Consider the following 72,089-nt stretch of genomic DNA (forward strand, 5'->3'; position numbering starts at 1 on the left):
CACGTTTATCCCAGCTGTCTACGGGTATTGTTATTCATGTGAAAAGGAGAGAATGTTTGCTAATTGTTTACAAATCGTGTGACTGAGGCTGGACTTTGTTCAAAAAATTTGTGTGAAATCTTATGGGACTTAACTGCTAAGGTCATCAGTCCCTAAGCTTACACGCAACCTAAATTATCCTAAGGACAAACACACACACCCATGCCCGAGGGAGGGTTCGAACTTCCGTCGGGGCTGGACTTTGGTACCAGCTCGGTATTCACCTGGTGAGATATGGGAAACCGCCTAAAAACAACATCTAGGCAGGTCGGCACACCGATCCTCGTCGCTAATCCGCCAGGCGGATTCTGTCCAGGGATGGCGCATCTCCCCGTCCCAGAAACTGGGCCATAACAAACACGGCTATCTGGGTGAGTGATATTTAGAAAACATTGTCACCGAAATAAATTAAAATACTTACAGTCCCCAAGTCAAACTAAGATTTTGCGAGCTTTACCTTGGTCGTCAGGTTAATGCTGGAAACGGAAATCCCCTTCCATAGATTCCCACCACTCAAATTTGAGTTTTGTCAGGCATATTTGGTAGACATTGCCCCAAAAGTAAATTTGATTGTTCCAATCCTACAGTATGATCAATATTTCTGGAGGTTTTTCTTGGTCATCAGGCTAATACTAAAACTGGCAATCCCCAGCTGGGGTTGCGAGCAGTGAATTCCTGTGCCACCCACTGTCTGTTGGTATATTTGGCTGAAAATGACCAAGTCCTCCCCCCCCCCCCTTTTGCTCTGAGAAAGTGAGCATGAAATATGTAAACGCACAGTCGAAGGCGTATTTGTCCAAAACCCAATAACTTCTTCCAAGTGCAGCACAGTGATGTCTCTGCAGCGAGTAATAAGTCCGTTAGAGTGAGGACAATGTGCACTGTGCAGGTACTGGCAGATGTCGATTCAAAGATCATTTCAGCCAAGATCTGAAGTGGACACTGGAATACGTAATGCAAAGTGAGTCATAAGAACAAAGAGCTGACTTACTTTACAGTATGATAACAATGGCTATCTGGTGGCGCGGTGTGTGGTATTGCTTCCAGAACTGTTGAGATCCATGTCCGGGCATGCGACCTGACGACAGCCGGAGGTCTGTGTGTGGAACAGCAGCGAGAGGTTTCACTGAGTCAGCCGACTGATGACGTCATCTTACCCTGCACGGCGGAGCGGCCCCCGGTATGCATACAAATGCTGTGCCTGGGCAGGGCGGCAATCCACGTGCACCGCCGGGCTGCGCACTCGCAGGGGCACTTCTTCCTTGTGCTCCCACTTGTTTCCTCCGGAACTCCCCAGGGGCACGGGAGACTCGTGCCGGGGATGCGAGAGGCTTGCTGCTGGTTTGGCACCTTTACAGATATTCCATGCATAGCGTAAAAGCAGGGAGGCCCGAAGGTCTACTGCCTTAGGTTCATCTCCAAAATAAATTAAGGGAATAAATTACTCTCTAAACGTGTTATGCATTGATGCATTTTTCTTCTGCGAGGTGCACCGTTACATTGCCCTAAAATTGAGCGCAAAATAATAAGATTTTTACCGATCTCTGAAGAAAATAAAAGGAGATATTGGAGAAGTAAAGAGTGAGATGATCTGTCTATCACAGAATTTAGGTGAATGATAAACCATGAAAAGAGGAAAATGGAATTCGTGTATAAAGTGAGGAACTTGGTAACACATGGTACATTAAGAGATATGGTAAACTAAACTGTTATCGAGCGTCCATAAGACGGAAGAAACTGAAAGTAAAGCGATGCAGAATGGTTACATGATTTCAAATGTCGTTATGGAAATGAAGAAGAGATTGCTAACAGTGCATGTCTGAAACATAGCACTGAATTGAACCGAAACGTGGACTGTAGTAACACAGAATATGAAGTAACTGGCAGTAGTGTTATTTTTGCAGATGCATTCTACACGGAGCTGCTGATAAAACAGTTCTGTATTTACAGTTGTTCAAACGTCCTCTTAGAACAATTTCTAAATTACTGTGCTGATAAACCTCTTACATTATTTGCTTTTCAAACAGCTGAGCAAAACTGAACGTATTCAAACATTCACTAAAGTGACACACAATATTTTTTAGCGCAACGCAATCTGACTTTAAGAAATCCCTAAAAAAGATTGGCCCTGACTAACATTAACCTATGCGTTTCACAAATCGCTTACCTCACAAAAATGTTGGTTACTCGAACTACTGCAATACAGCGAGCGCCACTACTGCCAGCTAAATAAAAGATTCAAACTACGGAAGGCACTAACTACTGATAGGCATAGTTAGCAAATGAAAGATTTTGATAGAGAACAAACAATGTATTTACCTTAATAGTGTTGAAAAATCATAATATACATAGCAGTTCATAATATCCAGTATTACAAATTTCAAAACTTCGCCATCTCTCTCTCCACATCCACCACTGCTGGCGGCTCACCTCCAACTGCGCAACGCTACGCGCTGTTCACATCCAGCTGCCGCTGCCCAACACTACAATGGCAGACAACAATGCAAACCAGCCACAGACTGCACACAGCACAGACAGTGATTTTCATACAGAGCGCTATGTGGCGTTACCAATAAAAAAACCTATACAGTCTACTTAAATTGTTACAGTGTACAGTCTCGCTTCAGGCACATCTCCTCAGTAGCGTATTCTGTGCTATTCTCTACATCTCCATTAACTGTTTCAATCAACATACATTTGAAGTTGTTTACCGTTCTCAAACCGTTGTATCCCTCTTGAATTATCAACCCCTTCCCCCCTACCACACACACACACCCACACACACACACACACACTTTCCATTACCAAACTCATTGCTGCATGATACCTCAGAATGTGTCTTACAAACAGATCCCTTCTTTTAGTCAAGATGCATTATATATTTCTTTCCTCCACCATACGATTCAGTACATCTCCATTCATTTTTTGTCCAGCATGTGGAACATTTTTCTGGCGATTTCGTGATTGTGGTAATTAATTTGAAGAAAATGTCCGCAGCGGTTGCACTTTCCTTTTTATTTGAAACCGAGACCAATTTCTCCCCAAGGTCATTATCTAGCGTTATCTACGTAGTAGCAGGAAGCAGGTACACTACAATTAGCCAAATGTTAGCAATACGCATCATCAACACCAATTCAGTTACATAATTTTTCGAAACAATTCGTCCACATACTTCATAAAAGCAAAAAATGAAAATAATGTAGTATGAACTGTTCTATTATTGAAATGAAAATAGTCACGCAAATTAAATAATGTTGAAAGACAACTTGTCAACGATTATCATAAAAGCATAATTATTGTAAGAAGTTGATTACATCAAAGAAACTGACGTACGTCTCCTAAACTTACATATCAGGCGTTCTAGGAGGGCACAGGACGACTATTGAGGCGCGGTACGAGTGGCAGTTCAGAAGAGAAGATGCAATTTACAAGTAGGGCCAGTATGTTCAAGTTGTCAAGGAAGCAATGGCAAGTGATTAGCACTGAGAAAATGATTCAAAAGTTGAATGAAATACAATACAAAATGAAATTAAATGACAGAGAAAATGCTTAGTAAAAATATGTAAAATGAATTATTAAATTACGAGATCTACAGCATTCTACGCTCAGAGATCCTATTAAGGATGAGAGGTCGCGTAGGAACCAACGATAGTAAACGAAAGGAAGCAGCAAAGTATATTTGCGCATGCAGACCCGATGTTAATTCGACGTGTTCTCATAAGGAACTGAGTGCGAGCACGATCTCCTGTTTACAGCAAATGGACCTTCTGTACTACTTAAAAAGACATAACATCATTAAAATTAAGCACATGACAATGTATCGAACACATTGTGAAAGGCACCCTAGAGGACAATGTTTATCAGCCTCTTATTCTGGTGCGCTGTAATGTTGATGCATTAATTCGTTCTGAAAGTGGTGCTGATATTCAAGACAATAAAAGCGGGTTAAAAGCTGTGAGCTATCTGGGGAAGTTAACCTTACATTACTGAGCAACTGTTTCACCAGGTATCCAGTCTAGCTTACCAAATTCCTAACCAGACTAACATTAATTATAATCTTTTAGTACTCATCTTACGATAACCGGTGATATATATATATATATATATATATATATATATATATATATATATATATATATATATATACAATTTAAGTAAAAAGAAATAAATCAGTTTATATTTGGACATTTATTTTAACATTGATCACTGTTCCGTTAAAATTTCATCATATTAAACTTGATTCATAACTAAACTGGTGCCTTATTTAGGATTGCGAAAATGTGAGTTTGTAATCTTACGGAAAACATCAAATATGGAGCCAAGATTGGGAGACTGCATACAACACTGCATTCATAAAACAACACACGAATAATGTTGAAACATATGCAACAGGAAATTAACCACAACCAACCGATTCGATTTTCATCCAAAGTAGTTACGTTCGTAGCGCAATCCTGTCCGTCATGAAATTACCACACACTGGTATACTAAATTCATACTAACTCTCTGTGAAATCTTCCCGAAAAGAGGTCTACTTTGATGATTACACTACATGCTTCACGTGGTCAACTTGGTTTACACAAAGAATGTAACTCCACAACAATTTTGATAGTTAAAATAAATTACATCGAAACACAAATTCCAAAAGAAAAACCTTGAACTGGTTACTATCGTCTTACTATTAACCTGATGGGTCAAACAATTGTATAAGCACGTGGCACTGGTCTCACAAAGTACACCCCACGTGAGTTGAACATAAAGAAAAGTTGCTATATTGAAAAATATTGTCAAGACGAGACGTTATAATGTCATGCAAATTCGCATTTAAGATTGATGATCTTAGTTAGAGTTACGGATCGTCCACACATGATTCCACTTTACTCACAAAGTAGTGACAAAGCAACTACTGGAAGATATTCTGAACTTCAACCTCGAATTACACTGCGTTGCAATTTAAGATAACATTGGATATTTTAGATATAAACCTGAAATAAAGGTGATTAAATTTTCGGTTAGGCTGAAATTAAGAAATCCATTGTCCTACAGACTTAGCAGAGACGTGCTTAGCCGGAGATCTTACCACTTCAGACGCTCACCACGGACAGACTGCCGTGGGCCCCTACCGAGTGTGTTTCACAGATACAAAACGGAAGTGACCAGAGAGGCAGCTTCCTATACCAGCATGACAAGGGACATACAGGACCATACTATGAATAGAAACCTCTTTGCTTTTAGAAAGCGTAGCTACCTGTTCCGACGTTGGTCCTACTTTTCTCTAGCAGACAGGCTTGTCTGCTACCAGCAAGCATGCAACTAGAAATACATTTGCTCATTCGTCCTCTCACACAGACAGGAAGGGGGATGACAGTGTCTTCTCATATACATTATGTAAAAGAAAGCGGATGTACACTCCTGGAAATTGAAATAAGAACACCGTGAATTCATTGTCCCAGGAAGGGGAAACTTTATTGACACATTCCTGGGGTCAGATACATCACATGATCACACTGACAGAACCACAGGCACATAGACACAGGCAACAGAGCATGCACAATGTCGGCACTAGTACAGTGTATATCCACCTTTCGCAGCAATGCAGGCTGCTATTCTCCCATGGAGACGATCGTAGAGATGCTGGATGTAGTCCTGTGGAACGGCTTGCCATGCCATTTCCACCTGGCGCCTCAGTTGGACCAGCGTTCGTGCTGGACGTCCAGACCGCGTGAGACGACGCTTCATCCAGTCCCAAACATGCTCAATGGGGGACAGATCCGGAGATCTTGCTGGCCAGGGTAGTTGACTTACACCTTCTAGAGCACGTTGGGTGGCACGGGATACATGCAGACGTGCATTGTCCTGTTGGAACAGCAAGTTCCCTTGCCGGTCTAGGAATGGTAGAACGATGGGTTCGATGACGGTTTGGATGTACCGTGCACTATTCAGTGTCCCCTCGACGATCACCAGTGGTGTACGGCCAGTGTAGGAGATCGCTCCCCACACCATGATGCCGGGTGTTGGCCCTGTGTTCCTCGGTCGTATGCAGTCCTGATTGTGGCGCTCACCTGCACGGCGCTAAACAGGCATACGACCATCATTGGCACCAAGGCAGAAGCGACTCTCATCGCTGAAGACGACACGTCTCCGTTCGTCCCTCCATTCACGCCTGTCGCGACACCACTGGAGGCGGGCTGCACGATGTTGGGGTGTGAGCGGAAGACGGCCTAACGGTGTGCGGGACCGTAGCCCAGCTTCATGGAGACGGTTGCGAATGGTCCTCGCCGATACCCCAGGAGCAACAGTATCCCTAATTTGCTGGGAAGTGGCGGTGCGGTCCCCTACGGCACTGCGTAAGATCCTACGGTCTTGGCGTGCATCCGTGCGTCGCTGCGGTCCGGTCCCAGGTCGACGGGCACGTGCACCTTCCGCCGACCACTGGCGACAACATCGATGTGCTGTGGAGACCTCACGCCCCACGTGTTGAGCAATTCGGCGGTACGTCCACCCGGCCTCCCGCATGCCCACTATACGCCCTCGCAAAAAGTCCGTCAACTGCACATACGGTTCACGTCCACGCTGTCGCGGCATGCTACCAGTGCTAAAGACTGCGATGGAGCTCCGTATGCCACGGCAAACTGGCTGACACCGACGGCGGCGGTGCACAAATGCTGCGCAGCTAGCGCCATTCGACGGCCAACACCGCGGTTTCTGGTGTGTCCGCTGTGCCGTGCGTGTGATCATTGCTTGTACAGCCCTCTCGCAGTGTCCGGAGCAAGTATGGTGGGTCTGACACACCGGTGTCAATGTGTTCTTTTTTCCATTTCCAGGAGTGTAGTTTCCCTATGAGCCTGTGTGGCATGAATTACATATAAACTGTGTTTTAAAGTGTAGTAGTGTGACAGATCGTCCTTTATTATGTGTAAAAGTAACACGTTCCACTGCTGAGTCTCCTCCCAGATAGTCAGAAACACCACAGTAAATTTAGAAGTGGAATGTATGCCGTAAATGACAACAGTTTTAAAAAATTAACTTGAAAGGAATCCAACAGAGACCTTTCAGCGCATGATCATAGATTTCAGTTGCTCCCACAGTGTCCATACGGAAACGTTTCTCCATTTAATGCAAAAATGTGAGGTTCTCAGAATATTAGTGACACTGTGTCATTTTGAAACTAAGTAAAAACGAAATGTAGATTTGTGTTCTGCAGTCTTCCTCCATTATATCCTTCCCCTACATTGCTCCAGGCAAATGCCGTGACGCTTTCTTTGGAAGGGCACGGTCGACTTCCTTCTCCATCCCTGACACAGTCAGAGCTTGTGCCAGGTATATAATGACCTCGATGTCGACGACACGTGAAACCTGATCTTGCTTCTTTCTCCTTCCATATTTATGTATGCTGTTTGACTCTAGTTTTGAAGTTTCTGCCTTTTTGGCCAATATAAAATGCGTTGCAATTAGTGCAGCAGATTTTATAAATGCTTTCATTTGTAGATTTTTGTAAATTTTTTCAGTTGCAGATTTGTTGTTTTCAGTTTTAATGTTGTGTAAAAAGTGCTGACGTCATGTGTCCTCGCTTTTAAACTCAATTCTAACGTTAAATTGGAGAAAAAACCGTGCTGAGTTTATAAGAAACGTCCCTGTGGAGGGGAAACGAGAGGAAGTTTATCATTTCGGCCACATTCTCACAAGCTACCTTGCCTCTGTTTTGAAGAAACTCCAGTTTCTTATCTGTGGAGAAATGATAGCTATTTTTGGAGGAAATCTGGAACAGTTTCTTGTTAGCTTCTTTATTATTAAGGCGTAGTCTAAGTTATAAGTTATCTTCTTATTGTTACTTGGAAAGAAAGTCTGAAAAAACATTGCTTTCCTTAATACCTTTCAGAATGTGTTTGATGTTTTATCGTGTAATTAATTTTGGCGCTATTATGTTTTTTACATAGTACAGTAGGCCCATTTCTTGTAAACGGCAGACCGTGGTCAGTTCCTTGTGGTTTCATATCATCTTAAGAATGTGTCTGCATGCAGATATATCCTTTACTGCTTCCATCCGTTTACTATCTATCTTTGGTTCCTAGATCTAATTTTCGTTCTTCTTAGAGTCTCAAAGAGTCGTACCTGTGCTTTCTCGTAATTTAATAATGTAGTTTACACACCTTTTTATTAATCATCTATGACAGTCATTTCATTAGAATTTGTTTTGTATTTCATTTATCTTTAAACACATTTTATTAGATTTTATCACTTACCTTTGTCTGCTTACCTGCCTTCTCCCTACAGACGTGCCTCTCCAAAGTGCCATTCCTGGCAGACCTAAGCAGTCATCCTGTACTGTCATACGACAACTGACACAAAAAGTGAGGAGACATATGTAGATTTCCTTGATTGTAACCATCTCAACAATATTTATATTACATTGGTGTTTTAATTATTCTTGTTAACAAAAGTTTTTTATATTGGTTAATTTACATAAAATAGATACATTTTAACTATACTACGTTATGTTAGTTTATTGTTTCAATAAAGTGTGCAGACAAATTCTTTTGCCATTTATGTATTGTTTTAAAAATTTACGTATTTGAATTGTTGTTGATGATGATATTTGCTAGCATTTGACTAATTCTGGAGTCCTTTGCTGTGTGCTGCTATGTAGATGTCAGTAGAGAACGGCCTTGGGGACGGTACTAGTCGTGGCTTGAAAAAACATCCATTAGTTGCACGTTAAAACCATCTAATCGTCTGCACCCTTCATCTACATCTACAACTACATGATTACTCTTCTACTGACAATAAAGTGCCTGGAAGAAAGTTCAGTGGATCACCTTCACGATGTCTCTCTACCGTTACATTCTCGATCGGCGCGCGGGAAAAATGAGCACTTAAATTTATCTGTGCGAGCCCTGATTTCTCCGGTTTTATTTTGATGATCATTTCTCGCTATGAAGCTGTGTGCCAACAGAATGTTTTCGCAATAGGAGGGGAAAATTGGCGATTGAAATTTCATGAAAAGATCCCATCGCAACGAAAAACGCTTTTGTTTTAATGATCGCAATTCACGTATCATGTCTGTGACACTATCTCCCCTATTTCGCGGTAATACAAAACGGACTGCCCTTCTTTGTACTTTTTCGATGTCATCCGTGAGTCCCACCTGATGCGAATCCCACACCACACAGCAATACTTCACAAGGACAAGCGTGGTGTAAGCAGTCTCTTTAGTAGACCTGTTGCACCTTCTAAGTGTTCTGCCAATGAATCGCAGTCTTTGGTTTGCTCTACCCACAATATTATCAATGTGATCGTTCCAATTTAGGTTATTGTAATTGTAATCTCTAAGTATTTAGTTTTCACATTTTTGTGACTTACCGCGTAATAGAAATTTAGCGGATTTCTTTTAGTATTCATGTGAATAACTTCACACTTTTTTTTATTCAGGGTCAACTGCCACTTTTCGCAACTCTACATTAGTTTCTCATTATATGGGTTCACAGTTTTTACAAAGTTTTTAAATGCAGGCATCTTGCTTTCAGCGGCTACAGAGTTATTTTACGACTGCTGTTTCCGACAAAGTAATGAGAGCTTTGTATAGGGGGAACAACAGTATGTACAACCAGTGTGGTAGTTTCTTGACATGGGTATAGTCACAAGATTTTCAAATATAGGCTTAGGTTAGACAGAGCTAGTAGCAACGTAATACGCACATCAACGAACAACAAATTAGTGATACTAGGCAGTATTTCATTTCATGTACTGAACTGTATTGTACGAGGGGCGTTCAATGAGTAATGCAACACATCACTTATTTTCTGAAAGCAGATTGGTTTTATTCAGGATAATACAACGTATTATTCCCCACTCCTTTGGTTAAAAATGTCTATTTTCCAGCACAAACACAGTTCAATGCGATGGTCTTAAGCCACCTTACTGAACGGGTCTGCATACCCACATTGTAACATTCTACTGGTCAACGCCAGAGTCTACGTGCAGCTGCATCAAAAACCTCCCCATCATCCACGTACTATTTCCCGCCGAGGAATTCCTCCATTGGGTCAAATAGATGGTCCTCCGTTGCTCTTTTAGTCTTCTGTTTGGCTGCGAGAAGCAAAGCGGGCGCAAACACCTGTAAGTACTCAAACATGTGGGCGAAGGCAACTGCAGTACGAACAGCGACGTCCAGTTGGGCAGCGTGGAGGTTGATTGTGGTCCGTCTATCAGGTCAAATGAGGATGTCCGCATGTTCCAATGCTGCCGGGGTCACAGCTGTGTGCGTCCGACCGGCACGCGGGATACCGGACACGTATATGCACCGCAGCAGCCCGCAGTGTCCGTGCGGTTTGACTTGCCATGTCACAGTCTACCTGGCCCTTCGCGCCGGAGATTAGAGTCCTCCCCCGGGCATGGGTGTGGTGTTGTCCTTAGTGTAAGTCAGTTTAAGTAGTGTGTAAGTCTAGGGACAGATGAGCTCAGCAGTTTGGCCCCTTTGGAATTCACACACATTTTTAGCGACCGTGTTGTGTTGATGACACATGCCCCGCCCAAAAGACACAGTGTGCTTTTGTTCTCTGCCAGTCTCCGTAGACATTCAGCAAGCGCTTACGAATATCTGCGATGCTCGGATTTTCAGCCGAAAGGAACTCAGTGACAGCTCTCTGCTTGGTACGCATCTCCGTTACAGACGCCATTTTGAGTGCTACGTATGGCGCCGCCACCTGTCGGAACTTCATGAAACTATAGGAACTGAGGGGGGAGGGGGCGATAACTTAATGATGCCCTATAACAAATTACGACTTTTTCCAACCGAAACTGGCTAAGGACAAGAATAATTGTTTTACTTGTAGAATGTCCCTCGTGTGTATCGCGAAAGGTTGGCATCAACAGCGTGCACGTATACATTTGAGTGAATGTCTCAAATAACCTAGTACATTTTTCTTTATTTCTGAGGTCTGTCTGTTCGTTCAGTATGTATTTTGGTTTTCATTTGAAGTCTGTATAAATTTCGATTTCTGCTGGAGCCTTCACAATCTGCCATTCTCTAACGAATGAAGATTCCTCGATGCTGTTCGTGTTGTGATTATAGAGTCGTAGATGTGTACTAAATGAATATTTAAGTTCTCGCTTTTGTTCGTACGCGCCTTAAATCTGGGTGGGAAAAATATGCTTGTCTGCCTCACATGGAAACTTTCACATTCACCTCATTTAATTTTATGCATCCATGATTCTGTAAATGGTTTTGATTAGTGGGTGACTGACTACTGTTTTTTATTTGGTTAGTCGTATGGAATCCGATTCGTACATTAGTCTTATCAAAATTATCGCTATTCTGTCTGTCGAATTTTCTGTTTCTCTTATTAATGTTATTCCTTTATACTGTTGATTTTGTTATGAAATTTTGTAGTGCACACTTTGTCTACCATATTAGCACTATAGCCATTATTTGTGACTACTACAATACTCTTCAGCAGGTACGTTCTGTTCTAAGATGTTCTACACGTTGTCTAGTTTCCCTTACTAATAGCTATACCACAGGGAAGACTGTAGTATGATCCATACCCATCCTGCTTACGAAACACGTCAAAAGACGTCAACAAAAACTGATAGAAAAGTAATACAAAAGAAAGTTAGTCGACGTAGAAGTAGTGTTATACTAGCGGCAAAACGATCGGACTTAATAAACCGGAATTATTAGATTGTTAGAAGTATATCGCCCTGTAACACAGTCTTCCTTTAGTTATAACGTCTAGTGTTGATATACTACTGCAGACCACGGAATTGTGCGAGGACTACAGACTGCAGGATTGTTCAAGCTATAACGGAAAAGTTGGGGAAAATTATACACACATCAAAAAAATGTTTTGCATCATCTCGGTTCCGAGAATTTCAAAACCTGTACAGAAAACTGGAATAGAGAGCAACATAAACATCATTTCTGCCCTTTTTATTGCTCTTTGAAACCACATATTGCATGTTGTACCATCATACAGCGACACCTTCAGATGTGCTGGTCCACATTGCTGTAGATACCTGTACCTCTAATACCCAGTAGCACGTCCTCTTGTATTGATACATGCCTGTATTCGTAGTGGCATACTCTCCACAAGTTCATCAAGGCACTGTAGGTCCAGATTGTCCCACTCCTCAACGGCGATTCGGGGTGGATCCCTCAGAGTGGTTGGTAGGCCACGTCGTCCATAAACAGCCTTTTTCAATGCATCCCAGGCATGTTCGATAGGGTTCACCGTCTGGAAAACATGCTGGCCACTCTAGTCGAGAGATATCGTTGAAGGCATATGCGATACTCATCGATGAAGAGAACGTGAGGCCAATCCTGAGCATCCCTTCGGCATCATGTTGGAGCCATCTCTACCGTGCAGCATGGTGTGGTGGTTGCAAAGATGGACCTTGCCATGGGCGTCGATAGTGAAGTTGCGCATCATGCAGCCTATTGCGCACAGCTTGAATAGTACACGACGTCCTGTGGCTGCACGGAGAGCATTATTCAACATGGTGGCGTTGCTGTCAGGGTATCCTCCGAACTATATCCACTGCAGTAGTAGCCCTTGGGCAGACTGAGCGAGGTATGTCATCGGCAGTTCCTGTCTCTTTGTATCTCCTACATGTCCGAACAACATCGTTTTTGCTCAATCCGAGACGTCTGGACACTTCCCTTATTAAGAGCCCTTCCTGGCACAAAATAACAATGCGGATGCGATCGAACAGCGGTATGCACCGACTAGGCATGGTTGAACTACAGACGACATTAGCCGTGTACCTCTTTCCTGCTGGAATGACTGGAACTGATCGGCTGTCGGACCCCATTTGTCTAATGGGCTCTGCTCAAGCATGGTTGTTTACATCTTTGGGCGGGCTTAGTGACATCTCTGTACAGTGAAAGGGATTGTACCCGTGATACAATATCCACAGTCAACGTATATCTTCAGGCTTTCTGGGAACCGGGGTCATGCAAAACTTATTTGATGTGTGTAGCCTTAAAACTACACGTGGAACAGTAAGCGGAATGTAGAAGGAAGGACGCTGTTTTCTTTCTGGTTCAGATAGTTTATAAATGGCGTATCAAGATAGAGCTGGTATCCTTTTTATCTCCTACAACAATTTTAGATAGCTCCTCCGTTTCCGATATTTGTCAACGTAAATTATTTCAGAAACATTACACTGATACACATGGTATGACTAATTTTCGATTCATTCTTCATCAACCAATTTCGCAATAGTGTTGTATCTGTAATTAGGGCAATAATGACACCTCAGTTTTTAAAGATTCGCAAATTCATTCTTGAATGCCTGTGATACAGTTAAGAAAGAGACAAAAAGTTTAAAAACGGTTACTCATAGATTACCTCGTTTCATAAGCGTAATTCCTAACATGCTACTTCCTGCAGACTGTTTAAAGGCATACGTTCGTTAACTTTCGACGAACATCTGACTGCAGATACCATGTGAGAGTAAGTGGAAGCCTAAGTGCCTTGTTTACCAAGACACACAAGTTTTATCGAAACCATAATAAACAGAGCTCAGCGGACGTGGATATGGGCGTCATGCGAACATAGTATTACGCACTGCATTATGTTAATAATTTCGAACAACTGTAATGGAAAGCATGGGAACATGAGACAAATTCTTGGAAATTTTACGGAAATGACACTAGTTTCTGTTAAAAACACACACATTTTATTGTTTACACACCACATTATTTGCGAGGACATTCTTATATACGTCAGTACAGATAAAGCAGAAACTTATTACCTTATTTTGACCCCTATGTCTTTGAATGGCTTAGGGATCAAGGCTCCCTTAACGCTGTTGACATCAAAATTAACACGTTGCAGAAAAAATGGAAATGAAAATGCTACCTAACAACTTTCTATATAGAATAGAGCAAATATGCAATGTGTAACAAACAAGTGAAGAAGTTCCTAGATTTGTAGAGTGTATGCTGAGGAATAAAATGAGAATGTGAACTCATATCTAGAAATATTATCTGTTGATGCAATGGAGCTTGGAAGCTGTAGGGGCCAGCGCAACCCCTTTCGTTGGGAATGTGCATTTGTAGGCTTTTGTGTCAGGCTTGGACTCGTTCCTCTCCACCTAATGTAGTACGTGGTGTCAGGCACAGAGCAATAAATTCCGCTTGCTCTCTATCAGCGTAAAAATTCGAGTTTGCTGCCTGAAGTTTGCTTAGCCGCATGTTTTTCGGACGGCAGTTCCTATCGTCAAATTTTTCCGTAAGAGGTTGTACAACCACTAAAATGTATGCAGAGTAGATATACTGCCTTATTCAAACAGAGTGACCATCTTGTAGAAATAATAATATTAGTAATTGATTTGCTGCCTCTGGTCATACAGATGGTATCTTTACGAGTGTCGACTCACTATTAATTCGTCATCAAGTGATCTGCTTTAAAAGGTGAGGACTTGGTAGCAACCTGAAACACTGTTACAAACTATGTAACCTGAGTCCAAAATAAGTAATATAAAAGAAAATCCCTTGTAGTTTGTCAGTATGGTTTTGTTACAAACTGTGAAGAAAAAAATGAATCACAGAAAGGGACATGCATATGTGTAAGCGTTATCTAGCCTTTAGCAAGGATGTACAGTGTAACACAGATTTGGCCAGGTAGGTTGTTGTGGGATACAGCCAGGGTTGTACCACGGGCCACAGCTGGGAGGTTGGGGACACTGCAGGAACGGCCACCACGGAATTGGACGGCACTGCTGTGGGATGTCGTACATTGCCTCCTGCGGTTGGGACTGTCGCTGAGGTTGGAGTTGGGGATATGGGATCGGTTGGGGAACGGCGTAAGGCTGGGACACCGAGATGGGGAAAGGGACTGGCCACGGCTGCGAGATGGGAATGGACTGGGACTGAGGCACGGGGATGGACTGCGGTTGTGGAATGGGGATGGGTTGCGGCTGAGAAATGGGGACACGTTGTGGCTGTGGAAGTGGGTAAGGTTGTGGCTGTGGAATCGGAATGGCTTGCTGCTGTGGAATGGGCATGGGACGTAGCTGTGGGAAAGGCATGGGCTGTGCCTGTGGTAGAGGTACAGCCACGGGCTGTGGGTACGGGAAGAACGGCCGCAGCTGCGTTTGTTGGGGAGTCGTCAGGAGCTGTTGGGGGAACGTGTAGGGCGTGTACTGGGAACAGCACGACCAGCAGCAGGGCCCGCCGAAGCCCGCCTGCCAGCACTGGGAGCAGTTGACGCGCGAGCACGCCTCCGGGGGGCAGAAGGGCCCGCACGGCGGCAGCCCGTCGCAGCCCACGTCGTTCTCGTCGCAGTCGGACAGCAGGCAGTCGCCCGTCGGGGACGGCTGTGGCTGCAGGACCAGCCGGGACGAAGTGTCGTTGCCCTGCTGCACGGTGCGGGTCACGTCGACCGTCGGCGGTACGTTCACTACAATGGTCTGGTTCACCTCGCCGGGCTTTATTGGTGGCACCTTAATGATTGTTGAGCTGCTCGTCGCCTTGTCAAGCAACACTGCGAGCATCAGCAGCAGCACTGTCAGCCCCATCTTCGTCTGAAACATGGACGTAATACTTACTATTCAGTCATTTAAACTATGAACAGCATGTTACGAAAGTTACTCTGAAACTATATATCTCCTATTCTTTATAGTGACTGAGTGTCTACGCCAGTTTACGTATCAGTACTAATAAACCTGGTCGCTACTGCTCTCTAGCAGGCGTTCCAACGTTCATGGGGCGTGGCAGGAGGTATGTATTACCCGTTTCCATTAGTTTCTCATAAAATTTTTATATGAAGTATTTTGTAAGTAATTATTAGTACATACTTTATCTTCCTGTAACTGGGCTTTATAAACTTTTTAAAGTAATGTCACTTCTCTACATAATAAATCACCATTACAATGCAATGAACACCCTTAGCTGCTTACAGGCGTTGACATATGTCAACGGGGACAGAAGAAAATGTGTGCCGCGACTGGGACTCGAACCCGGGATCTCCTGCTTACATGGCAGACGCTCTATCCAACTTTTTTTTTTTAATCTCATTTTTTTTTTCGTTTTCGTTCGTTGTATCTACTCTGGGCGGACGTCAAAAGACACCCGTTTCAGTTCTTTGTTGATCCATTAACTCAGTTTTTGTATTACAGAGGGCAGCTAGCCCTCTGACCGAACACGCTGAGCTACCATGCCGGCATCCAACTGAGCCATCGAGGACACAGAGGATAGCGCGACTGCAGGGATTTATCTCTGGCACGCCTCCCGCGAAACCCACATTCTCAACGTATTGCCCCGCACTACATTCGTAGTGCCCCCGCCCATTATATTCATTACTCGCGGCGCGTTGCCAATTCACGTAAGGGTTCGGGCACTGTTTGTGCATTCGCACAGAAGAAGAATATGGTCAAGTGGCCGGTGAGCCTTAACTACATATATACTAAGATGGTATCAGTTCTTTCTTAGTATATAAATCACCATGGTCGGTTCAGTGGGTAGTTAAAAAACTATACTCCTAACAGAGATACAAAAGTAGGCGGTAGTTAAAAATGTGGATGACCCATGCACTACATCAATCTCCTGATTATCCTAGTGTGGAATATCTTGTATGCGGATCACTTCTGCTTGTGAAACGTAGCTTTAACAGAGATGTCTGTGAACTGGAATTTGACCATCTAAGTCTGGTATATACAGTTAAGAATCTGTGTTCGACAGGGAAGAGAGGGAATACGCCGTGATCGAGAAATTGGTTATCACAAGCATAGATACACTGAGCTGCATATTTGGAGTACGAAGCACAGAATTCAGTTTATTGTACTGATGCTCTAACTCCCCAGAAACTGAGAGCAGTTGTCAGGAAAAAGACGATGGAAAATAGAAAAAAATGAACGATCATTTCCCGAACGTCAACTGAAATTAAGTGATACGAAATACAATTTATTCTAAACGTAATTTTGTTGATAATCTGTCAGTCTCCGGCGAGTAACGTGTACGTAGTGCGGTGGGATTTCAGACCTAACACGCAGCATGATTCAGAAATGTAGTAAATAGCATTTTCCGGTGAAAACATCTGTATTTTGATCTACCGTGTTTTTCAGTTTTCCACGCAGTCTACTAATTTTGGATCTTCCTGCTAATGTCTTCTTTGTGTCGTTGTCCTGTGTCTGGCAGCAGCAGCAGAAGAAGAGAGTTCCTAATCTCTGAAACAGAGATGTGTTATTGAATTCCTCACTGCAGAACAAACTGATTCAATTTTGGTGACGACGCTGGTTTAAGATTCGTTGCGTAAGCGATGCTTTGTGAGATCAGTTGATAGGTTCGGTCAAGCATAGTCGATTCTCGAGATTGGCGTCTCAATCGTTAGGAGTGTTGGTACGTTTATTAGAAGTTGACTGGCGCCGCGTGATCTTACATGACTCTGTGCTATGAGTTCCTGGCTCATACCGCCGCTCGCAGAGTGAGCGTGACGATTTGCGCACTGTTAGTAGCGAGACTGCACGAACAGGACCACATGTATCGATATACAATTCTCTGGAGGCAGCAACAAGAGCCTTACTGAGTTACAGTAGTTAGCCAGTGCTACCTAAGCGTTGATTAATATTTTTGTTCCATTCTTTCATTCTTTTCATATGTAACATTGTACATACGATGGTGCTAATTTCCTTTCCTGTTCAAGCGGTTGTAGGCGCTTCAGTCCGGAACCGCGCTGCTCCTACGGTCACAGGTTCGTATCCTGCCTCGGGCACGGATGTGTTTGATGTCCTTCGGTTAGTTAGGCTTAAGTCGTTCCAGATCTAGGGGACTGATGACCTCAGATGTTAAGTCCCATAGTGCTCAGAGCCACTTGAGGTATTTTTTTTTTCTTTTCCTGTTTTACTTTGTGGCACAAAACCTTCGTAAGGCAGAGCTAAGTTCCGATTTTCATGGTGATATTCGTTTCAGCGCTATGAAACTTTTTCATGTAATTTACATTTTCGATATTGCACGGTGTAGTTTGCCTCTACTGAAAAGATTTAATACAGGCATTGATCACAGGTTAGTTCCCGTTATTTTCACCTTCAATCCGAAAAGACTGCGTTCAACATTAGCGAAGTTTAATACTTCGCTCATGAAGCAAAGTGAATTACAGATCCATCAAAAATTTCATAAGAAACCTCGTTCTGAGCAAACTTGATGAAATGAATTTGAGACTTCCAGACTCTTAGAACCGATAATTTCATGTATTCATGAGCCTTAGAAATGCAACAAAAAGTCTATTAGTTCCTGAGGCATCTTCAGACTCGTCTAACAATGAACGTAAATGGAGAGACATACAGTGGAATATGAAGGTATCTGCTTGAAAGTTGAAAAAAATAGGAAAGGGCATTCGCAATTTACCAAATATTTTATCACGCAAATAATAGAAGAAAAATTTTTAAATGCACGGTGGCAGTCAGAAGAACTATACGAAACCAACCGTCATAACAAATATCGACCGATTGTAACAGATAAGCAAGATGTGATTTGCATGGTGAGGGATTTAAACCGGAAGCGTATACTTCGAGTACTGCAGCATTACCCGAAGAACAATCATTTGACAACAATAGAGAGAAAATGATAATGACAAGGCTACAGGCCAAAATAACGTGGCAAAAGAAGTTTTGCAATTAGGAAAGAAAGAGCTGTTAGTTCCTTCAACAATACACATCACTAAGTTTACTAAGATGAGGGAAACATTAAAAATGCTGCAGTGATACTATCGCTTAAGAACGTTTCAGAGGAAGTCTTGAGAAATGCCGTCCTCCAAGAAGACCCTCGTTCTGCCAGAAGCGTTGTCAAAGAGAGTGGTGGAGTGAAAAGTTTCAGGTCGCCCTCTTGACCCTGCGGTACAAAACTGACACTAAAATGCTAAAAAAAATCAGCAATAATCAACGATATATGGACACAGAAGGCAATGGAAGCAACTGCAAGAGGCACATTGTGTGTATGGGCAGCATATATGGCGCGTAATGAAAAATGTATCAGAAAGATCACATCATAGGCTCAGAATTCAAGGTTAGTCCCCTACTCGAGTCTCCAGGAGGTGAGTGTCAAGTGCGAGGTAACCAAGAACTGAAAAACCACCGAAAATATAACATTCTACGAGTTGAGGCGTGGAATGTAAGAAACTAAGCTCTTGCTGTTGAGAAGAAGTATCACCCTCGCTTGTTCAAAGAACCTATAGAAATATACAAACATGACAAAAGCTTCAACAAGAAAGAAGAAAACCTAAATGTGAACGGATCCTGGATTTTCGTGTTGCAGCGAACGAACATTGTAGGTAGCAAGGGAAGAACCGTAGCGGAAATCACAACGGAAAAGCCTTGGACGTTGGTGTGCCAGATACATATAGTTTGCGGCCGCGAGTTCGATTCCAATCAACCATTAGTAATGAAGCGTGAAGCTTTGATAACGCCAACCGCACGTGCTGGCGTAACTTCGAAAAAATCAAAGAAACTGAGACAATCTCCAACAGGCAGTTTGTCAAAGTGTACTTTCACAGAACCGTCTGGAAGACCTAATATGGAAATAAGTGGCATGCTGAAATACTGAGGAATGATAAGATGGGTTTGAAATTGTCTGAAGCATCAGGAACTGTGATAACAAATATCATAGTAGGCAGTTTAGGTGCAGAGGAAAGAACATATCTAAATTGGCTATAAGGAAGCTCGACTGATAAACATACTTACAAAGCAGGTAACTGAAGATACCTTGGGTAACTGAAGTAATACTTCAAGTGATCGACGAAAAAAAAAATACAAAGACGTGCAACAACAGACACAACAAGTGCAGAAAAGCCAAGCCGAAATGGGTGCAGGAAAAATGTGATCTAAAATGGAATGTTAAATGCGAGGATAGATTCAGCATATAGAAAAATGAAAAAAAAAAAAACGTTCGGAGGCAACAACAAGAATGGACGACGAAGAACGAAATGGTGTGATTATAAACGATATAGGATATGGACGCCATCTTTCGTCCCTACTGCTTAAATTATACCTCAAAGAAGTAATGACGGAAGTAAAAGTAAGATTCAAGAGTGTGATTGAAATTCGTGTAGAAGGGTATCAATGATAAGATTCGCAATCCTCAGTGAAGGCGATGAGGCAGGATCTGTTGAAAGAAATGTAGTGACTAACGGGTACAGAAAGTGGATAGAAAATAAACCAAAGGAACACGAAAGTAAGGAAGAGTAACATAAGTTATTGATGAGCTTCACATCGAATTAGGGGATCTCGAAGTAGAAGAATTTAAGAAATTTTGCTACCCTCGAAGGAAAACGCATTTAGGCGTAGCGCTTCATATCACGCCTATTTTAAGTAAGAGACGGTATTGGGCAAACAGCTTCAGATAATGAGTCATGGTTACTGCATGACAGATGCGCTCTGATCCAGTAGCTAGCGACGACTGTAGCCGAAAGCCGACAGCTTCTTACGGACTATGAAATTATCAAGTAGTTAAAACATTTTTTTTTGGGAACAAAACTGTAGTTATTGTGATTATCACGATTGTCATTAATTGTTTAATTTTTATTAATTTGAATGATGGTGTGGATGGAAAGTAACATATTAAATAAATATTCTTATAGCTATTAACTTAGTACAGATTAGTGTGGGAACTGTGATTGTACAGAGAAAGTAAATTATACTTTCAGGGCAATTTTGTAATGCACAACTAGCCAGTTTATGGCACTGGGAGAACAAGAAACATTTTACGATAATTCTGCTGTTTAAAGAGGGAGCTATTCTAATACCTGTGGACTTTCTAATTTCGTTCATTTAGTAAACAGTTCACAAAAGCTATTGAGTTGTGATTGGTAAAACAGAAAAACGACAATAATTGCGCAGTTTAATACTAATATCCTATTGGTTACGATATATACCACTCAATGAAAGGACATTACGTACACGCGTATTTTGTTGCATGTTGTACAAGCTGTGACCGCAAACAAAACATTCGTAGTGGTGAAATTTTGAAATATTTGAGCGAGCATTCTGTCACAGAGAATCCGTTTGGTGATTGGTTCGGTTAATCACCATAAACTAACTATTATGAGTGACTGTGATTACGTCTGAGTGTTGAAACTTAAGATTAGCAAGGATTTGGTAACGCTTTTGTATCAAACAAGTGTCAGTATATCGAAGACTTCATCCACATACCACCTTTCAATTAATCGCTCATTAAATCTGATACTGAGAAACATTTGTTCGCCCGTTGTGTTCCTAGAACGTTATTAGTATAGAGTGAATCGTGGGGGAAATCTTGCAGATATGTGTGTAAGCTTCAGACACAGAAGGTTTTTGCAGGTGGGAAGCTGTACACGATTCGCTGGAAGAACTCGAAGAAAATAATATTAGCGAAAAGACAAGACAGCTAGTAATTTTTCTGAGGGTTCAAGATGAAATGCAGTGCTTAACTGACAGCGGCAGTGATCTTTGTGCTATCAGTCAGAAGTTGTTAGATGCTTTACCTAATAAGGAGGAGTTGGTAATAATACCTATCATGGATATTCAAATAATTGTAACCACTGGAAAAGTAAAGAAGCTTGTTAAATTTGAAATGATTTACTTAATAACTTAAGTGGTATCCAGTTGTGTAACAACTGTCTCATAATTTCCAGTTTGAGGATCGACGCGTAGATAGCGGTAGATTTCTTTAATAAATACAAGGGCAAGCTGGGTTTCAGTGATGATTGTGTGACTTTGTAAGTAAAGGGTGATAGTACTCCATTTTCCAGGAAAAAGAAACAGATGAGGAAAGTGACAGAATTCGTATAAGGTATTGTAGGAAAAGGATTTGTAAGGATGTAATGAATGCAGTGAAGAAACGGAGGTGACCCAGAAGAATCATTGGCAGTAGAAGAGCAAAAGGAAAAAATAACACATGAAAATATTAAGAAAAACGCTTTAGCGAGAAATAGACGGCATGACGCTAGGGCGTCTCCTACTAGCATTAAGATTGGAGACTTGGTCTTGGTCTAAAGAGAAAAAATCAAGCAAGGTAATGGCAGAAACCAAATGGTTTACTAATGAGTACCCGATTCCGGCCATCCTTATGTAGGTTTTCCATGATTTCCCTAAATTGTTCCAGGATAATTCCTGGATGGTTTCTTTGAAAGGGCATGGCCGACGTCCTTCCCCATCCTCCCATAATCAGATGAGAACGAGTACTTTGCTGTTTGGTCCCTTTCACCAACTCAGTCAACCAACCAACCGACTGATGAATACATGGGTCCATTTAGGGTGACTGAGAAACCACATCCTAATGCCTTTAGGTTAGATTATTGGAAATCAGGAAAACTGTTGACAACATTGACTTAGAGAGATATGTACACCAAGATCAGGAACAGGGGACAAAGATTGCACTCTTCACAATGTCAGGTGACTGACGATCACCAAGTACTCTAGTTAATGGCGACATTATTTCGTTTTCATTTCATGTTATCACTCTTCCTCTTTGGTCATTCGGAACTTTGTCTATCATCTTTTATCATCTACACTATCAAGAGAAAAGTAGAGATATTACAGGATGTTGTGTAAAAGTTAATTTTAGGAAGCGTAAAGAAATTCAGAGTCAAATATTAAGAAATTTGGAAGAGTTGTAATGAGGTCTATGAATAGCGAAGAAAGTAATTAACAGATAAATAAAATAATTTGTTGATGAGAAGGATGTGTTGTTGTGAAAAATAGGCAATGGATACTGAAGTAGTGGTGTAATGATAAAAACTACAGGAATGAAATGATCTGTACAAGGAAATATATTGTGGAATGATCTTACTTGTGGTAGAAGGGTGTTTTATTTTGTTGAAAAATAGACAGGATGTTGTTGAAAAGTGAAGCAAATAATACGCTATGTGGTTTTTCAGGAAACCTACTATAGGTAAACTAACTAGTTATGGAATGAAGCACTGATTTTAGAACAGCATTATGTTGGGATGAAAAGTGATTATGGGTATTGGAATAGTAACGAAGTACTTAAAGGATGTGACAAAATAAACTGCTTAGTATGATAGAGTTTTAGTGGTAATATTGAATAGTTTTCCTAATATGACTAAACCCAAGTGTGTGTGTGTGTGTGTGTGTGTGACAGAGAGAGAGAGAGAGAGAGAGAGAAGGACAAAAAAGTGGTATGAAGACTATATATAAACTGAAGAGAAATGTGTAAAAACAGTGGCCACTGTTTTATGCTTGTAACTTTGTAAAAGAATTATTTATGCAAGTTTTAAGCTTTTTTGAAAAAAATTGCAAAACTTAGTAAAGTAAGATTTACTGAGTTACTTAAGTAAATGTTTAAAATGCTTTCACTAACAACCAGTTTTACTAATGTTATTGATGTTTTCCACTTTGAAGAGTCATGCTTTTCAAGGAGTTTCGTATTTTCGTCATTTGAGAGTGCCAATTAAAGAAAAATTCCGCCATTAATTTACTTTCTAAGGCAAGACAAGAATCAAATAACTCAAAATTGTAGCTGAAAATATAAAGCAAAATAATAAATTTAAGGAAAATACATGTACTAGTATTTATCTTTCAGGAAGTTCTGCATAGAATAGTATTCTTAGATAAGTATGGTTTCAGGTAAATGACCAAGTAACTGCAGCCTTGACTGCGTTGTAAACAGAGGTGGAGTGTTATGGACACCACACAAGTAAGGCGCTGTGATGTTGTAAGTAAAACGACTTCAGATGTGGGACACTAGTGATGCGCCGTACATAATGTAGATATGGACCTATAATTATACGTAGGCTCGTTACTGAGTGAAAATTGTAGAACTACTTGGAGTGAACTAGAACAAATTGGAGAGAGTATAAATAAAAAAATATTTTGAAATTAAAAGAGACCATAAATGCCGTATTTAACTGAAATGGTGTAAGTAATCTGAACAGCTTTCGAAACAAATTAATTTGCTGCTTCGAAAAAGAATTTGTATAAAGGATGTCAGGGAAAATGAGCTTTTGTAAATTAATAGACTAGATTACTTTTAGAACTGACAAGTCCAGAGAAAGAACTATGTATTTTAGTTTACTAATGTTGCTATTGGAAAGTCGTGATGTGGCATAGTTATTAATAATTTGTTTGCAAAAATCTGTTACAATTATAGGGAGTATGAGTCATAGCGCTTCATATCGAACTTATAGTAAGTAAGAGACGGTAGTGGGCAATCAGCTTCAGACAATGAGTCATGGTTATCGTATGACAGATGCGTTTTGATCCGATACCTAGCTGCACGTAGCTACGACTGTGACCGAAAGCTGTCAGATGTTTAAGGACCTTGAAATTGACAAGCAGTTGGAAACAAAACTATTTATTGTACTTATTGTGTCTGTCAATTATCCTAATTTGTTTATTAATGTGAATGATAGTGTGAAGAGAAAGTAAGATATTAAATGAATATTGTTATGTCTATTAACTGGGTACACATTAGAGTGAGACCTGTGATTGTGCAGAGAAGGCGAATTATACCCAGGGGAAGTATGAAATGTAAAACTAGGAAGTTTATGGGACTGGGCGAACAAGAAACGTTTTACGATAATTCTCTTATTTAAAGAGGGAGTTATTTTGATATTTATGAGTTTCTAAGGTTGTTCCGTTAGTAAATTTTTCGTTAGAGCTATTAAGCTGTGATTTGTCACATTCAAAAGGCACGGTATTGTGCCGTTTAATAGTAATATTGGATTGGCTATGATGTGCATCAGCCAATCCGAGAACAGTACTCTCGCACATATTTTTTCGTTTAAAGAATTACTTTATTATGTCTAAAGAGTGGAGTTCGGAACTGAGCCGCCATCATGTTTGTTTGCGAATATAAGGAGCCCTGAACATATGTGATAATTTTGCAGAATAATGATTAAAAGTTAGCCGTGTGGTGCCACAGAGTCGATGCGAACGTGAGAGAAATACGAAGACGTGAAATTCCGAATTTAAAAACTGTAATTTGATTTGAATAACCAAAATCCGCGTAGCATGCTATACAAGCCGTGACCGCAACTTGGAAGTTCGTAGTGGCTAAATTGTATAATGTCAGAACTAGTACTCTGTCACACACGCTTGATAAACTTTTTGGTAACGGGTTCTGTTGATTACAATAAGGTGGCTATTACGAGTGACTGATTGCGTGTGAGTGTTGAAACTTAAGGCTAACAGGGGCTTGGCTGTGTTTTTTCATCAAAAAAAGTGGCAGTACATCGAAGTTTTCACTCACGAACTACCTTTCAATTAATCGCTTACCTAACTTGATACTTAAAAATATTTGTAGCACCTGTTAAACTCGTACAATGCTGCTGGTTATACTACAGATTTTCCAGTAGAGGAACATGTTTCATTTTCAACAGGGGAGGCTTGTGGACAGGACTGCAGAGGAAGAAATCATCAGAAGGTGAGTGAACATTATTTCTGAAGGACGAGCACATAGAAATTGCGACACTGCAGCATGGCAAAAGTCCATAAAGGCCATTAACAGCCGACTAGCACCGGAAAAGAAGACATTCCTGGCCAAAAGAAGTCTACTACTATAAACAATAGGCCTTATTTTGGGAAAGAAATTTCTCAGGATATACGTTTGCAGCGCAGCATTGTATGATAGTGAATTGTGGAAAAACGAGAGAAAAAGAGAATCGGAGCCTGTGAGAAGTGTTACTATAGCGGGTTGTTGAATACAAGACACATGAGAAATGAAACGATTCTTCGCAGAAGCTGCGAAAAAAAGGAACATACGGATTACACCGACAAGAAGAAGGGATGGGATGGCAGGACATAATGCTTCAGGGCATAACTTCCGTGGTACAATAGAGAGCTGTAGATGGTGACACCAACAACTATGGATCAAGGTATGCTAAGTTGAAGGTTAGGGCCCATGTATCATCATGTGTCATTTCCTGTTACTAGCTCATTGACATAAATACCTATGAAACAGGTAGGCCTTTGGCAATCACAATTTCAGTTGGTTACTGAACAGAATGAGTGAGATAGGAGATCTCAACAATAGGACAATAAGAGCAGGCAGGCCTTGGTTAATAAGACTTCCAGCTCACCCAAATTATGAAACAGCTCTTAATTAAAAAGGAAACAAATAGGACTTCAATACTGGAAAGGCTAATCATGTGATAATACATTAGCAATCAAAATATCCACGGGTGTACAGCCGGTCTACAGTGTCCTACGGGCACAATATTTCGGCGATCATACATGTCGCCATCATCAGGTGAACTGACGGACTGAGCTCCTGTGAACGTGCCGGCACGGAGATCCGTACGTTATGGCTGCTCAGAGGGAACTGGGTTTGGTCGCGACGGCAGCATATTTAAATACCCTCCGCCCGCGGCGCGCTCCCTCCGCTGTCCGCACCCCGCGCCGTGTTTTGTCCTCCGAATAAAATTCGTGCACTGGTGAGGAGCGCCAAAGATGACCTCGGTTTGAGGAAGGCCGGCGTGTACCAGATTCTGTGTCAATGTGGCAAGTCGTATATTGGTCAGACGATGCGTACCGTCGAGGATCGATGCCGTGAACACCAGAGGCACACTCGACTGATGTATCCGAACAAGTCGGCGGTTGCTGAACATTGTTTGTCGGAAAATCACGCTATGGAGTATGAACGCACGAGGATTCTGGTACAGACGTCGAGATACTGGGACATCGTTGTTAGAGAGGCCATCTAAATTCGCACCAATGACGACCTCATAAACCGTGACTGTCGCTATAATCTTAGCAAGGCTTGGGAACCAGCGATTGGGTTAATCAAGAGTAAATCGAGCAAACGTATAGTTGTGACGACCACGGCGGACAGAGCCATCACTCCGACGTCATCTCAGACGCCGTCGCAATCTGTTCCACCGCGCGACCGTGGCGCGGGGTGCGGACAGCGGAGGGAGCGCGCCGCGGGCGGAGGGTATTTAAATCGGCCGCCACCGCGACCGAACCCAGTTCCCTCTGAGCAGCCACAGCGTACGGATTTCCGTGCCGGCACGTTCACAGGAGCTCAGTCCGTCAGTTCACCTGAAGATGGCGACATGTATGATCGCCGAAATATTGTGCCCGTTGGACACTGTAGACCGGCAGTACACCCGTGGATATTTTGATTATCAAATACGCCGGGAGAAACTCAAGAATCACACAATACATTAGCAGTTTAATAAACATCCAAACTTGGCTTTTCTTTCCACAGGTTTCCACCTTAAAACACTGAAGGGCAAGTGAATTCCAATTTCAATCAGTTTATTCTCGTTGACGAGAACTACCTCACAATAACAATTCAATTTACACAACATCTAACAGATAATGAACCTCCAGTCACCAATCACCAGTAGACCACGCAACACAACTACTAGTGCCCAGTGCACCGTTTTAACGGTTCACCATTACGCGCTATGCTCTCAGTATGATAAACCATCAGCCCAAACTAATCGTTTCTCGCGCAGCAGAGCTTAAATACATTTTACGCCTTAAGATAGTTACATTCTGAAGTAATCCAGCTTACCTGGATAAAATCTGCATAGACACCACTGACGCTAGGTGACTAATCAGTCCACTGTCTTAAGGGAGCGTTGTGCACGCACACCTACCTTAAAATTAGAGGGTAGCCCTATTAGGCACAAGAAAATTTCTAACACTCGTACTTTTATTTTAATTGAACACAACACTGGCAAACAGTATGAAAGGGCCACACCAAGTGCGCTTCATCAAGTCACAAAATCATCAGTTCATTGCTCACGCTGAATGTAGCAGACAGACGTCCTGGTATATTTCACTAGGATGTGTACAGGGTGTCATTCTTCCACAGGCACTGCCTCTAATGCCGCAACGCTCCTCTTTTGTCGCCGTGGCGCCCAAAAAACAAGTCTCAATAAGAACATCAAATACAATCTTCCACGACCAGCACAGTGCGTAAAACCAATAATAAGTTTGGCCATAGGAATGTAAAACGTCACTGTAGGACAGTTACAGCAACGAACACAGGAAGTGAGAGAGAGAGAGAGGGAGGGAGGGAGAGAGAATGAACGACCCATGTCTCGCTTTTCGACTCAAGCCAGACACAGAATAACAGCAATACCGTGCGACAATGCCGTAGCAACTGACGTGGACTGCACTCCGTACTAACACATGACATCAGAAACAGACAACACTAACCTTGTTCCGAGCTTGTTGATAGTGCACAAGACCCACCACACGAAGTCCGTAGTTAATCTGTAGCATCTCCTGCCCAGGTGCTTCCATAGAATTCTTCTTGGTCGTTGCACATGCAACAGCACCTCTTTTCACTGTAAGATGATTTCCCTAACCAATAGTGTACACTCACCAAAACAGCAAGGCCAAGGAGCTTGCAGTAACAGCAACGATGCAACAAAATGCGATCTGCACGCCATTCACAATTTCGCCGACCGAAGCGTGTCTACGGAAAACTACCACCAACTACGGCGACGACACTGCACTAAAACACTTAATAGCAGACCTGTGGTGCGACACCAAACCAATCATCTCAACATAAATCGTATACATTCAGTAAGCGGGTACACGTCTTTTGTTTCAAGAACCCCGCACACGATTTTAATATCCTCCGATCAAACCGACAGTTCAACAAATCGTGCGGAATCCACAGAGCACAAACTGCAGAGGCCGTGAACACCAGCCATTAACACTTGTCTGGCCAGGCTACGCACGAGAACGCACTCGAATTCAGCCACGAAAGGCGACGCTAGCAACCCTGCCACGGGTCAGATGTTAAACACAGTAGGGAAAGACTGAAATATATCCAATGAATATCTGAGGACATAGGGATTCAGAAGTACTTAATCTTCGTGCAGTCCTATTTACTAGCAGGCAACGACATTGTTGGAGTAGATTAAACTCTCATAACCATATAAATCGCAGCAGCCCAATGATTTCACCAGGAGGAAACAATATTTCCGAAGTTAATTAATCTTGGATTGGATCACTGTTCGGAAACTAAACCGTATTCTGTACATCAACAACAGTTTTGAGGCTGTAAGCGTTTCTCACTGTCTTTCTGATCGATACAAACCATAAAATTCCATTTTTTCTTTATTTTCGCCACTTTGTTGTTGCTTTCGTTGCGTAATAGCCTTCAGATACCGCTGGCTTCGTTATTTAGTGACCTTTGTTCCTTACTTACCCTTTATCACAAAGTCTTGCAGCTCTGAAGTGAATAGAGCTGCCATAAGCACATCGTTGGTGTCATTCAAATATTTTCTATTTTTTACATACTAGTTGAAGTATCTCTATTTCTGTACTATGGCTTGATTACCGTTCTGTAGTCAGTGTGTTCTTCAAAACATATTGAGTTCTTACGTTTCGTACGCTCTGTGTTCTACAATCGCAAGTGCTTTCCCCGATTGCTACGGTATTAATAAGATTACGCATTACTTCCAACATAATTATTCCTATTAATGTGATTAGTTATTCATTGTCTCCCTAGACAAGATACGACTGTAATGAAATGAGTTCCAGTTGTAGATATTTATTGCACACTACTGTAACGAATATTGACGGAAAGAAATTTGAGGAAACATCGGGAACTCATTTGACAGGCGGCAAATCAGCGGAACGATAGGAATTATTCCAGTCGCGTCGTTCGTTTTCAGCCGCGAATCAATGCATCGTCATACCGCAGATCCATAGCAGAATTTCAGTACCGAACAGACAGCTACGCTAACTGTGCATTTCCATATTCTTCATTTCGTGCGCTCGTGGCAGCTCCCTATTTGCGTAATTAATCCGTACGAGTTCCTGGAAATTGGATAAATTATTCAGACCTTTTGCACGGGCTAATTACCATTCTAATCAACAACAGCAAAACAAGAGTGCGTTCCGCATGTACCTGGGAAGCGTTGCGGAGTTGTAGCAATTTTAAACGAAGATTTATGTCACGAGCCAAGGGGTGCTTTATTACGGTAATCTGGGTGGGTGCAGCTAGCATGATTGGATTGTGTTTTAACGTGACGTCACGTTGAATGATTGCAAATGCGTGCGCGGTTACGCTCGCACAGTGTTTTGTTGTTACCGGCACTGAGGGGGGCCGTCATTCTGCGTGGTTAGAGTGCCACGGCCACGCCCTGCATTGGGCACAGGAAGCAGCGTACAGAACGGAAGTGTTTGTGACATGGACCCGTATAACGGTAAGACGTCCAGCTATGGCCGTAACTAAATAACAAATATAGGGCATTTGGGAAAAGAGACATGAATTTCTTTATAATGGGACTAGAAGAAATCTGTGTGGTTTATCATGCAGATTTTGCAGTAATTCCCTTATAACTGCTAATTATCGAGGAGTTCTTGGTGTAGTGTTCACACGAGGTGAATCTGATGGATGTAGGTTATTTTACACGATCAGGAAAAGATCTCGTTGGCTGGCCGGGGTTGCCGAGCGGTTCTAGGCGCTACAGTCTGGAACCACGCGACCGCTACGGTCGCAGGTTCGAATCCTGCCTCGGGCAAGGATGTGTGTCATGTCCTTAGGGTAGTTAGGTTTAATTAGTTCTAAGTTCTAGGGGACTGATGACCTCAGAAGTTAAGTCCCATAGTGCTCAGAGCCATTTTTTTTTTTTTTTTTTTTTGGATCCTGTTGTAAATATTGAATCACCTGTAGATGTGAGGGTGTGCTGAAAAGTACTGCTTCCAAATTTTTATCCTCTTCTTATTATCGGTTAAGGTCTTAGATGTCATACATATTACTCGATTACTCTCCCGCTTAATTGCAACACTTTGCCGCTGAAGGGCTCCTAATTGTAGTATGTAACGTAGTAGTGTGTAACGTAACTATGTCGGTGCATGAGACACTCTTAGAAAATTGGGAGCACGAATTCGAAGAGTACGTCCACACATGGACCACTCTCCCCATTATGACAGTGCTAGACCACACACGAGCACTCCGACATCTGCAACATCGCCTTGGGTTCGCTGTCGTCGATCATCCTCCAGACAGTGCCGAGTTGGCCCCATCCGATATTCACATGTTTCCAAAACGTAAAGAACGACATCCAGAACTTCACTTTGATAGCGATGAGGCGGTTCAAGCGGAGGTGAGGCTGTGGCTCCGTCATGGAAGTCAAACTTTCTATAGTTACTAGGGTGACTCTGTTGAGAAATAAATATATAGGAACTAGAGCTGTTCTCTACCAAAACTGTCGGTAGTTTTGGTACGCTACATAAATGACGCAGTAAATGGTAGAATTAGTAGTTTTGGTAGGGAAAGAAAGGTACATGAATGTAAACTAGGGACCGATGGTTTTTTTGTGTCTTATTTATTTGATTGTTTGTTGTGCGCATAAGTAGCACCGCATATCACTCAGTAATAGTGCACTGCATAAGTAACAAAAATTAAAGTTTGTTTTATTTTAAGAGTTTTATGAGTTTTCACATTAAATAATTCGGAGACTATACTTTTCAGCACACCCGCGTACTACACTAAAAATAAATATGACCCTTCACAAACTACAAATAGACTTGGAACTGCTTACGGTACAAAAGTCTTCCAAATTTAAGAACCCAAAGTAGAAGGAAGTCCGGCAATACTCACATTCAGTGATTTAAGGGCTACGCTCTTTCGGGAATAACGTAACCGAATAGTGATGGATCTGTCCGCCTATTTAAACACAACAGGTGTCAGCCCCCGATAGCTGAGTGATCAGCGCCACAGAATGTCACTCTTAAGGGCCCAGGATTTATTCCCGGTTCGGTCGGAGATTTTCTCCGCTCAGGGATTGGGTGTTGTGTTGTTCTAATCATCATCATGTCATCCCCATCGACTCGCAAGTAGCCGAAGTGGCGTCAAATCGAAATACTTGCACCGGGCGAATGGTCTACCCGATGGGAGGACGTAGTCCCACAACAACACAATAAGTTACATTTATTTTCGCCCAAGATCAACTACCAGACCCTGATACAATCCTCCATCCTCTGCATGTCTTTATGGATTTAGCCGCATTATTCTGGATTTGCAACCTTTCATACAGACAACCGTATCTTCTGCGGCAACTCTCATAGAGCTCCCAACGTTGTTCACTGGATCATTAATGTATAATGTAAATGGCCCTGTAACACTCCGTGCGGATACATCTGTTGAATGCTATCCAAAACAATAAGTATATTATCCAAATTCCAAAATCGGATTCTCTGTCATTATGTATTAGGTCGCCCACGTTCCCCACATGGTGTTCTGATCAGAAAGGGAAGGAAACAAAGTCAGTGTCCAGTAGGTACGTCTTCTGGGGTTCCTCACCCGAGAGATGGAGGAGGCCCTGCCTGCAGCTATCGAGCATGCAGGAGGCAGTCATCTGCTAGTTGTGGTTCAGGTCGGCACAGGTGACGGCTGTCTGTTGCGATCTGAGGACAGTCCATACGAGTGACTGGAAGGCCCTGGCTTCGCGCTTGAGTGCGAGCATATCACCCACTTTGCAGCAATGTCCCAAGAGTTGATCGGGTTCCTTGGGTTTGAAGCCGAGTGAAGATTCTCAATGAAAGGCTCTGTGGCGGTCTTGGCTGCAGATTTCTATACGTGCATTTATCAGGCGGAGAATTGTAGGGTTCCCCTTGTCAGGCGTGCACTACAGAAAGGAACCAGATGATCGGGTGGCTGAGTACTTGTGGAGTTCAAATGGCTTTGAGCACTATGGGACTTAACTTCTGAGGTCATCAGTCCCCTAGAACTTAGAACTACTTAAACCTAACTAACCTAAGGGCATCACACACATCCATGCCCGAGGCAGGATTCGAACCTGCGACCGTAGCGGTCACACGGTTCCAGACTGTAGCGCCTACAACCGCTCGGCCACCCCAAACGGCAGTTGTGGAGTGCACATGCGGTTTTTGTTAGGTTAGGCGTTAGTTTCAGGTACTCTGAACATTCGACACGCAAAAAGAGAAACCAGATGGCGTTTATGGTAAAGACTTTTTGAATGTCAAAATTTTATCTCTTAACTGTCGAAGTATTCGTAATAAAGTTCCTGAACTGGTTGCCCTCTAGGAAATTAGTCACGTTCAAATTATTCTCGGGACTGAGATCTTGTGAAATACGGAATAGAAAGTTCGGAAATATTTAGGAAGTCATGGAACATATAAAGTAAAAACAAGTTAAACGCAACAGCAAGGGGAGAGTTCATTGCAGTCGACAGAAATATTGTCTATATTGAGGTCGAATTGGAGTGTGACTGTGGAACTATCTAGAGGCGTGTAAGACATCCAGGTTAAATCAAACTATTTACTTTCAGGTACTCTGAACATTCGACACGCAAAAAGAGAAACCAGGCGGCGTTTACGGTAAAGACTTTTTGAATGTCAAAATTTTATCTCTTAACTGTCGAAGTATTCGTAATAAAGTTCCCGAACTGGTTGCCCTCTAGGAAATTAGTCACGTTCAAATTATTCTCGGGACTGAGATCTTGTGAAATCCGGAATAGAAAGTTCGGAAATATTTAGGAAGTCATGGAACATAGAAAGTAAAAACAAGTTAAACGCAACAGCAAGGGGAGAGTTCATTGCAGTCGACAGAAATATTGTCTGTATTGAGGTCGAACTGGAGTGTGACTGTGGAACTATCTAGAGGCGTCTAAGACATCCAGGTTAAATCAAACTATTTGCTAGATGTTTTTAGTGGCCACCCGATTCCGCCGAGACAGTTTCACAATCATTCAAAGGAAGTATACACTCTGAAGGGCGGAAATACCCAGACTATGCAATTTTAGTTGCAAACGACTTAAACCTACCGAGTATAGTATGGTACAGTATAGTATAGATTTATCGCAGGGGGTAAGAACAGTTTTCTGAAGTACTTTTGAAAAATTTTTCGAAAACTATCTTGAACAGGTAGTTAGAAAACCTACACGCAGGGGAAATATTTTAGGTCTTGTAGCTATAAACAGACCTGAGCTTATCGACGGTGTCAGTCTAGAGACAGAAATGCTGATGTCTTCGTAGCTACGATGGTTATCAAAGTTAAAAAGTCAGTCAAGAAGGCTAGGAGAGTATTTTTGTTAAAAAGAGTAGATAAGCAGTTGTTAGCAAATTCTAAACGGATTGTAAAGCACGCTTTGGAGAGGTATATGACAAGTACGTGGATTAAGAGCAGAAAAGATCCATGGTGATTTAAGAACAAAACTTAGGATAATATTGAGAAAGCAAAGACTGTGGCACTCCGAGTTCGAACGAGAGCGCGCAAATGAAAATTGTCTAAAGTTAGCAGAGATCAATGCGTCTGTAAACAGATCGACGCGCGAAGCATACAGAAGCTACGGCCGTGATACATTAGCAAAAGATGTTGGCGATAGGCCGAGCAAATTCTGATTCTACGTAAGATTGCTAAGTGGGTCGAAGGCTTCCATTCAGTCACTCGTTGAGCAGTCTGGTGTGCCAGTAGAAGACAGCAAAAGGAAAGCTGAAGTACTAAATTTTGGGTTTTGTTCCTTACTTAGGTTGCAGGTACTGCGAATCTCTCACCAAGCACTAAGTCCCAGGCAACTGGAAAAACCGCAAGTGATTCCTTTCTATAGGAATGGTAAATGAACGGACCCGTAAAATTGCACATCAGCATCCTTAACATCGGTTTCCTGCAGTATACTTGAACATAGGCTAATTTAGATTGTAATAAACTTTCTCGAGACGAAAAGCATTTGTCCACAAATCAGAACGGATTTAGAAATCATCGCTCGTGTACAACTCAGCTTACCCTTTTCTCACATGATATCCTGCGAACAGTGGATGAAGTGCAAGAGACGGATTCCATACGCCTGGTTTTTCGAAAAGCGCCTTTCCAGTTTTCGCGCACTTTTCGTAAGCTGTTGATGTTGAAGAGAAATTTAGATAGTTTATGAAATGGGTTAATAACAGTGGAAAGGTAAAATGATTATGACAGTAGGTGTGTGTGTATGTACAGTATGTGTTCGTGTGTATATGTGTCTGTGTGTGTGTGTGTGTGTGTGTGTGTTTGTGTGTGTGTGTGTTTGTGTGTACTTCCGTTTGTAAGGTATGTGAGTGAGTTAGAAGGTGGGTGAATGGGTGGGTACATAGACACATGTTTATCTGCTCATCTAATGTACACTGAAGCGCCAAAGAATTTGGTATAGGTATGCGTATTCAAATACAGAGGTGTGAAAACAGGCAGAAAAAAGTGCTGCGGTATGAAACGTCTACACAATACAATTGCCTGGCGCCGTTGTTAGAGCGGTTGTTGCTCCTAAAATGGCAGGTTATCAAGATTTAAGCGAGTCTGAACGTGGTGTTATAGTCGGCGCACGAGCGATGGGAGACATTATCACCGCGCTAGCGATGAAGTGGGGATTTATCCGTACGACCATTTCACGAGTGTACAGTGAATGTCAGGAATCCGGTAAAACACCAAATCTCCGACATCGCTACGGTCGGAAAAAAGTCCTGCAAGAACAAGACCAACGACGAGGGGCTAAAGAGAATCTTTCAACGTGACAGAAGTGCAACCCTTCCGAAAACGTCTGCAGATTTCAGTGCTGGGCCATCAACGAGTCTCAGCGTGCGAACCATTCAACGAAACATCATCGATATGGGCTTTCGGAGCAGAAGGCCAACTCGTGCAACCTTGATGATTGCACGACACAAAACTTTACGCCTCGCCTGGGCCCGTCAACACCTACAGTGGACTGGAAAAATGTTGCGTGATCGGACGAGTCTCGTTTCAAATTGTATCGAGCGGATCGACGTGTACGGGTATGGCGACAAATTCATGAATCCGTGGACGCTGCATGTCAGCAGGGGCTGTTCAAGCTGTTGGAGGCTCTGTAATGGTGTGAGGCGCGTGCAGTTGGAATGATGTGGGACCTCTGATAAGTCCAGGTACGACTCTGACAGGTGACACGTACGTAAGCATCCTATCTGATCACCTGCATCCATTCATGTCCATTGTGCATTTCGACGGACTTGGGCAATTCCAGCAGGACAATGCTACAACCCACACGTCCAGAATTGCTACAGAGTGACTCTAGGAACACTCTTCTGTGTTTAAACACATCGGCTGGTCACCAAACTCCCCAGGCATGAACGTTATTGAGCGTATATGGGATGTCTTGCAACGTGCTGTTCAGAAGCGATCTCCACTGCTCGTACTCATACGGATTTATGGACAGCTTTGCAGGATTTATGGTGTCAGTTCCCTCCAGCACTACTTCAGACACTAGTTTAGTCCATGCCACGTAGTCCTGCGGCACTTCTGCGTGCTCGCGGGGGCCCTACATGGTGTTAGGCAGGTGTACCAGTTTCTTTGGCTCTTCGGTGTATTTTAGAGTAGTCAAACGGGAATTTACTGCACACGTTAATGGCACATAATGCAATTTGCCACCAACAAATATTATAGTACAGTGCTTAAAAGTGAGGTATAATCTATCGTATTGATCTCTGTTCCGTAAATCTTGATTCACCGATATCCAATAGTACATCGACAGGTGTCAATATTTATTTATTTGTTTAATCTCCAAATAAGGAAGGATATATACAGTACTGTGGGTAAAAACATTTTCCTTTCACCTATGAATTATGTCTGCACAAGAGGAATTTGCGGTAGCGTGTGTATTTTGCGGTGCGCGGGAAAACAGAGATTATTAGCGTACCAGGAGTACAGTGATATCCAGAGCAAAGGTTGAGGTCGGAGTAACGAGGACAGTGTCTGCGATGATGTAATACTCAAATACGCCAGTTGATGACTCTCCCACGTGGCATTCAGGGTAGTAAGTTACAGACGATTCAAGATGAACAATTTTCGGTCGCTGAAGAACAACCACACAGAATCATAGTCACAGAAGTTATTCGCTGGTGGTGTACCTGGGAGGAGAAGTACGTTGTACGCAATGTATTAGTTGTAGTGCAACAGTTACAAATGTGTTTACACGGCAGAGCAGCCTGAGTATCAGTATAAGAGAGCCTACGCATTCGTTAATGCTTCAAGTAAAAGCGTAGCATATGCTACTTCGTCAGTGCTACAAGATTATTCCGTCCGAAACTGAATGTCGCATTAACAAAATTGATGGTTGTTAGTAGAAGGAAAGGACACACACACACACACAAACAAACACGCACACACACAGCCACAAGCGCGCGAATTATCAGAGGTAAATGAAATAACTTGTTATCATGCAGCGGTCAATGTAAATTACGAGTGTTGGAACTTGTCAGCATTATTTATTCACCTTTTATGTAACGGTCGTCCGCCAGAATTGGCACTCAAGTTATTTATTTTAACAGTAACTCTTTTTTTCCGTCGAGCAAAGCTGACCTTCTCGTCATTCAGAATATGCCACCTACGTACACAAGAAATCAATAAAGAGAGATATTCAGAATCAAAATGAACTCTTTGAACTATGAGATATCTAATTACCTATAGTGCAAGAAACAAAATTTGTGTAGCAATAGACAGTGATACATGTTCGAAAGTTTACAGTTGATCTTTAGTACGGGATCTGACTTTCATTCAGTAATAGAGAGGTTCCGCTAAAATTATTAGTCAGATCGTCGATATCGTCGCGAGGAGCTTTAGCTGAAATGAACACATTCACATAATCAATTCATGCACAACCTTTTAGCTGTACATTGTGCTCCCCAGTACCGGCACAGGCAGCAAATCAACAGCACACAGAACACTCTTCAGTAGGAAAGTATCCTAGGGATCTGTCATGCATCACATGCACAAGCAAACTACTATTATCCTCCACGCCATAAACACGTAAGCAGGATGGTCTACAGAACCCACCAATAAGGGTGCCACTGAATCGCCATAAGCGACAGATGTCTGTTATCTCTCTAGTAACCTTAGCTCAAACGCGGACGTTGAACTATTGGTGATGAAACAAACTCAGTATTCTGTTGAGATACGCTCAGACAAAGGACAACAAATTTCTCGTAAGGAGCAGTCGAACAAAAACGTAGGTAACTGTTTATCAATCCAAAAGTACTCGCTATAACTGTTAATAAATTTACCACAAAGTGAGATAAGACGGTGAACGCCTTCATGGGAAACTACACACATCAAAAAAAGTTTTGCACCACCTCGGTTCCGAGAGTTCCGGAACCTGTACAGAAAATTGGAATAGAGAACAACATAAACATCATCTCCGCCCTTTTTATTGTTCATGAAGATCATACATAGCATGTTGTACAACCACATAGCGAGACCTTCAGAGATGATGGTCCAGACTGCTGTACACACTTGTACCTCTAATACCCAGTACCACGTCCTCTTGTACTGATGCATGCCTGTATTCATCGTGCCATTCTATTCACGCGTTCATCAAGGTACTGTGGATCCAGATTGTCCCACTCCTCAACGGTGATTCGGCGTAGATCCCTCCGAGTGATTGGTGGGTCACATCGTCCACAAACAGCCCTATTCAATCTATCCCAGACATGTTCGATAGGGTTCATGTCTGGAGAACATGCTCGCCACTCTAGTCGAGCGATGTCGTTATCCTGAAGGAAGTCATTCACAAGATGTGCACGATGGGGGCGCGAATTGTCGTCCATGAAGACGAATGCCCCGCCAATATGCTGCTGATATGATTGCACTATCGGTCGGAGGATGGCATTCACGTATCGTACAGCCGATACGTCGCCTTCCATGAGCACCAGCGGCTTACGTAGGCCCCACATAATACCACCTCAAAACAGAAGGGAACCTCCACCTTGCTGCACTCGCTGGACAATCTGGCTAAGACGCTCAGCCTGACCGGCTTGCCTCCAAATACGTCTCCGACGATGGTCTGGTTGAAGTTATATGCGACACTCATCGGCGAAGAGAACGTGATGCCGAGCCTGAGCGGTCTAATCGGCATATTGGGCTTCTGTACCGCGCTCTACGGTGTCGTTGTTGCAGAGATGGACCTCATTAACCATGGACGTCGGGAGTGAAGTTGCCCATCATGCAGCCTATTGCGCACAATTTGGGTAGTAACACGACGTCCTGTGTCTGTACGGAACGCATTATTCAACATGGTGGCGTTGCTGTCAGGGTTCCTCCGAGCCATAATCCGTAGGTAGCGGTCATCCACTGCAGTAGTAGCCGTTGTTACCGACAGGTCCTGTCTCTCTGTTTCTCCTCCATGTCCGAACAACATCGCTTTGGTTCACTCCGAGACGCCTGGACCCTTCCCTTGTTGAGAGCCCTTCCTGGCACAAAGTAACAATGCGGAATCGATCGAACCGTGGTATTGACAGTCTAGGCATGTCCGACCTACAGACGGGCCGTGTACCTGCTTCCTGGTGGAATAATTGGAACTGATCGGCTGTCGGACCCCCTCCGTCTAATAGGCGCTGCCCATGCATGGTTGTTTACATCTTTGGGCGGGTTTAGTGACATCTCTGAACAGTCAAAAGGACTGTGTCTGTGGTATAATATCCACAGTTAACGTCTATCTTCAGGAGTTCTGGGAACCGGGGTAATGCAAAACTTCGTTTGATGTGTGTATTAGCGGTTGCCAAAGGAATCATGGTTATACTCAGCCATGCACTTCTCCGTCCGAAGCAAGAATGTCTTTTGTGAGGGCTCCAAAAATATGGAAATCACACGGGGAGAGATCGGAACTATATAAAGGATCCGTACCGCCTTCCCAGCGTAGCTTTTGCAACGTAGTCGAAACAACCTTGGCAACACGTGGGGGTGTCACCGATTTGTTTCGAACGAAGAGGTGCACACTTGGGTACAACCGTGTTTCTGTAGGTTACCGCTAATGTTTTCCCATGAAGGCAATCGTCGTCTTGTCTTATATTGGGATAAATGTACTAACACTTACGGCGATTACATTTGAAATTACTTACTTTTCTACCATGTGGTTTGTTTTCATTTGACTGCTCCTTATATTACGATGATGCAGTTGCTACCGAAGGCCCTTTCATTAATAAAGAAATCTGATGAAGTCTCACAGTGGCAGTGCTCTGTTGTATAAGCAACAATGGAACTTCTCTCACAGGTAAAATAAATAAACTAATTACTGTAATCTGAATAACGCAGCAGATGATAATGATAATATCACTTGTTTCATAGGTGAAAGTGGACATGTCTATGTTTCTAATATCTTGATGGACAACTTACAGTGGCTCAAAAATGGCTCTCAGCACTATGGGACTAAACTTCTGAGGTCATCAGTGCCCTAGAACTTAGAACTACTTAAACCTAACTAACCTAAGGACATCACATACATCCATGCCCGAGGCAGGATTCGAACCTGCGACCGTAGCGGTCGCGCGGTTCCAGACTGTAGCGCCTAGAACCACTCGGCCATTGCGGCCGGCCAACTTACAGTGGCTATAAATGTCAAGTCTGACGTACGACTATAATCGCCCCGTTGCTGCACTCCGACGAATCCATTTGATATTTTTTATTCACGGTTACAATAGTCTTAGGCTGTAGTTGCTTAATACATTTCCTGGTGATTTGATGAGTGTTCAGAAAATTTCGATTAATTTCTTGACTTTCTTTTCTTAATAAAAAGGATGGGACACTAATACCTATTCAGAAACAAGTCCTCCATTTATACTACGAATTGTAATGAGAACTGTTAGGGGTCACACACAGATATTGCCTATTTTAAGTGGTATTTACGTGTGTAATTCAAATCCATCCTCTGTAATGCTGTCCGATATGCAAAATGTGGACATTCTTTGTAGCTCAATACTCAACAAAGCCAACTATAGTCGCAGTGAAGGTGACCGTATTAGAAAGCAGGCAGCAACGTCCCAGCAAAAAGTAATGTGCGTTGTCATCTTAGAAAGTCGAACACTTCCTGGCATGTGCACTGGATTTGTAAAGAATGAGGAAGACGGAAGAATGACTTGTGGTAACTAAGAAGGCTGTGGTGTCACCGTCAGACACCACACTTGCTAGGTGGTAGCCTTTAAATTGGCCGCGGTCCGTTAGTATACGTCGGACCCGCGTGTCGCCACTATCAGTGATTGCAGACCGAGCGCCGCCACACGGCAGGTCTAGTCTAGAGAGACTCCCTAGAACTCGCCCCACTTGTACAGCCGACTTTGCTAGAGATGGTTAACGGCCTACCTACGCTCTCATTTGCAGAGACGACAGTTTAGCATAGCCTTCAGCTACGTCATTTGCTGCGACCTAGCAAGGCGCCATATTCAGTTACTATAAGTACTATGTGAACAGATAATATTGTGACTCCTGTACCATCAAGAGCGACGTTCATCATTAACGGATTAAAGTTAAGTATCAAACTAATTACGTCCGCTTTCTGAATTCTAATTCCTTGTCATGTTGCAGACCTCACGTCGGTATAGTTCTTCCCTCCTCACGACAGCCAACACAACAAAGGTGACAGAGCGTCGTTGAGAAATGCTGAAGCCAACTACGCCATGGTGTAAAAATTATGTGAAGAAGTTGCGCGATCTACAGGATGTTACGGTTCGACTTTCCAGCCCAAATAAGAAGCAACACACTCACAATAAACATTTGATACACATAAATCTGCTATTACGCATCTTAAGTTGTCCAGGGATATCAATCGATATTCGTTGATTTCTTGTAACTGTCATCTTTTGAAAATGTCTTAGTTATAGAAATCTGAGAAGATAGTCACTCAGTTTCTATTGATTCAGCTGCTCCTATCAGCCACCTCACCAAGAGGCCTCTTATGGTGTTCGTATAGTCTACACAAAGTTTTCGAAGAAGGACATTTTGTTTTCAAATGGTTCAAGTGGTTCTGAGCACTATGTGACTTAACTTCTGAGGTCATCAGTCGCCTAGAACTTAGAACTAATTAAACCTAACTAACCTAAGGACATCACACACATCCATGCCCGAGGCAGGATTCGAACCTGCGACCGTAGCGGTCACGCGGTTCCAGACTGAAGCGTCTAAACCGCACGGCCACACCGGCCGGCATATTTTGTTTTAACTCGTACAAATTTTAATTAGCGATCACGTCCGGACGACAGAATGTGGTTGTGAAGAAGGGACACACCGTCACAATGGTACGAGAAAACAAGGCGTATTCTAGTTAACTTTCCGTCTCTTCTTGAAAATTTTATAAATGTTCATTGATAATAATGTCAGCTCATCACATCTTCCGATGCCAACCTTTGAGCTCATATCCATAGAATTCAAGGAAAATGCCCGTGGATCACCTAACTAGACTTGCTCGCTGACTTTGTACTTGGTCTCTTATCTGGCCCAGAGTTGTGGATCAACGGTCTTCATCAGACGGCTCATGTAACGAACGAAAGGTAATAAATCTTTTATTGTGATCTTCTTTTGAAAACCAGTTTAGTTTGCAAGGTCGTTATGTAAACACAGTTACTGGATTACTAGTTTCGACATTATGTATTGCGATCCTCAGATCCACAAATCCGGGTAGTAGTAGCTACACCATACAATGCGAACACCATTCTGTCACATGGTGACTGTAATTACGATATGCATAAAAGAGTCGAGGCATTGCATGTGAGAACGTTGGTGTACCCGTTTTCTGATGTAGCTAGCAGTGCCCGGTTTTATGGATTTGAGAATGGCAACACATATTTCCGTAACTAATAACCCATTAATTGCATTTACATAGTGATCTTGGTAAAGAAACTGGCTTTCGGAAGAACACTACAATACAAAATTATAGATCGCCTCCTGCACTGACAGATTATATCGAGTAACAATAATAAATACAGTCAGAGATTTAGACGAAACATACATTTCAGTGCGCATTACGATGGCGGACTTGTACAAGGAATTTCACTCGTTTGTAAATAAACGTGAAGAATTTTGTATAATACTAGTGGATTATATTGGCGAAACGTTGTTCGCACATATTACATCGTCACTCAGTTCTATCAAAAATGCACCATAAAAGTGACTATTGACGTTCAGTTCTCGCTAAACGTTTAGTGAGTGACAGTTTGCAGATAAGGACATCGGAACACACACTTTCGATATCTCTTTCTGTATCATTCTGTGTCTTATATAGCACGTCGTTGCAGGTTTGCTCATAACTTCTCTTTACCTTGTCGGTTAATACACACATATTGCCGAAAATATAAACGGCGAAGCTGGTCTAGAAATCTACAGATACAATGCGAGCGTTCATATATCCTTGACATGTTACATTTCTAACGCTCCAAAACAAGTAGATGTGTGTGTGAAGTCTTATGGGACTTAACTGTTAAGGGCATCAGTCCCTAAGCTTACACACAACTTAACCTAAATTATCCTAAGGACAAACACACACACACCCATGCCCGAGGGAGGGCTTGAACCTCCGCCGGGATCAGCAGCACAGTAAGTAGACGTGCTCTTAACGATCCGCGATCAGAGGAACACGGGTGGCGATCAAAATATTGGGCAGTATTTATACTATCTCACATTAAAAGTGAAGGAAACGCGTGGTGCCGGCCGGAGTGGCCGAGCGGTTCTAGGCGCTACAGTCTGGAACTCGCGACCGCTACGGTCGCAGGTTCGAATCCTGCCAAGGGCATGGATGTGTGTGGTGCCCTTAGGTTAGTTAGGTTGAAGTAGCTCTAATTTCTAGGAGACTGATGACCTCTCAGAAGTTAAGTCCCATAGTGCTCAGAGCCATTTGAACCATTTTTTTGAAACGCGTGGTGCCGGGTATAAGACGCCTGTGCTGTGCAGAGCGCTCACGAAAACGCCGCTCCTCTGTGGACAATGTTACAGAACACGCAATAAGTAGATGTGTGTGTGAAGTCTTATGGGACTTAACTGTTAAGGGCATCAGTCCCTAAGCTTACACACAACTTAACCTAAATTATCCTAAGGACAAACACACACACACCCATGCCCGAGGGAGGGCTTGAACCTCCGCCGGGATCAGCAGCACAGTAAGTAGACGAGCAGACGTGCTCTTAACGATCCGCGATCAGAGGAACACGGGTGGCGATCAAAATATTGGGCAGTATTTATACTATCTCACATTAAAAGTGAAGGAAACGCGTGTTGCCGGCCGGAGTGGCCGAGCGGTTCTAGGCGCTACAGTCTGGGACTCGCGACCGCTACGGTCGCAGGTTCGAATCCTGCCAACGGCATGAATGTGTGTGGTGCCCTTAGGTTAGTTAGGTTGAAGTAGCTCTAATTTCTAGGAGACTGATGACCTCAGAAGTTAAGTCCCATAGTGCTCAGAGCCATTTTAACCATTTTTTTTTGAACGCGTGGTGCCGGGTATAAAACGCCTGTGCTGTGCAGAGCGCTCACGAAAACGCCGCTCCTCTGTGGACAATGTTACAGAACACGCAATACGTGCAAACGTTGCAGAGTGCTTACCAGTGCGAACGGCATGTCTGCGAGAAGCGGTCGGTCAGTCGGCCGCTGGAGGCCGTGTCTCGCGCGGGATTGAGCGCGTCGCGCCTGGGCAGATAACCCGCACCAAGAGTTACGATAAGGAGGCGCCCGCCTCCCAAAATTTATCTCCCACGCCACGCCAAACGACCGTCAAGGATGAACTGGCGCACAGCTTCTCCACGCATGACTGTTTCCACGTCACGCGGACTAGTACATCGATCACTAACATATCTGCATGCAGGATTAAACTGGAGTTAGTAATTTCACAAACAAAGCGTGACGACAACAAGGAGATAACTGCAACTGCAGCTGGTTTCGTCTTACACTACAGAAAGTTATCACAAGGGCGGCAGAGGTAAAGCACATCCTCTTAGTGAATTCTTTTGGTTTATTTCGTCATATTAGTGGTTGCCCTCGCAATAATATTTCATCTTCTGCATTTGTGAAACAACAACCCGAACGTTTCGTGGCCAAGTCGAGATAACCACAAATAATTATTTATTTGTTCGTTGACCCTGCCAGAAACTACACTCCCGGAAATGGAAAAAAGAACACATTGACACGGGTGTGTCAGACCCACCATACTTGCTCCGGACACTGCGAGAGGGCTGTACAAGCAATGATCACACGCACGGCACAGCGGACACACCAGGAACCGCGGTGTTGGCCGTCGAATGGCGCTAGCTGCGCAGCATTTGTGCACCGCCGCCGTCAGTGTCAGCCAGTTTGCCGTGGCATACGGAGCTCCATCGCTGTCTTTAACATTGGTAGCATGCCGCGACAGCGTGGAGGTGAACCGTATGTGCAGTTGACGGACTTTGAGCGAGGGCGTATAGTGGGCATGCGGGAGGCCGGGTGGACGTACCGCCGAATTGCTCAACACGTGGGGCGTGAGGTCTCCACAGTACATCGATGTTGTCGCCAGTGGTCGGCGGAAGGTGCACGTGCCCGTCGACCTGGGACCGGACCGCAGCGACGCACGGATGCACGCCAAGACCGTAGGATCCTACGCAGTGCCGTAGGGGACCGCACCGCCACTTCCCAGCAAATTAGGGACACTGTTGCTCCTGGGGTATCGGCGAGGACCATTCGCAACCGTCTCCATGAAGCTGGGCTACGGTCCCGCACACCGTTAGGCCGTCTTCCGCTCACGCCCCAACATCGTGCAGCCCGCCTCCAGTGGTGTCGCGACAGGCGTGAATGGAGGGACGAATGGAGACGTGTCGTCTTCAGCGATGAGAGTCGCTTCTGCCTTGGTGCCAATGATGGTCGTATGCGTGTTTGGCGCCGTGCAGGTGAGCGCCACAATCAGGACTGCATACGACCGAGGCACACAGGGCCAACACCCGGCATCATGGTGTGGGGAGCGATCTCCTACACTGGCCGTACACCACTGGTGATCGTCGAGGGGACACTGAATAGTGCACGGTACATCCAAACCGTCATCGAACCCATCGTTCTACCATTCCTAGACCGGCAAGGGAACTTGCTGTTCCAACAGGACAATGCACGTCCGCATGTATCCCGTGCCACCCAACATGCTCTAGAAGGTGTAAGTCAACTACCCTGGCCAGCAAGATCTCCGGATCTGTCCCCCATTGAGCATGTTTGGGACTGGATGAAGCGTCGTCTCACGCGGTCTGCACGTCCAGCACGAACGCTGGTCCAACTGAGGCGCCAGGTGGAAATGGCATGGCAAGCCGTTCCACAGGACTACATCCAGCATCTCTACGATCGTCTCCATGGGAGAATAACAGCCTGCATTGCTGCGAAAGGTGGATATACACTGTACTAGTGCCGACATTGTGCATGCTCTGTTGCCTGTGTCTATGTGCCTGTGGTTCTGTCAGTGTGATCATGTGATGTATCTGACCCCAGGAATGTGTCAATAAAGTTTCCCCTTCCTGGGACAATGAATTCACGGTGTTCTTATTTCAATTTCCAGGAGTGTATATCCGCGAAACACTAACAACTGTTTAAAGGACGTCACATTCTGCTTATGGGAGAAGAAGTTTTTATATTGCTATTGTAATTTTAGTACTATGTCATTGTCAAGAAAAGTTAATAGATGCTATTTCGCAGCGCAGAAATAATGGTACATAACAGCCAATTAACAAATTGTAGGCACGTACAAATGTTGTGTTAACAGGCTGCAAAACAGGACGTAGTGCCTACTAAGGTAGAATTATTTATGACTCATACCTGTGCCGTAACATGACACCAATCTATTGCGCGTGGCAATGGCAAGAGAAGAATTTTCAATAATGAAATAAAAACTTCACAGCCACCTATTGTTAAACAAGAGATACAGGCCGTAGACAAATATTACAAGGTCTTAACTAACAACTATAACGTTCATTTTCTTCTTCCTTGAAGATTTTGCTGCCCTGAAATGCGTTGGAATTAGAAAGGAAAACAAAACTGGACATTCTTGTCACAGGGAGTTATCTCTGACTCTCATTTACATAGAACAGGCTTATTTCCTGTCTGCCGATCGCCGTTTTTATTTCAAATTGACCGGTTACGGACAATGTCGTCCATCTTCAGATTATATCTCGTACTTTACAGAACTAAATAAGGCCTCATGCTACTGTCGTGAGTGACAGTGAAACTCATAGTTCTATGAAGACTGGTTACTTTGTAATTACTAGATACGATCTCTGAAGATGGGCGACATTGTACGAAACCGATCATTTTGAAATAAAAACAGCGACTGAAAGAAAATTGTCACGTATTGTACGAAATCAAAATATTGGTTCTGAAGAAAGTGTACTACCAGCAAATACGATACTGGCCATTAAAATTGCTACACCAAGAAGAAATGCAGATGATGAACGGGTATTCATTGGACAAATATATTATACTAGAACTAACATGTGATAACAGATTGACCAGACTTTTTCAATTGGTGAGAGATCTGGAGAATGTGCTGGACAGGGCAGCAGTCGAACATTTTAGGTATCCAGAAAGGCCAGTAGAGTACCTGCAACATGCGGTCGTGCATTATCCTGCTGAAATGTAGGGTTTCACAGGGATCGAATGAAGGGTAGAGCCACGGGTCGTAACACATCTGAAATGTAACGTCTACTATTCAAAGCGCCGTCAATGCGAACAAGAGGCGACCGAGACGTGTAACCAATGGCACCTCATACCATCACGCCGGGTGATACGCCAGTATGGCGATGACGAATACACGTTTCCAATGTGCGTTCACCGCGATGTCGCCACACACGGATGCGACCATCATGGTGCTGTAAACAGAACCTGGATTCGTCCGAAAAAATGACGTTTTATCTTTCGTACACCCAGGTTCCTCGATGAGTACACCATCGCAGGCGCTCCTGTCTGTGATGTAGCGTCAAGGGTAACCGCAGCCATGGTCTCCGAGCTGATAGTCCCTGCTGCTGCAAACGTCGTCGAACTGTTCGTGCAGATGGTTGTTGTCTTGCAAACGTCCCCAAACGTTGACTCAGTGATCGAGACGTGGCTGCACGATCCATTACAGCCATGCGGATAAGATGCCTGTCATCTCGACTGCTAGTGATACGAGGCCGTTGGGATCCAGCACGGCGTTCCGTATTATCCTCCTGAACCCACCGATTCCATATACTGCTAACAGTCATTGCGTATCGACCAACGCGAAAAGCAATGTCGCGATACGATAAACCGCAATCGCAATAGGCTAAAATCCGACCTTTATCAAAGTCGGAAACGTGATGGTACGCATTTCTCCTCCTTACACGAGGCATCACAACAACGTTTTACCAGGCAACGCCGGTCAACTGCTGTTTGTGTATGAGAAATCGGTTGGAAACTTTCCTCATGTCATCATGTTGTAGGTGTCGCCACCGGCGCCAACCTTGCGTGAAAGCTCTGAAAAGCTAATCATTTGCATATCACAGCATCTTCTTCCTGTCGGTTAAATTTCGCGTCTGTAGCACGTCATCTTCGTGGTGTAGAAATTTTAATGGCCAGTAGTGTATATTTCTAACCGATAGTAAAGGGCAGCTTGTGTCTGTTAGTAACGCAAAAGAAGTAAGTTTTACGAAATCATGTATCGTCGTAGGGGCTGTGACGCTGAGATGGGCATTTGTGTACCTGTCAGGTTCCTGGCGAACGATATATAACACAGTGGCGACTCTGTGACTCGTTAGGGCTAACACCAAGAGCTTTGGTAGCTCACAAAATAGCACCAAACTTTATAAAAATATCTTGGACAGTGCGATATCTTCTGCACTGAAGGAACATCTGAAATGGTATCATTCTATATCAGCATGATACTTATCCTGCCCACGTACTTGCAACGTGTCTCGGAGACATTTGGGTAATCGTTCTGAAATAGCCTTCTCATAATCCGGCGTGAATCCCAACGAATGTGTCTGGGATGAAATGTTGTAGTGGTTGTGCGCCAGATAAATTCGCTGAAAACTTGGAAACGAGTATTCACTTTCCACCAGTACGTATGTAAGGAATTGCGCCTTACCTGGACAAAAAAGAAAGAAAATTAGTAGGAGGCGGACGAAATTTGGGCGTACAGAAAGAACCTAAATGAAATTGACTGTGTGGCGTTTAATGTTGTGTTTGTGCAGTCAATAAAAGGAAGGATGAAGAGAGATACTGGGACAAACCGCCAGTGCAAAGCACTACGTATATTATCGTCTGCTCCTGGATATGTATCACCAGCAACGCTTGCGTCCTCACTACGCATTTATTTACGAACAGTAATTAAAGACAATATGCTTTACAAAACTGTTAGGATCTAAATTAATTCATCTTCTGGACTGCCGGAGCTTACATTTTTGACAGCCGTTTTCAGTTCGACATGTGTATCTTTTTCCGATCAGAATACTGCAATATTATTTATTTATTTATTGCCAAATTATAGAACTGTTACCTAATGTTTAAAACAGGTCGTACATCTTATAATTTTCGTTTCTCATCTTTCTCGTTTCTCTTCTTTCCTTTTATTTTATCTACAACATTTACAAAGAATGATACTTTTCAAAATAACAATGATTTAAGGTTGAAATATAAATAAAATTTTGTTGTTTCTTAAGAAGAATATAAAAAGAAGATAGGATAGATGAGAGATTTGTTAGTAACATCACCGAGTGTGACTGACGGTGAATACCTCGGAATGGTTTCTTCGAGCCGTTGACCTCCAGTCACACACACAAACACACACACACACACACACACACACACACACACACACACAAATGGTTATTTGTGGAGAAATAATGTTGCTTATCCTATTTGTTACTAATCCTATGTATTAACTACTTTAGGTGCGCATCGATGTACAGTATTTGGTGTATCCTTGCTAGATTGCCAGAAATTTGCTTATTTACTGTCACATCTCAGCTTCCTCTTCCTGTTCCTCCTCATTGTCACTATTTTCGCTGTCACTGTGGGTATCGCTGACCATCCTCTGGATATTATTGTTGCGCTCCACATAGGCATGTCTGTGATGTCGTGTCCGCATATACTCTTCATGTGTTGTTTTTGAAATACTGTTTGTCAGTGCGTTTAATTGTGCCCATTGTTCTTCGTCTCTTATTGTTGTGTATATATCTATGTCTGTATCTGTGTAATCTAAGTGTAGTGTATGTCTATTGTTCGCGCATTGCCCGCAGAAAAAGACAGTGTGCTCTGGGGAACCTTCTTCCCCGCATGTGCATGTAGGTGTCTGCCTCAGTCTCACGCGGTCTTAAAGTGCGTGGGTTTAGGTCCGTGCCCGGTTAAGAAATGTACGAGTACCATACCGCGGCTGGGATCGGTATGTCTCATTCTCAACCGCTCCCTTATGTCAGGGTGGAAGTCGCGCAGTCTACGTCCCTTATCACTTACATCCCACTCACCTTGCCATGTATCCAAACGCCAACTTTTAAGGTGACGTATCGTCTCTATGGGCACACCGGTTATTGAGTGTACCTTATCTAGTCTCCCCACCTTTAACCAGTACCTTGCAGCTCTGTATTTGATCGTGATATTTATGGGGCATATTCCGAGCACCACACACAGTGCATCCGCTGAGGTGGTACCGAAGGCTCCAGATAGCCTAAGTAGGACACTTCTCTGCCCTCGTCTGACGGATGCTTTGTTGGTGACCACGTTCAGTCTATGTGCCCACGTGCTAGCTGCAAAGCTGAGTACTGATTCGAAGAGCGCACAGTGGTATGTACGTATGACTGGTAGAGGTAGTCTGTACTGTTTTGAATTTAACCTCACCAGTTTGTGGAGTATTTTTTCTGCTTTTTCTGTTGTTAGCCTTATGTGTTCGTGGAAATTCAATTTTTCATCTATGTGTACCCCAAGATAGCGTACTCGTTTGATGTTTGTGTCTCTAATTTTAACCGAAGGATTCCTTTGGAGTGATCCTGTCAGTAAAGTGTATGTTGTTTTGTTTTCGGCTATCCTGAGTTTGTTGTTGTGACACCACTGAGTAATTGTTTGTAGTAATCCACTGGCTTTCTCTTCTAACGGGGCTCTGTTGTTTGCAGTGACTACAACTAATAGGTCATCTGCGTAGGCGACAATTCCGTCTGACCTGTCATCCCCATCCAGAAGCTGTAGGAGGGGTTCGATTGTTATGTCCCAGAAGATGGGGCCGCAGATCGACCCTTGAGGACAGCCTTTGGTAATTCTTTTAATTACTTTCCGGCTGTCCGTCTGGCATTCGACTACTCGGTCTTTACAGTAGTCTAGAAAACTGTTGTACAGTGATTGCGGTACCTCCAGATGTCTTAGCCTCTGAAACAGTGCTGGCCACCAAAGATTATCAAATGCTCCGGCAATGTCAATCATTATTGCCATGGCGTATTTCTGTTTTGTGGTGTTAACTATGTGCAGGGCCTGGTTGATGGCATCATCTATTGATCTGCCAGATCTGAAGCCGAACTGGTGTTGGCTCATACCCCTGAGAGCTCTGTGTGTTTGCAGGCGCTTACACAGTAGCTTCTCCTGAATCTTTGCTAGGGTGTTTATTAGGCATATTGGCCTGTAAGTCTTTGGATCGGAAGGATCCCTGTCCGCTGATTTCTTAATAATGACTGCTTTGGAGGTTTTCCGTACTGTAGGAACCCTGCCCAGCCGTAAGGCATCGTTCAGTAACGTTGTCAGGAACGGGGTGATCTGTGGTGCTAGTTTTTTCAGTGTTTCCGAGTAGATACCATCTGGTCCAGGTGCTTTTTTGTTTTTGAGCTCTGAGATTGCTAGCGCAACCTCTTCTTGCGCAAAAGGACAGGTGACAGTTGCAGTGTTGTATGGTGTGCGTAGGTTTTCTCTTAGTGTTGCATGATATTGTGTGTCTGTATCGATAAAATCGTCAGGGAGCAGTTTATACAGCAGAAACTCTGCTGTATTCCTCCATCCCCTCGTCACCGTGCCGTCATCCTGCCTTAGCGTTCCCAGAACTAGTGGGGTTTTTATCTTCTATGTCAGTATTTTGTATGGTTCCCCCCATATATTTTGCTCTGTTTGTGTTGTTACAAATAGCTCCCATTGTTGTCTACGCGTGTTGTATAGGGTCTGTCTATATAAGTCTTGTGCATGCCTATATACTTCAAGTCTTATTCGTCTGTCCCTATCTGCTATCGCCCTTTGATATAATTTTCGTTTGCGTCTTGCGTTTTGTTTGAGTCTCGTAAGTTCGTTGGTCCATGGTACTGGTGAGCAATTTGTGTTCTTTCTGTCGGTATTGAAGTGTTTTGTGCATGTTGTATCACCTGTGTTAACTTATGTGCTCTATAATCGATACTTCCATTGATGTTTTCTAGATCGTGTCGTTGGATAATTTCCGTTAATTTGTTGCAGTCTGCTTTGTGCAACAGCAAGTGTCTGGTGTGTGATTTGGTCTTTGTGTTTTGAGTGTGAGTTAGTGTGTATGTTATGACATTATGATCACTGCTGGTTATGTTGTCGTGTACAGTCCAGTTTGTTACGTATGCCATCGCTGCATTATTTGCTAGCGTGAAGTCGATATTACTGCTCGTACCATCGAACCCTGCATATGTCGGTATAGGTCCTTCCGTATTCATTACATGTAATTGTGTTTCTTGTATTAGATCGGTGATTATGCGTCCTCTGTCATCTGTTCTGTCTAAGTTCCAGAGGGTCGATCTGGAATTAATGTCAGCACTTATCACTAATTTTTTGCCTCTGGCATACATTACTAGGTCTCTGATGTAGTCTGCATACGGCTGTGTTTGATGGCTGTATTGGGCGTACATGGATGCAATAACTCATGTGACGTTCCCGTTAGTTATCTCTATGGTAACCAAGTGTTGATTGCATAACTGGGTTACCTTAATTATGTTATAAGTTCTAATTAGAATTACTATTGCAGCCTTACAGTTATTGCTGCCAGTTATTGTGGTAGCATGTTTTGGTAGACATATCAGTTTCCCGTTTCTATTATAAGATTCTTGTAAGCACGTGATGTCTGCCTGCAGGTCTTGTGCTATTTTAGGGATTTCCGCGCTGACTGTCGTACTGTTTTTTGTATTATGTTGTAAGATATTCATTTTTTGTCTATGTGTTCTGGGTGTTTTACTTGTACAAAACATTTACTGCCAGTCTGTGAGTAATCAAAACATGTTCGTCCGTGTGCTCTTACATGATCAATATATATTTTGTCCAAGTCGAAAGATTCTGACCTGCGCAGGCAGACCTGGAGCATGAGATCGAGCAGCGGCTCTGCTGATGTAGAAATATTTTCTGTCTTCAGGATGATTCTGTCTGTTTGCTCAGTTACTGGAAAACAGAGAGAATCTCCCTTTGGATGGCACAATCTAAGTAGCATCCGCTGCGCTGTCTGCAGTATCTCTTTTTTCTCTAGCCTACTTAAAAGTAAGTTCATTTCTAAATTATCATAATTAGGTGCAGCTGCTTTGCTGCTGGTGCTGGTTTCTGTTGCGGTCTCTGAGGTGGTACTAGACGGATTGTGGCTTGGTGTTGGCCGCTGATTGGGGGACATTTTAAGATCTCTTTGGGATGTCACACGGTTACTTTTCGTTTTGTCACATGCCTCTTCAATACTGTTTGCCTTCACACGTTTTTTACTGATGTTGGTGGTGCTTGCTGGCGTGGTGTCGGCGATGGTGGTGATTTGTATGGGACTGACTGTATGTGTTATGTTGTCTTTGTTTGTGTTTGGAGTGGAGGTTGTTGCTAGACGCACGTTGACATCGTTGCAAATGTCACACGTCTCTCCCTCCGATTTGTCCTCATCTAATTGGTCTACTTTTATAAGTCTGGGTCTGGTTGTTTTGAGTTTTGTATTGGTCTGTAGCCTGAGTCTTTCGATGTGTTTTGATTCAGGGACTGCGTGCCTGTCTGTTCCTTGTTCCTTTTTCCCGGGGTGAAGAGTGCCTCCCGAGACAAATTTGACTGGTTTGATGTACTGTTCACATTTACGTGTGTCGTAGGGTTTTCCATGTGATGATGATTCTGGTTTGTGTTCATCCTGTGTATGTGTGGTGTGATGTACTTCGGCAATAGGCAGTTTGTAGTTAACAAAGATATACAAGGTGGCGCACTATAGGACACCTGATTTATGTCATGAATAACACATTTGCTGTGCCGGCCGGGGTAGCCGAGTGGTTCTAGGCGCTACAGTCTGGAACCGCGCGACCGCTACGGTCGCAGGTTCGATTCCTGCCTCTGGCATGGATGTGTGTGATGTCCTTAGGTTAGTTAGGTTTAAGTAGTTCTAAGTTCTAGGGGGCTGATGACCTCAGAAGTTAAGTCCCATAGTGCTCAGAGCCATTTGAACCATTTTTGAACATTTGCTGTTGACAAGATTTGTGATTTATTGATGTAGAAGTAAAGAATACAGCTTGGAAATACAACCTAATGAATCACCTTGTAAATTGCGGTCTCTGTTCCTTATCTCTCGCACTAAGCTTATGCACCATAGTCTTCTTTTATGGATGCAAGCGAAGGTCGGATTGAATAATTCCTTGTACAGATCGGGGTGAAATTCCTAACTCGGCACTGGCCTACGAGTCAAAGCCACTCGAACTGCTTCAATGTTTTGCGGCGAACGTACGGTACGTGCATGTGGCCACTGTCGCTCCAAAACAGATTCAATACCTTCAAATTTTTGATGTAATCTGCGTATTGTCTATGGGCTGGGAGCCCGCCGTGTGCCGGAATGAGCACAAAACCTTCTCTGTGTCAATGTAACGCTATTCGTCGCCGCGAACAGTAACAAAATCTTCGTCTTTTGTGCGACGGTCAACTGTCCTTTATCCGCCATCGCGGCAAACTGAAATGGCGGACTCACAACAGAAGTGATGAACTCGCAACGACATCTGTCGTAATTTTCATGAACTGCACGATGCTGAGCGCATAATTTGAAAGCTCTTGCCCCAATAGTACACTTGTGGGATCAAAATTCAGTCGGTTGATTTATCGTGCGCCAACCTGTTATAGCCAATAAAAATACGAGCGGTCTGCTCGTTTATTACTTTAACGTAAGTGAAAGGAGCACCAGATACATGAAAATAAATTAATTAAGACCGCACTCATAGTGGTAACTAAAGAAAACAATATTTAAGCGTTTTCCATGGAAAATTTAAAATCAAGGCGTCAAGAGAGAGTTAATATCATACATTATTCTAAATAACTCTGGAAGTACAAAGTTTAAATATCTGACAATGATGAAACATAAAGAGAATTATGTTAAAGTAAGATAATCTTAAGTATAAAGTTCAGCGATCAACAACCATGATTTATGCCGCTAGCAAACCGACGCTATGTATAAAACTATTAGAGGAAAGGTAGTTCAGTAGCATCACAGAAAATAACGGTCGTTCATTATCATCAGTAAAAAGCATGGCCATTAATTTTGGGACATTTTTCCTTGAAAAATCTCACTAAACAGTGCCAGTTTTTAGTAAAAAAAATTAGTGCATTACATTACTCCGCTTTTAGTCGAACATAGTTTCTCATTCATCACTATTTCTGGTGGTACCTGTTTCAGTGCTCTTACTCCATTATCGGTTTCTTTTTTATGTCAAGCAGATGGTGCTATTGTCTCCCTCACTTATACTGGCTACGATTTCACTTCGTCAACTGCACTATTTCTTCCATGCTGCTATTATAAATAAGTTTATTTCTCCAGAATGAGATTTTCACTCTGCAACGGAGTGTGCGCTGATATGTGTGAACGATGATGTATAATTCGTACAAGTTCAGTAAATTGTACTTGTACTCAATTTTGTTTATTGTTAGCTACAGGGCTCTCTAATACGGACTACCAAATACCGATACAGACAGAATAAACCTTCAACAAAGTGCGCCAAGCAGGACCGAGTAAGGCTAGATAAAACTCGGCGACGGAAGGAATGGCAAATATTTGCGCCGAGTCGGGACTGAGAAGTGAACGGAACGTTGCGTAATCCGCCACGGCCTGGATTTTTCTGTGGGATGCAATGTAGCCGGCGGATATGGGCGCGGCGGCGGCGATAACGGAAGGAGCGGCGCGAGGCCCTGGAGCTTGTCCTGCCGTGTCAACGCTCGGGACACGTGTGGGTCGCGCGCGGGAGCGAGTGTGGGGGCCGCCGGCCGCACATCCATAAACGACACTACTTGACGCACGGTACACCTCCGTGACGACAATACACGAGGTGTATAAAAAAGTACGCTATGACTTCTATACGTTTAAGCATCCAAACTAACTAAGGTATTCACACCATGCTTGGCTTATGTGACAAACTCACGAAGTTTAGTTTGTGTATGCACCAGCTTGTGAGTGTAGTACGGTGATGACAGTTCAATAAAAGGGTTAGTGGTGTGTAGAGTGATCTGTTCAGAACAAACCGGACACGCAGGTTCAAAGGAACTTCCGAACACGTTATGGAAAGCACTACCGTCTGTGGCGTCGATACGTTGGTGGTAACGGAATGTTACGTTGATATGAAGGGCTGAAGGGAAGCATCATACTCAACGTTCCTGGAACGAGTCAAACCGACACAGAGCGAATACGAGGGGCTTTCCATTGTTCACCACAGAAGTCTTATACACTGACTCGCCAAAGAAAATGGTATAGGCATGCGTATTCAAATACACGGATGTGTAAACAGGCAGAATAAGGCGCAGCGGTCGGCAAGGCCTGTATAATACAACAAACACCTGGCGCAGTTGTTTGATCGGTTACTGCTCGTAATGGTAGAGTATCAAGATTTAAGTGAGCATGAACGCGGTGTTATAGTCGGCGCAGGAGCGATGGGACACAGCATCTCCGAGTAGCGGTGAAGTGAGTATTTTCCCGTACGACCATTTCACGAGTGTACCGTGAATATCAGGAATCCGATAAGACATCAAATCTGCGACATCGCTATGGCCGGAAAAAGATCCTGCAAGAACAGGACCAACGACGACAGAATAGAATCGTTCAAAGTGACAGAAGTGACAGAAGTGCAACACTTCCGCAAACTTCTGCAGATTTCAATGCTAGGCCATCAATAAGTCTCAGCGTGCTAACCATTCAACGAAACATCATCGATATGGGCTTTCGGTGCCGATTGCCCTCTCGTGTACCCTTGATGACTGCACGACAAAAAGCTTTACGCCTCGCTTGTTCCAGACAACACCGACATTGGACTGTCGATGGCTGGAAACTTCTTGCCTGATCGGACGAGTATCGTTTCAAATCGTATCGTGCGGATGTACGTGTAAATGTCTGGAGACATCCTCATGAAACCATGGACGCTGCATGTCAGTAGGCGAATTCTCAAGCTGGTGGAGGCTCTGAAATGATATGGGCTGTGAGTAGTTGGAGAGATATGTGACCCCTGATTCGTCTAGATACGACTGTGACAGGTGAAACGTACGTAAGCATCCTGTCTGATCATCTGCATCCAGTCATATCCAATGTGCATACCGAAGGACTTGGGCAATTCCAGCAGGACAATCACACGTCCAGAACTGCTACAGAGTGGGTACAGGAACACTTTTCTGAGTTTAAACACTTCCACTGGCCACCAAACTTCCCAGACACGAACATTATTGAGTATATCTGGGATGCCTGGCAGCATGCTGTTCAGAAGAGATCTACGCCCCCCTCGTACTCTTACGGAATTATGGGCAGCGCTGCAGGATTCATGGTGTCAATTCCCTCCAGCACTATTTCAGACATTAGTCGAGTCCATGCCATGTCGTGTAGCGGCACTTGTAAGTTCTCGCGTGGGCCTTACATGGTATAACCGAAGTATACCAGTTTCTTTGGCTCTTCAGTGTAGGAGGGCGTCGCGGGAGTTGCAGATACCTAGGACGACCATGCATAGGGGTCCTTCCGAAACGTTTACAGATGTAACCATACCGATTGTAACCATTGATACCAGACGACCATCCGCAATGTATACAGTTACCTGTGGACGTTCTTTACCGCCTAGGGCAGGATGAAAACTTTTAAACAACATAATTTTTTTCTGACGAAGCAATTTTTTACGTGTGTGGTAAGGTACACAAAAAACTACGACTGCATCTAGGGAAAAACCAATTCGCTACTGTGACGGAGGAGGTACGTGACAGTCCGACTGTGAATGTGTGGTGTTATTTGATGGTTGATCGTATTGTGGGACCATTCCTTTTCTCAGAAGTAACGGTTAGTTCTAAACACTACTTTTATATGCCGAAGCTGTCTGTATTATTATAAGTGGCGCACTTCCAAAACACAGTATTTTTCCAGCAAGATAGTACACCGCCAAAGTAGGCTCAGACTATAAGAGATGTTGCAGACAAGGTGTTTCCAGATCGATGGATTGGCAGGGGTGGTCCTAGACTCCTGGATCGTCTGACATGTACGCACCATCGGCAGGTGTGTAAATGATTAGGCTTGCGATTCTCTGTGGCAAGTACGGGCTGTTCAAAAAGTCTCTCCGCAGTGTCGTATGACTGCTAGCCGCGCGTGCCGTATGCCGCTGTGAATATAGCGAAATGAAACTCAGTGAAGTACAAGTTATTAATTTATTGTATATTCATTTTTACTTACAAATTTTCACATTAAATGTTGAAAGTGTCCCCCCTGTTGTTGAATACACAATTCAATTCGTCTAATCATGTTTCCAAACACAAGCTATAACATTTCTCCTGTAACAGATGCAATGAATGTGGATATTGCAGTTTTCAATTCATCGATTGGTTTTGGACGGTTTTTATAGACAGTTGCTTTCGCTGCACCCCAGAAGAAAAAGGCAGGTGGTGTTAGGTCAGGCGATCGTTGAGGCCAAAGTCCCTGTGAAAGTATGCGATCACCAAAAACATTGAAACGCAAGCTGTATGCGCGGTTGCACCACCTTGATGAAAATAACCTTCAGTATTTCACTTAACATAAGTTCTCCCATGAATGGGTACAGAATATCACTGCAGTATCGTTGTTTGTTTATTATTTCGTTGAAAAATACGAGATCCACACTCCGACGTCTAAAAATTGCAATCCAAACTCCTATTTCCAAAGAGTGAAGTGGTTCCTCATGAATACACAATGGATTTACAGTACTCCACATACGAGAATTTTGCTAGGTCATGTACCCGGATTGATGAAACCGCGCCTCATCAGTGAAAAACGTTTCATTAAGAATATCCTTCCCATTTTGTTCAACGAAATTTTTGAACCATTCACAATAATGCAGTCCCTTGCCATTATCAGTATTTTTCAGTTCTTGCACGACTGTCACTTTGTATGGGAAAAGTTCTAATTTTTTCCTTACAGCTGTGTGAGCCGTTCCGACACTAACATCGATTTCCTGGGCGAGTTTTCTTACTGACTTGTTCCGACTCATGGAAATTTTATCGGAAATATTGATTAGTTTATCCTCAGACAAAACGCTAGGACCACCACTTCTAGGTGCATCTGTCACTGAACCCGTACTTCGAAATTTGTTAATCAAATCTCGCACAGTATTGCGATGTGGGAGTGTTGTCTCCGGGAAAACTGAATTAAATGTTTGGCGAACTGAAAGTGGTTCATGGTGTGGATTCCTGTAGTCATGTCCTAGTTCATGAACCACGGGCAACATATGAGTGGCCAAGTAAGTGGTCCCGACAGTCGGGATACCAGTTACTTTGGAATAAGGCTGGGCACCTCGGACATATTCTGAGTCGTGGTCACCTTTGTGCTCATACGGCAAAGACTACCAAATCCACCGGTTAGTCCCTCAGCCGTTAGGGGTAAAACCCAATGGGACTCGGGGCAAGTAAGGCTAGCAACCTCCTTCCCTGGCAACAATCACAGCAAAATGCCTCGAACCTTTGGAGGTGACGGAGTCCCACCTGTAACTGACAAACCAGTGACTCCTAAGATACGACTTGGCAAACAAATGGTAATGAGATGGGGATTTATTAATATCAATGGGGGCTACTCTGGGAAGAAGGTAGAGCTGGCAGAGGCGCAAGTAAGATGGGACTGGACGTTTTAGCTGTTAGTGACATTCGGGTAAGGGGTGAGAAAGAAGAGGAATTGGGAGAATACAAGGTCTACCTGTCAGGAGTCAAAGCAGGAATAGCACAATGGGGTGTAGGGCTTTACATCAGGAAAGAAATGGAACCCAGCGTTGTTGCAATAAGGTATGTAAACGAACGACTGATGTGGATAGATCTGACAGTGTCTAGCAAGAAAATTAGGATTGTGTCAGTATATTCGCATTGTGAAGGGACAGAACAAGATAAGATGGATAGTTTTTATGAGGCACTCAGTGTTGTAGTTGTTAGAGTAAAGGACAAGGACAGTGTTCTGCTCATGGATGATTTTAACGCCAGGATTGGAAATCGAACAGAAGGGTATGAAAAGGTTATGGGTAAATTTGGAGAGGATATGGAGGCCAACAGGAACGGGAAACAACGCTTGGATTTCTGTGCCAGTATGGGCTTAGTAATCACAAACTCCGTTTTTAAACATAAGAACATTCACCGGCATACTTGGGAAAGCAGAGGAACCAGATCTGTTATTGACTATATAATAACAGATCAGGAATTCAGGAAGGCTGTGAGGGACACACGTGTATTCAGGGGATTCTTTGATGACACTGATCATTATTTAATCTGCAGTGAAATTGGAATTGTGAAGCCGAAAGTGCAGGAGGTCAGGTCCATATGTAGGAGGATAAGAGTGGAGAAACTTCAGGATAATGAAATCAGGCACAAGTACATAACAGCGATCTCAGAAAGGTACCAGTTAGTTGACTGTAGTCAGTTACAGTAATTGGAAAAGGAATGGACAAGGTACAGGGACACAGTACTAGAAGTGGCTAAAGAATGTCTTGGAACAGTAGTGTGTAAAAGTAGGATGAAGCAAACAGCTTGGTGGAATGACACAGTCAAGGCAGCCTGTGAAAGGAAAAAGAAGGCGTATCAAAAATGGCTACATACTAGAACTCAGGTACACAGAGAAAGTTATGTTGAAGAAAGAAACAAAGCCAAACAGATAATTGCAGCGTCCAAGAAGAAATCTTGGGAAGACTTTGGAAACAGGTTGGAGACTATGGGTCAAGCTGCTGGAGTGTAATTAGCAGTCTTCGAAGGGGAGGTAAGAAGGAAATGACAAGTATTTTTGACAGGTCAGGAAAACTGCTGGTGAATCCTGTGGATGCCTTGGGCAGATGGAGGGAATATTTTGAAGAGTTGCTCAATGTAGGTAAAAATGCGATCAGTAATGTTTCAGATTTCGAGGTAGAATGGGATAGGAATGATGATGGAAATAGGATCACATTTGAGGAAGTGGAGAAAATGGTCAATAGATTGCAGTGCAATAAAGCAGCTGGGGTGGATGAAATTAAGTCGGAACTCATCAAATACAGTGGAATGTCAGGTCTTAAATGGCTACACAGGATAATTGAAATGGCCTGGGAGTCGGGACAGGTTCCATCAGACTGGACAAAAGCAGTAATCACACCAATCCTTAAACATGGAAACAGAATAGATTGTAACAACTACAGAGGTATCTCTTTAATCAGCGTTGTGGGTAAAATCTTCTCAGGTATTGTTGAAAGGAAAGTGCGAGTATTAGTTGAGGACCAATTGGATGAAAATCAGTGTGGGTTTAGGCCTCTTAGAGGTTGTCAGGACCAGATCTTTAGTTTACGGCAAATAATGGAGAAGTGTTATGAGTGGAACAGGGAATTGTATCTATGCTTTATAGACGTAGAAAAGGCATATGACCGGGTTCCTAGGAGGAAGTTATTGTCTGTTCTACGAGATTATGGAATAGGAGGCAAACTTTTGCAAGCAATTAAAGGTTCATACATGGATAGTCAGGCAGCAGTTAGAGTTGACGGTAAATTGAGTTCATGGTTCAGAGTAGTTTCAGGGGTAAGACAAGACTGCAACCTGTCTCCACTGTTGTTCATATTATTTATGGATCATATGTTGAAAACAATAGACTGACTGGGTGAGGTTAAGATATGTGAACACAAAATAAGCAGTCTTGCATATGCGGATGACTTAGTCGTGATGGCAGATTCGATTGAAAGTTTGCAAAGTAATATTTCAGAGCTAGATCAGAAATGTAAGGACTATGGTATGAAGATTAGCATATCCAAAGCGAAAGTAATGTCAGTGGGAAAGAAACATAACCCGGTTGAGTGCCAAATAGAAGGAACAAAGTTAGAACAGGTGGACGGTTTGAAGTACTTAGGATGCATATTCTCACAGGATGGCAACATAGTGAAAGAACTGGAAGCGAGGTGTAGCAAAGCTAATGCAGTGAGCGCTCAGCTACGATCTACTCTCTTCTGCAAGAAGGAAGTCAGTACCAAGACTAAGTTATCTGTGCACCGTTCAATCTTTCGACCGACTTTGTTGTATGGGAGCGAAAGCTGGGTGGATTCAGGTTACCTTATCAACAAGGTTGAGGTTACGGATATGAAAGTAGCTAGGATGATTGCAGGTACTAGTAGATGGGAACAATGGCAGGAGGGTGTCCACAATGAGGAAATCAAAGAAAAACTGGGAATGAACTCTATAGATGTAGCAGTCAGGGCGAACAGGCTTAGATGGTGGGGTCATGTTACACGTATGGAAGAAGCAAGGTTACCCAAGAGACTCATGGGTTCAGCAGTAGAGGGTAGGAGGAGTCGGGCAGACCAAGGAGAAGGTACCTGTATTCGGTTAAGAATGATTTTGAAGTAATAGGCTTAACATCAGAAGAGGCACCAATGTTAGCAGTGAATAGGGGATCATGGAGGAATTTTGTAAGGGGGGCTATGCTCCAGACTGAACGCTGAAAGGCATAATCAGTCTTAAATGATGATGATGATGATGATGATGATGACGAACTGAAATTGTGTATTTGCCGCCAGCTTTGAACACTTGTTCGACTAAAAACACACGTTATTCAATGGTTAGCATTTTAACAGTGACAAAATCGAAACAAACGAACCAAGGAACTAAACTTTAACGCTCACGCCAACACGTAATGACACACACCAACGATACTACCGACGCTGGCTGACATAAACGAAACAGTGGAGTGTTGGGAGAGTCCACTCGAAGGGAAGTAACCCAGGCAGGCGAACAATCATATGCCACGCGCGGCTACAACAATACGGCACTGCGGAGAGATTTTTTGAACACCCCGTAGAATGGCCACCAGTGAGCATTAATGTTGTTTGTGTTCAGTGTTATCATGCATGTACGTAATGGGGGTGAATATTGTCAGATGTTAAGTGATCACTTCGAGGACACGTAAATGCTCCTTTGAAGGTATTATCAGCACCTGACAGAGCGTGTGAAGATCTTCGTTGTGGGCCTCAATTCGGCCAGGTGTTCGAATCGTGCAGTACCCATATTTGTGGGGCATTCGGATGTGACTTTGACCCGACGTTGAGCTACGTGAGAACGTGAGGGCAGACATACTCGCTATCAGAGTTCCGGTCAACAGTCGATCGCATCTGACCCCATAAGTGAGGTACGTTATATTGTGCTGCAAGTGCATAATAAGGCCCTTCACATCTGCTCCTGTCACCGAATAACAAGTAATGTGTCGTCTGACCATTGCAGGAGACCAGCAGCAGCCCGGCTACTGAATTACCGCCGCAAGCGTAGGCTACCGTAACACCACGACACGAACGGCAGCCTTTGGAGTGGTGCCGTGAACGACAAGCGTGGCCTTTTGATAGACGGCGTCACGTTGAGTTCAGCGATGAATCGAAGTTCTGGACTACTCCGAATGACCATCGTCGGCAAGTATGTCTGCGCAGTAGCATTACTCTTGGCATGACGGTGCGGGCAGCTATCGAGTACGACATCGGGTCACAGCTGGTAGTGACTAAGGGTACTCAGATGGCGCAACGATACTTCGCGGACACCCTGCGTCCTCATGTGCTACATCTGATGGGGCAGTGTGGTACCATTTTTCAACAGGATAATGCTCGTCCACAGATGGAACATGTCTATTAATGCTTGATCTTGAGTTACTCCCATTGCCAGCAGGATCTCCAGATCTGTGTCCAACAGAATATGTGTTGGACTAGCTTTAACTTCAACCCCGTTCCAGTAGCAGCATACAACATTAACGACCTGTTGCAGGAGTTGTGGGTCAGCTTGCCTCGGGAAAGGATCCAAAGACTTAATGACACACTTCCCAAATGAGGCTGAAAATGCGTCCACGCCAGCGGAGATGCAACGCCTTACTGAACGACTGTCTCATACTGCCAAGTTCTTAGTAAATTTGACTGGATTTTGCAATCGCTAAAATAGCGTTACATACCCTTTCGACCTGTAACCTTTCATACCCTCTTCCTCTCCTCGGTACCTTTCGTTATTTGTCAGGCCGTGAAAGTGAAAATCGCTGTGGTTAAGACACTGTGCTAATTAAAGCGAAGTTCGGGTTAAAATCTCGGTAATGCCACACACTGATATTACATAGTTTGCCGAAATCACGTTAGGCGAATGTTAGAATTTGAATCTTCATGTTCTCGCTGTTTATTACTTGTTTTATAAAATTTCAGGAAATCTGCGCAGCCAAACTTCGTCCACTGCTAATATTTCGTCTGTAAACCTTTCAACCATATTCGAAGCGAGCCGGAAATCCTAACGGTAAGGCGTTCCCGTTCACCGTATGTACCTTAGAGTGAATCAATTGCGCTTCCGGAAACGGTATATGATCGAGGAAAAAATATCACTCCAGCGGCAGAGATTTGTGTTACGGAGGGGCCATCTATGATGGATATTATGCCACAAATTCTGATTGAGTGGAGAACAGTACCGTTATCTCTGAGAGTTACATAATGCCAGTTCCAGCTTCCAAATTCTGTCAAGATTAAAACCCTTATCGTTATAATTTAATCACAAGTCAAACGCATTTTATTTGGTTTCCTTAAAACGGAATCCCAGGCGGGCGTAACAGCTGTTTGAACGTTGCCCTTGTGCGCAGCGTGATCTGCCTGTATACAGAGCTCAGTCAAGTACATGTGTCAGTCTGTAGGAGGCAGGTATGGCTTCGATGTTCTACCCATTTTTATTGAACGGAACCTGAAATAAGTAAAACCTAGAAATTTTCGGCCCTTTACCTTATTTCGCTTTCACTGCTTAACCGTGCGTTTTTTGTGGAACATACCTTTGCACAAAGCGAAGAGCACTACATTTCCTTCATATTTAACTGGTCAAACGTATTTTTAACACAGAATTACCGAGATGCACTAGTTATAAATTACAGTAAATTTCTCAGATTATCAAAAATAGCACCAAAACGCAGATTTTTGCCCTACAACTTTCACTTCTCAATATTTGTGTATAAATTTTGTTAGATACCCATAAATTTTGAAACTTCGAAACAATCCAGGATTGAACCCACCATAAATCATTATGGCTCGCACGAGAACCTTCTCTATGATCTTATATGACCAGAATTATGATCAGAAATTGTCAGTTCCGCGAACAGTGAAGCAGCCTTCCGTCGCGGTTTTTTCATATTCCTCAGAATCTGTTTTGTCCTTTAAGGTGTTCATGCCATGGTAATACAGGTTTCGACTCTTGGAGTAGTTTAAATGGCCTGTGGGCTGAAGTAGGAGCAGGTGCAGACTAGTACGTTACGTCCTGTCGACAACGAGATCATTGGAGGCGGAACGCAAGCTCAGACTGAGGAAGGATAGAGGAGGAAACCGCCCGTGACGTTTCAAGGAACCATCCCGGCATTTGTCTTAAGTGACTTACGGAAATCCCGGGAAACCTAAATCAGAGTGACCAGACGCGAGTATGAACAGTCGTCCTCCCGAAGGTCAGTCTAATGTGCCAACAACTCTACTACCTCACTTGGTATGCAAGTAGAGATCCGAGATGGACGTTCCAGTCACCCGTACGTCCAACTCTGAGGATATTTTTCGTTAGGGTGCACATGCGAAAGTATTGCATCCACAGGTCACAGTTGACCCTCTATTCTCAATTTCTTTCAGCCGTTTTGTGGATTTAAATTTCACGGCATGAAATGCTGGAGCCTCGGAATTTATCTTGTATTCATCAGAAGAATCGATAATTGTATCCAGTACAAACAAATCTTCTTTCAAACCCAAAAGTTCACTTGTAAGTCCACCCAAAGCAGTGTAAGCATGTCTGCGTGCACATACGCCCATGGTTTAAGCATGTCCAGATAGTGCCTTATCAACACTTTTCGCTACAAAAATCTCGCATAACAGCCCTTTCGAACCATTCCCAGCCATAATGGACCCAGTGGCACCCATGAAAGACATTAAGACCTGTGAAGCTCTTAGCATGAGATCGACGTTGTTCAAGTCTGGAATGGGGGCAACCACATCACGAACGTTGCAAACCCATGGCTGATCAAAAGGGAGAACACGTGATGAATGTAATTTTTTTTTTTTTTTTTTAAATGGACTTGTAGTCCGGGGTGATATGTTACAATACAGCATCACCGGTCTATTGCGGTCTAACTGTGTTGGTGAGCCAGTAAATTTCCACTGTGCAGTGACTGCGTCACTGCAATTCACTTTGGAGGTGTGGCGGTGGGACTTGTAGTCCCGTACCACCCTCTGACGGTGATGGTACTACATGAGTCAGGCAGAATTTATTGCCTAACATGGGCGGGTGAAGGTGTGATGAATGTAACTTTGCCGTGGTTTAGGTTTGGGTGACTGGATTTCCAACTGCGAGAGAAACCAGAAATAGTGGCCACTGAGAATACACTACGAAATTGGCTCTGTTTTATAAGCTTTGTAATAAAAAGTGCAAACTGATTAAATTCTGCATATTACTATTAATCTTTTTAATTAAACAACGTACTTTCTGTACGCTAATGATCTGCCTAATAATGCTGTTAAAGAAATGGTCCCTGTGCGTTGATAATTTTCGTAGCAAGCTGATTCTGAAATTAAAATATCTTACCTCGTAATGTAATTGCTTGGAAACGCGGTGTTTGCTGCTCTCTGTGCGTCTGCTGCTTACCGTGCGTGTTTAGCGGACCATACTTATTTACAAAGTTAAAGAGAATTACATTTTCTGCAGATTTAAGTGGTCAAAAATATTTACAACTCAGCAGCTACCGAGACACAGTGATTCAACAACACGATAAATTTCTCAGATTATCAAAAACGCTTAGTGCAACGTTCCATATAACAATAAACTATTTTATACAAGCGACTGAGACACTCTTTTAATAAAAACCACTTGGGTTCAGGATGTGGACAATGCTCTTAGGTAAAATATTTCTTTAACAAACTATTTGTAAATTATCTGATAAATTATTACTTGTATGAAATTCATGTTACAATATTCATTAACATTGACAAAGGGCAACAATGGTATCAAGCTCTTACTCTGACAAGTGTTAGACAAATAATTAATAAACACGATAAATGCCTTACACGGAAAATTAGTCAGTCTAGAATGAAAAATCTAAAATCCCCTGGTATGAATGTCTCATTCAACAATAGTTCCAAACTACGCACGACTGCAATACAACTAAATAAAAAATATTACCTTCATTCCTCTTCGTAGGCTATTCTAATCTCATTTCGGTCTAAATCTCTTATCGAATCTTTCTCTTCTTTTTCACAATATTCAAACACAAACCATTTTGCTTGAACACAGATGCATTTAACTTTACGTCTACGCTGCCACGAGTACTCCGTTCGGCGTCTGTCTCACTTCTCCTCTGGCGACACAATTCTCGCGCTCCTCGTTGTGAAGCAGCGGTGACAAAACAAAACCATGCTCGATCGACACAGCTACTCTGACAAAAGACTGCGCACGGATAATCAACAAATTCAAAATTGTGGCCTAGCGTTTGAGACATCATAAGTATGTACAAATTCCAGAAATACAAATAACAAACACCTAATAGACTTGTTTCACTATCCCACGGCCGCTCCGGCCATAATTTTGCAGGAATATTTTTGCATTTGGCGAAAACTGTAATGAAAATTTCGTCTGTACGATATTACACAAAAGTAGCAGTAAGCTAGGAGGTAGTACAAAATATCTTAGAGAAACATAAAAAAGAGTAAAGAATACTCAATACACACATGTAACGTGCATATATCTACCCTAATGAAGCCATGATAATTTTTTTTCTATTTTTGTAAATAGTGGTGCTCAGTCAACAGGAATTAATTTACAAAAGGCTTTCTACATTTCGTGCTCTAGTGCACTCCAAGTAAAGCCACAAATGTTGCTTACACTGGCGCTCAGGTGCACTCAGAATATGCTACATTCCGTTTAAAAGAAGTGTGAAGAAGTTAAAGGAAATTGTCCATTACATCAGTGCGCACTACCTATGAGGTCATCAATTGTGAGAAAGAATGAAACTCATTGTGCTATTATTTTTGCAGTTATTCTAAGCAAAATCTTGTGAGATTGGCTGTCATTACATTGTCTTTTAGCCGTAGCAGGTATGCATCGAAGCAATGTCTTTTCGTGATTGGTGCACACCAAGCTATTGACATCAGTGCATACAGTAACTACCTAGCTCACGTTGAAGTGTCTTTTAGCACTTACCTGTATGACATAATAACTCTTGAAATCAAAGCGTTTTATCATTATTGTTCGTGAGGCGGCTAAGAGCGGACACAGGGGATACAGTACTTGTCCATAACAAATCCTGTGACAACTCAGAACCGGACCACTCACAAAAGGTACTGCCATTTCATTTTCACCAACTGTCCGTGAAGTCATCTAAATTAATGATAATCGATGTGGTATGTCGTGGTAAAGAAAACGTTCATAATACGTCGAACTTTCTCACAGCGCAGAGAGCAAATCTGAATCTTCGAATGTGCTGCGTTTACAAAGTACACGTATTCTGTTACCTTACATAGAAGGAAAATAAAGCTAAGACATTTACACTATGTCATCAAAAGTATCCGGACACGTGGCTGAAAATGACTTACAACTTCGTGGCGCCCGCCATCGGTAATGCTGGAATTCAATATGCTGTTGGCCCACCCTTAGCATTGATGACAATTTTCACTCCCGCAGGCATACGTTTAATCAGGTGCTGGAATGTTTCTTGAGAAATGGCAGCCCATTCTTCACGGAGTGCTGCAATGGTGAGAGGTATCGATGTCGATCGGTGAGGCCTGACACGAAGACGATGTTCTAAAACAAAATGGCTCAAATGGCTCTGAGCACTATGGCACTTAACATCTATGGTTATCAGTCCCCTAGAACGTAGAACTACTTAAACCTAACTAACCTAAGGACAGCACACAACAACCAGTCATCACGAGGCAGAGAAAATCCCTGACCCCACCGGGAATCGAACCCGGGAACGCGGGCGTGGAAAGCGAGAACGCTACCGCACGACCACGAGCTGCGGACTGTTCGAAAATATCCCAACGTTGTTCTGCAGGATTCAGGTTAGGACTCTGTGCAGGCCAGCCCATCACAGTGATGTTATTGTCGCGTAACCACTCCGCTACAGGCTGTGAATTATGAACAGGTGCTTGATCGTGTTACAATCGCCGTCCCGAATTGGTCTTCAACACTGGGAAGCAAGATGGTGCTTGAAACATCAATGTAGGCCTGTGCTGTGATAGCGCCACGCAAAACAACAAGGGGTTCCAGCCCCCTTCATGCAAAACACGATCACACCATAACACCACCGCCTCCGTATTTTACTGTTCGCATAACACGCTCTGGTAGATGACGTTTACCGGGCATTCGCCTTACCAACACCCTGCTATCTGATCGTCACATTGTGTACCGTGATTCGTCACTCCACACAACGTTTTTCCACTGTTCAATTGTCCACTGTTTGCGCTCCTTACACCAATCGAGGCGTCGTTGGCATTTACCGTCGTGATGTGTGTATCATGAGCAGCCACTCGACCATGAAATCCAAGTTTTCTCACCTTCCTCCTAACTATCATAGTACTTGCAGTGGATCCTGATGCAATTTGGAATTCCTGTGTGATGGTCTGGATAGATGTCTGCCTGTTACGACCTTCAACTGTCGTCGGTCTCTGTCAGTCAACAGCCGACGCCAGGGTGTACGCTTTTATGCTGTACGTGTCTCATCATGTTTCCGCTTCACTTTCACATTGGAAACAGTGGACCTAGGGATGTTTAGGAGTGTGAAAATCTCGCGTACAGACGTATGACACAAGTTACACCCAATCATCTGACCACGTTCGAAGTCCGTGAGTTCCCCGGAACGCCCCATTTCTGCTCTCTCACGATGTCTAATGACAACTGAGGTCGGCCGCGCGGGATTAGCCGAGCAGTCTAGGGCGCTGCAGTCATGGACTATGCGGCTGGTCCCGGCGGAGGTTCAGTCCTTAGGATAATTTAGGTTAAGTAGTGTGTAAGCTTAGTGACTGATGACCTTAGCAATTAAGTCCCATAAGATTACACACACATTTGAACACTGTGGTCACTGCTATGGAGTACCTGGCAGCACAATGCACCTAATATGAAAAACGTAGGTTTTTGGGTGTGTCCGGATAATTTCATTCACATAGTGTATCTAAAACCGTGTATCGTAAACTCACAAATTACATGACACAAAATAACAAACATTTGTTACGAACGTCGAACTTACGATTTATACAGATGTGTCGGTAGAGACATCTCAGAGAGAACAATCATAATAGCAATCTGTTTCAACCTGTCATATGAAAGAAACATTAAAATATAGGAATCATTACATGTACAATGCATTGCGAACATCGTTATCAGGTTTCTTACTTTCTACGTGAGTGTGAGTGGACTATTCGTGTTGTTATACGAGTGCAATCGTAATTTCTATAGAATTTTCGTTATTTTATACTCGGGTAAATGAACATAAGGATTCATGGTGAAGAGAAGGAAAGAAAGCACTGTGTATCATATTTTGGTGGAGTAGAGAAAAAGAAATTATTACTTTTTTCTGCCGTCTGGAAAAATATTAACTATTACTTTTTTCTGCCGTCTGTCAGTCACAACATAAAGCAAATGGAAATGTGACCACAAAACGTTAACCTATGCATGTGCCAATTACTTATAATTACCCCAAGTGCAAATCAAGATGATTACTTAATATCTACGAACAAGCAAAGTAAACATACAAAACAGGAAGCTGAAAATCCTATAGGCGCTAGGTTGTTTAGGAGAAGTTTTAATCCAGACTTCTTGTAAATATACGTTGCAACCGCATTTAAAGTGGGAGACAATAACGTTTGTTCTTGCTTGGCTAGCATAATGGCATTTCTTCTTCTATGATTTCAGTCAGTACCGTTTATTTCTGAAAATTATCGAACGCAGGAAGAGAAGTAGTGCCCCGGAGACAACTTGATGGACGAACAAAAATATGAATAAGTGAGTAAGCAGTATTGCTTAACACATTAGAGATGATATCCTCCAAATTAATTTTGCCTGCAGTTTTCACAATTAGAGCCCTTTCTTCGTGACGGTCTCCTTTTTTGTCGTTCGATAACCAGTTGTCGGACAAAATTTTGTGACCAGAGATGATTATGTCATCCTTATACTCCTCCTACAGACACTTTTTCAACAATTTTAATAGGTGGACGAGAATTTTCAAGTCCCTCATGAGGTAACTGTTTCCGTCTGTACTGTTCAGCAACGCCTTCCTCAGATAAGATGCACTTATTGTTGAAATCAGATGATAATGATGGTTTACCTGAGGGGTTGGTTTGAGAGTAGTTTTAAGAGTGTCAAGCTCACGACGTGATGAGGCCATAATCAGTTTCTCGTTTTCATTTTTTTATAAATCCCTTTAGTCCTTCCAGTAACCGTTGATGTTCAGCCTTTTTGTGCTTGACACTGGAGGCAAGAAGCATAGGAACTCCTCTGTTAGCTACAGCCACTTCAAGTTTTGCCGAACTTTCTTCACATATGAAACGGCATTCTAACACTATTGTAGGCCCATATTAGCTCAGCACCACAACGAAAATAATTCTAAATACAGCAAGACCAAGAAAAATGCGTTGCAGTCTCACCCAAATAAGAAGTTATCAACGAACATTAGCGTCAAACAGCTACAACGAAAGTGACTTGAAACCGTACATTGCACTTAACAAAGTTGACACAGGTATGATGACAAATGAAATTTATAAGCCAAGAACCTGCGTTCTGCCGCAAGTTTTGATAATTTGAGAAATATATTGTAGGTCTGAACTACTGTATCTGGGTAACTGTTAGGTCAAAAACTTCTTCTGACTACTGAAATGTGCAGGAAACTTAATGTTCTTCATCTTTATAAATACATTTTCCGCTAAAGAAGCATGGCTTAGAGGTTACATGCGAAATCATAAAAAAAGCCGAAAATTTGCTGCATAGCATTAAATGTTCAGAATCACAATAAGCAATAGGAACATTCTAATCTCATCTCAGGATTTTTGAATGAGTAAACATTGTT

The 72,089-nt window shown here is 43.1% G+C and overlaps 1 protein-coding gene across 1 annotated transcript; it reads right to left on the minus strand.

The window, feature by feature from the left end:
- Positions 1-13,696: 13,696 nt before the first annotated feature.
- LOC126173246 (tyrosine-protein phosphatase non-receptor type 23-like) lies at positions 13,697-44,427 on the minus strand. The gene is made up of 2 exons (XM_049920942.1): positions 44,261-44,427; positions 13,697-15,567 (listed from the first exon to the last, which is right to left on the minus strand). The coding sequence occupies exons 1-2, from the start codon at positions 44,273-44,275 to the stop codon at positions 14,629-14,631; spliced, it is 954 nt and encodes a 317-aa protein (XP_049776899.1). The 5' UTR covers positions 44,276-44,427; the 3' UTR covers positions 13,697-14,628.
- Positions 44,428-72,089: the final 27,662 nt, after the last annotated feature.

This window comes from Schistocerca cancellata, chromosome 1 (genome assembly GCF_023864275.1).
Source record: "Schistocerca cancellata isolate TAMUIC-IGC-003103 chromosome 1, iqSchCanc2.1, whole genome shotgun sequence".
Lineage (NCBI taxonomy): Eukaryota > Metazoa > Arthropoda > Insecta > Orthoptera > Acrididae > Schistocerca > Schistocerca cancellata.